The sequence below is a fragment of the Balaenoptera musculus genome, chromosome 16 (assembly GCF_009873245.2).
Source record: "Balaenoptera musculus isolate JJ_BM4_2016_0621 chromosome 16, mBalMus1.pri.v3, whole genome shotgun sequence".
Lineage (NCBI taxonomy): Eukaryota > Metazoa > Chordata > Mammalia > Artiodactyla > Balaenopteridae > Balaenoptera > Balaenoptera musculus.
In genome coordinates, this window is record NC_045800.1 from 7,916,683 (window position 1) to 7,988,230 (window position 71,548).

The 71,548-nt window shown below is 50.2% G+C and overlaps 1 pseudogene; it reads left to right on the forward strand.

Moving 5' to 3' along the window:
- Positions 1–895: 895 nt before the first annotated feature.
- LOC118882880 lies at positions 896–28,574 on the forward strand (annotated as a pseudogene).
- Positions 28,575–71,548: the final 42,974 nt, after the last annotated feature.

The following is a 71,548-nucleotide window of genomic DNA, read 5'->3' on the forward strand; positions in this document are numbered from 1 at the left end:
CTCTTTCCGTTGTCCTGAAACGGGGGGCTCTCTGTTCTGAGCGGGACCCCTGCAGCGCCCACCCGCCTGCGGGCTGCCTGCCGGTGGGATGGGGCCTCTGCTTCAGCCGGGCCGTGGGCCCCTCAGCCACCCGGGGCTGTGCCCCAGGAGGTTTGGAAGCTTTTCCCATGACCAGGTCAAGGCTGGAGAAGCCAGGTGGGCGTCCTGGTCATTCCCAGGATGCTCTGGGTCCCGAGAGCCACCCCCTGTGTGGAGCTGACCTTTCCCGTCTCTGGTCCCTAAGAATCCAGGTCAGCGGGCCTGGAGACCACACGGGGTCTGTGCCCTGCTGGTCGGGTTAGCCTTTCGATTCTCCCAGTCCCTGGAAACACGGTCAGTGGGGATTTTCTGCCCTCAGGCTTGCTTTTGAATTATTACATGTCATTAACAGATAAAATGCCTGAGTTTCTAACACATAGCCGTGTTTCTCTCCTCCCTCTTCTCCTTGTGGAACAAACATCAACAGGCATCATGCGTGGGCTAGTAAGATGAGCCCTGAGTCCCAGCCCCGTCCCTCCCTTCCTGGCTGTGTGGCCCGCGACAGTTCATTGCCTTTCCCGAGGCTCAGGTTTCTCATGGCAGGTTGGGATAACAACGCCTGCTGAGGATGACGTAGCACGTGTGAAGCCCCAGCTGCAGTGGCACAGAGCAAATACTCAGGGCCGGCGAGGCCCCCTCTCTGATGGCTCGTTTGTGATTTGTCGTCTGGATGGAGGAGGTGAGAAGCAGGAGAGGAAACTCGGGCCAGGGGCGGAGTCGGGGAAGCCCTGCGGAGAAAGATGCAGCTGAGCCTGTGAGGCCCAGGACAGCAGGACTTGGGGCGTCAGGATTGTCTAGAAGGTCAGTGCAGTTCGGAATGGAGAGAGCGATGGAGCTGGAGGTGAGGGACTAGCCTTTGACAGCTCCCTGCTTTCCTTCCTGGCTCTTTGGCCTCGGGGCAACCACTTAACCGGTGTGGCCAGGTCTAGGAAGTGGTGGCGTTTGGCCTATGAACAGCCGCCCACAGGGCAGGAGTGGGGCGGGGGGAACTGTGAGAAGTGAGGTGCCGGCTTGCGACACCCAGAAGCTGGGGTTTTGCCCTCTTGCCTCTCACCTTCAGGTAGGCAAGGCCACAGGACAAGAACGAGGGTGCCTGGCTGAGGAGGCGAGTGGGGCTGAAATCCGGCCCACACTCTGCTGGCCACGCTGTACCCTGTACCCTGGATCGGGGCTGTGTCTGTTCAGAGAGGGGGGCACCTTTTTCTAAATTACCCCCAGGCTCACCAAGCTCCCAGAGGGGTGCTTTTTCAGATGTGCACAATGGCATGGCATAGCTGTCAGTGGCCTGAGGCCTGCTCTCCTCTCCCTCAGCCTCAGGGCCCAGTTCAAGTACGGGGGCTATGTCTGCTACATCTTTCTTTTCTTCCTCTGTCATTCAGGTTTGTAGAGGAGAGCAGATGTGGAAAGTGTGACATTGTTAGCACGCAGTGAATTTAAATCTTAAAAAAGCATTCTTTTTTCTTATGATAAAAGTAATACCTATTTATTGTAGAAAATTATAAAAACACAGGGAAGTATAAAGAAGGAGATGAAAATCATGCATAGTCCTGTTACCCAGAGATACTTCAAAGTGTTAAAAAGTAGAGGTTTCTTTTATTATTTTCCCTCTATATATTTGAATATGGGAATCATATTGCATGTGATTTTCTGTACTGCTTTTTAAAAAATATTTATTTATTTATTTATTTATTTGGCTACACGGGGTCTTAGTTGTGGCACGCGAGATCTTCGTCTCCACGTTCAGGATCTTTTAGTTGCGGCATGCGGGCTCTTAGTTGCAGCATGCAGGATCTAGTTCCCTGACCAGGGATCAGACCCAGGCCCCCTGCATTGTGAGTGTGGAGTCTTAGCCCCTGGACCACCAGGGAAGTCCCGTGTTCTGCTTTTTTAAACTTTATATTATATCTCAAATGTTTTTTCATGTACATAAATGTTCTTCTATGTGTGTTTTAGTGACTGCACAGTGTTCTGTCATTTGAACATGTTGTATCAGAATCAGCCAGCCCAGACGGATTCTAGTTGTACACTATTTTAAGCAGCACTGTTGACTGTACATCTTTGTACTTGTCTGATTATTTCTTTTAGGGTAACTTCCAGCAAGTGGAGTTATAGGGCTCAAGGGTGCGTAGGCAGTCGGTAAATTGGCCCCCAGTAATTCCCACCTCCGGATATCCCTGTGCTGTGTAACCTCCTCCCCTTGAGAGGGGGCTGAAACCTAGTGACTTGCTTCTAATGAACAGAATACAGTGAAAGTGATAGGATGTGACTTTCAAGATTAGGGTACCAAAATACTGACTTCCACCTTGCTCAGGCTTCTTGCTTGTTTGCTTTGAGCAAAGCGGCCTGCCATGTTGTGAGCTGCACCGTGGTGAGGCCCACACGGCAAGGACCTGAAGGAGGCTTCTAGCCAATGGCCAGTGAGGAGCTGAGACCTTTGACCCAATGTCTGGTGAGGAAATGAATCCTTCCAACAACAATGTAAGTGAGCTTAGAAGAGGATTGTCCCACACTTGAGCCTTCAGATGAGACTGGGGCCTTGGCTGACACCTTGATTGCAGCCTTGTGAGGGACCTTGAGACAGAAGCACCCATCCAAGCCATGACTGGACCCTTGACCCACTGGAGCTGTGAGTTAATGCTTGCTGTTTTAAGCCACTAAGGTTGGAGATGATTTATTATGTGGCAACAAATAACTAGTACAAACGGTACGCACATCCCTTTTGATGTGTATTTCCTTTGTGCTTTCCAGAAGTTTACCCCAATTCCACACACCACCCCAGCAGAGGGGAGCGGCTCACAGATTAATTTCCAGCAGGGGACACTGACTGTACCCCTCCTTCTGATCAGCCTCTGTCTCTAGAGAAGCCAGTCCAGGGAGTGTGGACAGCTTTCTGATACCCAGACTATTTCCAGGGAATTATCTCGGGGTGTGTGTCCTGATATCTTAGCAGAGATTCTGATAAGGTTGTTAAAGGTAAGGAGGTCAAGGAGGGAGCCTTTTCATGCTAATGGACTTCCAGGGCATCTGAACACGTCCCAGTAAGCCATTTACCCATCTCCATGGTCCATATCTTTTATTTTTAATTGCAAGAGAACACAGTTTGGTTCTTCAGGTTGCATTGACGTGTCCACATTTTTAATTCCTTTCAGAGCCCAGTGTATTCCTTGCAGTCTCAACAATTCAGGGATTTAATGGAAACTAAGAAAATTCCATGGCCCTCCAGAAACAAACTCGGGTCCCCTCGGGTGATGAACAGAGCCGATGGGAGGCCTAGCAGTGTGCCTCTTTTCCTTCCTCATGCCCCTTCTTCTGCTGTGACATCCTACAGGGACACAAGCAGCCTCCCCTGTCCCCACCCCACTGGGGGCTGGATTGCTCTGAAGGGAGAACAAATGACTGTCTCCAGGCTCAGTCCCTTCCTCGGGAAAACCTCCCGTGCTCTCACTGGCCTGCACGGAAGGTGGGGAGGATTAATGGCCCTCTGCAAGGCTCTAATGGATCCCTAATTGGTTTGCTTCATTAGGGTCTGCTGCCTGGGAAGTTAAGTGTGCACTTGGAGAGGCGATAAATGAAGCTCTGCTGCGGGGCTCAGAGATTGGGAGATCTCTTGTACAGACACCAAGGCTATCCTGAGAGTCCGACCATCCTTAGAAGCCAGAAACTTGGCCATGGGAAGCAAATTAATGTTGTTTATGTTTCATTCATCAGCATATTTAAAGGCCTCAAGGAAATGATTCTTAATCTTTTCTGGGTCATAGACCGCAACGAGAATTAAAAAACTGCACGTATGCCTATAGCCCCACTTGCACGCTGTTTTTTATCAGGCGTGGGGTGTGGGTGTTGCAGATTCCCTGAGCCTACTCATGGCTCCCTTGGAAAGTTTATGAACTGACACCTGCTCCTCCCAAGTGGGACATCTTTAAGGTGATTCTTTTGTTCATTTACTCATGTATCTATTCTCTAATTTACTTAACAAATATTTATTGAGTTCCTACTATGTGCCAAGGAGATTATCTTTCTTTTGCAAAGTTTTGAGACAGCTCTAAAGTGAGAGTAAATTTTTTTTAGGAAATAGTAACTATAACTGTACTTAATCAGGCATTTGTTTTCTCTTCCTCTCTAGGTAAAGCCAGGGAGTGAAGGATGGGGGAAGATATGAGTGAACATTTTCATCCTTTCAAACTGTTATGAGTTTGGCTGTATGAAAGAGCCACTGACAGGGTGTGACATGGAGATGTCACAGGGTATTTTAAATAACTTCTTTCTACTGTGAAGCAAGATATACTTATCTCAATCTAAATTCTAAGTGTCCAAATCCACCAGCCTACAAGAATGTTAGAATCGCTCTTGATGCTGCCCTGGTGGAAAGGGTCTCCTGGTTTCTCCACTTGGACTGAAGGATCAAAAGACGAGTCCTTGTGACAATTCTTCCAGCTTCAAGTTTTTCGGAATGAAGAGTCCTGACTGCTATGGACCTCTTGTAAAAGCTCAATCTGTCATGTCTTAGGAGGCTGCCTACCATCATCTTGTGGAATCTCAAGATGTGGAATCTCAATGCAGAACTTGAGCAAAAATGAGGGGAAAGAAACTATAGACCAATATTCCTCATACATGCAAAAATTAACAATATTCTATCAAACTGATTTCAACAATATATTAAAAAGATAACACATCATGACCTAAAGTGGTTTATCCCAGGAATGCAAGGTTTTTAAAAGTTGAAAATCTACAATTGTAATTCATTCTACCAATAGGTTAAATGAGATATGATCATATCAATGGATTAAGAAAAAGCAGAATTCAAGATCCTGCATCTGTTCTTTTTTTAAAAAATTAATTAATTTATGGCTGCGTTGGGTCTTCATGGCTGCATGCAGGCTTTCTCTAGTTGCGGTGAGCAGGGGCTATTCTTCATTGCGGTGGCTTCTCTTGTTGCGGAATACGGGCTCTAGGCATGCGGGCTTCAGTAGTTGTGGCAGGTGGGCTCCGTAGATGTGGCTCACAGGCTCTAGAGTGCAGGCTCAGTAGTTGTGGCGCATGGACTTAGTTGCTCCGTGGCATGTGGATCTTCCCAGACCAGGGCTTGAACCCGTGTCCCCTGCATTGGCAGGTGGATTCTTAACCACTGTGCCAGGGAAATGCCCCTATATCTGTTCTTGATTAAAGCTCTCAGAAACCTAGGACAAGAATTTCCTCACCTGATGAAGTCATCTATGGAAAACCTATAGCTGGCATCATACTCAGTGGTAAAGACAGAACATTCTCGTTCCTGAGTTCAAGAACAAGTGAAGATGTTCACTCTCACCACTTCCATTCAACATTGTAGCCAGTTAAGTAGTCAGTTCTAGCCAGTGCAATAAGGCAAGAAAAGGCATAAATGGCATCCTGATTGGAAAGGAAAAAGTTAAACTGTGTTTATTCTTAAACAACATCCTTGTGTCTGTAGAAAGTCTAATGGAGTCTAAAAAAGAGTTACTAGAATTAATATTTGAGTTTAGTTAGGTTACAGGATGCAAGAACAATATATAAAAATCATTTTTCCTACATACTAGAAATGAACAAATGGAAATTGAACTATAAAAATTTCCATTTACAATAGGATAAAAATATGAAATATTTAGGGATTGTATTAGTTTCCTATTGCTGTTGTAATAAATTACCACAAACTCAGTGCCTTAAAACAAACAAGACACATTTTTCATTTTCCAGTTACAGAGGTTAGAAGTTCAAAATTTGTCTCAGTGGGATAAAATCAAGGTATCAGCAGGGCTGCATTATTTCAGGAGGCTCCAGAGAAGAATCTGTTTCCTTGCCTCTACAGCTTTTAGAGGCTGCCCAATTCCTTGGCTCATGGCCTCCCATGACATTGATCTCTGATTCCTTCATCACATCTCCATCTCTGACTCTGACCTTCCTGCTTCCCTTTTATAAGGATCCTTGCGGTTACACTGAGCCCATGTGGATAAACCAGGATGATCTCCCTATCACAAGAGCCTTTACTTAATCACATCTGCAAAGTCCCATTTACCATGTAAGGTGACATATTTGCAGGTTTCAGAGATTGGGACATGGACATCTTTGGGGGCCAGCATTTTGCCTACCACATCTGCTCTTTGACCCCCAAAGATTCACGTTCATCTCACATGCAAAATGTGTTTACCCCATCTCAATATCACCAAAGTTCCAAACACTATATAGCACCAACTCAAAGCACCAAATCTCATGTAAATCTCATCAGTTCAGAAGTTCCAAATCTCATGATCTATGTCATCTAAATTAAGTGTGGGTGAGACTCTGGGTGTGATCCATCCTGGGGGAAAAAAATCTCTCTCCATCTGTGGACCTGTGAAACAAGAAAACATGGTATCTGGTCCCTAAATACAATGGGGAGGAGGGAGAAAAGCATAGGATACCAATTAAAGACATTTCTGTTCAAAAGGGAGAAAATAAAAGGAAAAGAAGAAATCTCTAGTTCCAAGCAATTTCAAAAGCCAACTGGGCAAACTCCATCAGGTTTCAAGACCTAGGAATAATTTTCTGTAGCTCTCGGCTCTGCCCTTTGGTCTTGCGGCTCCAACGTCTGGGCTCAAGGCTCTGTCTTCAGAGTTATCCTTCCTTTATCATGAAGGGTAGCATGTGTTTGAAGCTGGGGAGTTTTATCAGTCTGCTTCCTGCCTGCAGAATTTGGGGAGCCTGACATCCTTCTTTCATTTTGCCCTTTATCTGTCCCTTTCAGTCTAAGATGGCTCTTTCTGCGGGTATAAAATTCTTAACAACCTTGTGGTTCTCCTATGCACGTCACAGGGACTTACTCCGCTAGACCTGGCTCCTCCACATGTCTTTCCTAGATAATATCATCTCTATTTCTGGCTTCTGCTGAGATGGCTGTGGGAATTCATGAGTCACAAACTGAGTCTCTTTAAAGAACTCTCTGTGTGACAGAACTGTGACGTTTTGCTCCATTCAAGGCCCTAGCAAAAGGTTGTCCAGTTATACCCTCCTTTCTCTCTGGAGCATGTTTTTTTCCTGACAGCAAATTTCCCAATTTTAGTGTCTTTTTTTTTTAAACTTCCTTTTTTTAAAAATAAAAAATTTATTTATTTATTTATGGCTGTGTTGGGTCTTCGTTTCTGTGCGAGGTCTTTCTCCAGTTGTGGCGAGTGGGGGCCACTCTTCATCGCGGTGCGCGGGCCTCTCACTATCGCGGCCTCTCTTGTTGTGGAGCACAGGCTCCAGACGCGTAGGCTCAGCAACTGTGGCTCACGGGCCTAGTTGCTCCGTGGCATGTGGGATCTTCCCAGACCAGGGCTCGAACCCGTGTCCCCTGCATTGGCAGGCAGATTCTCAACCACTGCACCACCAGGGAAGCCCTAAACTTCCTTTTTTTAAACATATATTTATTTATTTTATTTTGCACAGGCTTCTCTCTAGCTGTGGTGCGCAAGCTCAGTAGTTGTGGCGTGCAGGCTCAGTAGTTGTGGTGCGAGGGCTCCAGAGCAAATAGGCTCTGTAGTTGTGGCACACGGGCTCTCTAGTTGTGGTGCGTGGGCTTAGTTGCCCTGCGGCATGTGGGATCTTAGTTCCCTGACCAGGGATTGAACTGGTATCTCCAGCATTGCAAGACCGATTCTTAACCACTGGACCACCAGGGAAGTCCTGCCAATTTTAGTGTGTTTTGCAATCTGAATAGACTGATAATTTACTAGCTCTTCAAGTTCTGCCTCCCTTTTGCTTAACACTTCTTCCCTCAATCACTCTTTCCTCTTGCATTTTAATATCAGCAGCAAGGAGAAACCAGGCTGCCCTTTCAAATACTTTGCTTAGAAATCTACTCAAATAAATAGCCAGATTTCTTGTTTATAAGCTTTGCTTTCTGCATAACCACAGGACACAATTTAGCTAAGCTTTCTGCCACTGTATAGGCAGAAAGGATCCCCTTTCTCTAGTTTCCATTAACACAGTCCTCATTTTCTTCTGAACCCCCATCAGCTGCACTTTTAACATCCATGTTTCAGATAACAGTCTGTTTGTGATGTTTAGGGGTTCTCTAAGACAATATAGGTTTTCTCTACCATACTCCTCAGTTCCTTCTGAGTCCTTACCAGTAGGGTCTTTAACATCCATGTTTCTAGGCTTTTTCTATAATGCTCCTCAAAAGTCTTCCACTGCTTTTCCACTGCCCAATTCCAAAGCCACTTTCAAAAATTTTAAGTATTGTTAACAGCAGTACTCCACTTCTGTCACCAAAATCCGTATTTGTTTCCTGTTGCTACTGTAACAAATTACTACAAACTTAGTGGCTTAAAGTAACACAAATTTATTATCTTATAGTTCTGCAGGTCAGGAGTCCCAAATTAGTCTCAGTAGGCTAAAATCAAGGTGTCATCAGGGCTGGTCCTTCTGGATGCTCTAGGAAAGAATGCTCCTTGCCTTTCCAGTTTTTAGAGGCTGCCTTCATTCCTTGTGGCCCACGGCCCTACATCTCTATCTTTGCTTCCAATGTCACATCTTCATCTTTCTGACCCTGACTCTCCTGCCTCCCTCTTATATGTGATGTTGGGCCCACAAATGTAATTCAGGATAACCTCCTTGCTGCAAGATTCTTAACTTAATCACATCTGCAAAATCCTTTATTGTGTAATGTAACATATTCACAGGTTCTGAAGATTAGGATGTAGGCATCTTGGGGCACTGGCATTAGTCTGCCTATCATGGGGTAAGTCTGACAAAAGATGTGAAAGACCTGTACGTTGAAAACTGTCAATCACTGTTCAGAGAAATTTTAAGTGACCAAAATAAATAGAAAGCAATACCATGTTTGTGGATTGGAAAACTCAATATTGTTGAAATGTCAATTCTTCCGAAATTGATCTATAGATTCAACTCAATAAGAATCTCAGCAGGATTTCCGTAGGAATGAATAAGTTGACTCTTATCTGGAATTTATATAGAAATGCAATTTATATAGAGTAGCCAAAACAACTTAAAAAAAAGAACAGATTTGGAGAACTTACACTAGCAGATTTAAAGATTTATTATGGAGCTCTAATAATCTGAACAGTGTGATATTGGCATAAAAACAGACATAAAGGTCAATGGAAAAGAATAGAGAATCCAGAAATAGGCCCATACCTGTATTGTCAATTGATTTTCAACACAGCTGAAAAGGCAACTCAGTGTAGAAAAGATAGTCTTTTCAACAAATGCTGATGGTATAATCAAATATCCATATGTAAAAGAAAAGAAAAGAAACGCAATCCATTCCATGTACCATATAGAATATTAAAAGTGATCCTAAGTGTAAAAGCTACAATTTATGAAACCTCAAGATGGAAACACAAGAGGAAAGTTTTGCCATCTTGGGCCAGGTAAAGATTTCTTAGTTATGGCGCGCAGCCTGGGCTGGCATGTTACTCCCTCCTCCTCTTGCTGTGGCTGTGCTCATTGTTCCTGGACCCACAAGAGCTATTGTGTAACTGCGAGCAAGAGGCTAAGAAATCACGGTGGCTTTAAGTCACTGAACCGGTGTCAGGCCACCTCCCTTCGGATTTCTTGTTACTGTGAGACGATAAACCCCTGTTTCTTTAAGCCACTATGAGTCAGACTTTCTGTTACTTGCAGCTTTAGGTTACGCGGCCTTTCAGATGTGTCTTAACTACCCATCCCTAGACGACTCCTTCCCCAGGGTGAGACGCACTTGTTCCTCTAGGCCGTGGGGGACACTCCGCTCAGTCACCGTGTCAGCCCCCTCTCACACCCACCCAGGACCCCTGGGCCTGTCCCTGTGAGACCCACGTCCCCAAGGAGTGACCTGGCAGGGGCAGGTTAGGCAGCCAGCCGCTCAAGGACAAGGCAGGAAGGCCTGGATCTGTACTTGTTCGCCGTCACCCGTGGCTACAGTCTGTGGCTCCAGAAACATATAGGAGGCTCTCGTGGACCACAAGGGAGCCACCCAGCAAGGAAGAGGATGCAGACTGGTGGGGGGGGTCAGAGGTGGGAGGTCTGCACGACCATGGAGATGCAGTCCGAGCCCGTCCAGGGTTTGTGGCATTCCCCTCGCAGCTCAGAGCAGACTGGGTCCCAGGAGTACAAGTGTGCACCATCGTTTCCTAGAAATAAGACTCCGCTGCACTTTTCAGGGGTGACCGAGGGGTGGCCTAGGAAAGGCCCTGGAGGTCAGAGGGGCTCAGGCCCTGCCCGGCCTCACCGCAGCCCCACCCACGGTGCATTGGAGCAGCCCCTCGTGGTGCGGGGGGCTGCCCTGGGTGAGGCTGCCTGCGGGGTGCGCCCCTGGGAGCAGGTGCTCCTGCTGAGAAGTGTGATTAGGGGGGTGTTTACAACCCTCAGTGCCCGGGAACCTCTCCAGGCTGACACTGTGACATCCCATAGTGACAGCCTGTCCCGGAGCCCATCCCTGTGGGGTGGGCGTGGGGGAGTATTGTCCCCAGCCCTGGGGGTGGCTCTGTGTCTCACCAGGGAGGGCATCCTGGGCCTTGCTTGAGGAGAGGCCTGGACAGAGCTGGCAGTGGTGGAATTCAGGGTGCAAACTTGCCACCTTCCTTCGGTGAACAGCTTCAATGGCTTAATTTCTCCCATCAGGTAGGTGGGGTCTGCGTGGGAGAGGATGAGCTGGGGGAGGTGTGATGGGGGGATTGGATGCCAGACTCTCTTTCCGCACACAGAAGCGTGATATCCTGCATGCTTCACCCTGCGACACGGGTTCTGTGTTGTGCGAGCGTTGCCTTGGCTAATCCTCACCGGAGCGCCTTGCAATGGACGCGGTCTTCAGCATCTTGCCATCAAGGAAAGGGTGAGTGTCGGAGAAGCAGGAAAGGCAGGCAGCCGTGGTCAGACCGTGTGAGGCTGAGGAGTTTGGACGTGACCCAGAGGGCCATGGGACCGCTGAGGTCTGCATTTGGAAAGAGGCTCTGGGGCAGCACGGAAGGAGGACCTGCGGAGGCTCTTGTGACGCTCTGTACAGGGGACGTCGGGCAGAATTAAGGTGGGGGCCTCACACGTGGGGGGTGCTCTGCAAATATTTGCTGTTGAATGACGGAGGGGATGGAGATGAGAGGAAGGATCTGAGGGCTGTTTACCAGGCAGCGTTACTAGGCGGTGGAGACTGGACGTGGCAATGTGGTGGGCTGGTTGGGGAGGAGGGTGACATTTTATTTCTGTCTGGGGCAACTGGGGGGATGGCGGTGAGATGGGGCCCCCCAGGAGGGGCAGGTTTGGGGCCAGAAAGCTAAGATCCACGCTGGATGTGTGGGTTCAGCACGTCTGTCCCTCTCCCCCAGAGGTCATGTTTGGGGAAGCAATTGTCGGAGCTGGGCTGGCCCCTGGGGCAGTCTTCCCGGGCCCCCGATTCCACCTTTGGACACACTGAGGCTGGCGGGAGAAGGGACCTGCTGGCTGAGGGCCAGCCAGGTGGAGATGCCCGGTGCCCCCGCCTCTGGGCACCCTCAATCACAAACGGGAACAAGCAGCCCTTCAAGGTTTCAGGTGTTTCCTTTCTTTGTTCCTTAGACTATTGTTCTGGACACACATCTGGAGCACCTGTCTTTCTACGCCAGGGCCTTTGTTATCAGAGCAGATTCACCTGACCCCACATCCCAAGGAGACAGAATCCTCAGAAGAACCTTGGTAACAGTGTCAAATGTCTGGGTCATCAGCTCTCAATATGTGTGTTAGAAGTAGTAGGAGTCTTTGGAGAAAAGCCTTTTTGCGGTCACGTGAATTAGGAAAACCCTGGGCTCCACATGTTAATGGACTCTGCGCTGCAGTCCTTCTCAGGACCTTTAGTGGTGCCACGACCGTCTCTAAGAGGGGCTCCTGTGTGCCGGGCCCCCCAAGGGTACTGGACCAGTGAACACCTTTTCCAGGGAGCATCCACCTGCATCTCCCAGACCTGGTGCTCTGGGGTCACGGTTCAGGGAACAATGGTCAGCGCTGGGCTGGCCTCTGGGTGGAGGTGAGGTCAAGCCCCTCATTTCTTCCTCAGACAGACTGAGGCCTGGAGAGGGAGGGGAATTGCCCGGCAGAGCCAGCAGGCGGACTCTGGGCTTAGGACCCCTGGGCAGGATCCCTTCTCCTGTGCAGTCTTTCTGCTTCCTGTGTTCCAATTTGCCAGATCCCCGGAGAGGCCTGCTTTTCCATTTCAATGGACTCTTCTGGAATGCATTTGGGAGGGTGACTGGGGGTTGGGCGTTGCCCCTGTCTGTGTCCAGGCCTCTGATGTGGACCTGTGTGAACGTGTCCTTCGCCACCCCCCGAGAGAGTTGTGTCTGAACACGAGACAGACACTGGGCAGAAAGCAATTATGGCCCCGACATTCCCCATGGAGCCATCTGTGGGCTGGCGAGGCGGGAATATGCCTGTCTGGGTGGCGGCCTCGGTAAGGAGACCTCTGTGGACCCAGAGACAAGGGCCGGCTTTGGCCTCGAGCCTCCCCGCGGGGCCCGCGGACAGCACCACGGTGGCCGCTGAGGGCGACGGTGCTTGGCTGGCATGCAGCTGAGGGTGGGCAGGGAGGGGCCAGGGCATCCGGGAACCCAGTTTATGTAACGGTTTCCTGGTGTGACGGTCCCGGAGGGAACTTCATGTCGCCAAGCACAAAACAGGTACTTCCTTAGTTCATCCTGCGGATGTTTATGGGGGGTGAGGGGTCGACTCCACACCAGACCTCGTGTGGGACCCCTGGGGGTGGGGAGAGGGACAGTGTCTTAGTTTGGGTCCCCGGCATGAGAGACCGAGATGAGGATTTGGGTGCCGGTAAGCTTGCTGGGAGCTGATTCCCGGAAGCAGGATGGGGCAGGGGGGTGCGGGGAGTAGAACAGAAAAGGGGAAAAGCTAACCCTGGGTAGTGGAGGGCACGGCTGGGGCCATGATGCCCGATTCCACGGGGACCTGCAGGCTGGGGATGGACTGTCCACAGGAAAGATGATGCAGGGCCAAGCCACCTGCTGGCTCCTCTCCCGCCGCCTGAGGTTTGCCCCTGGGGGTAACCCCACCCTCCTGGCTGTGTGCTCGGCCGTGCATGACGCAGGCTTGGGGCGGGCACCGTCGGGGCCAGGGCAGTGGGAGTGACACCTGTCCCCAAGGCGCAGCAGGGTCAGAGGTGGACCCAGGGGTGCCTGCCACGTGCCACCTGGCTCCAGAGCGTGGTGAGGTAGATAGTTTCGGGCTGGGGGAGAGGAGAATGGAGTGAACCCGACCCTCCCGTCCCACCGTCTTGCTCCCCTCCAACTTCCCCTGCTGGCCATTTACTATCGTCTAATGGCCATCATCACAACATATTACCTTGGAAGAAAGAGCTGTACAAGGGCCACTTTTGGAAAATGTGGTCCGAGGGGCCCGGATCCCCACTATCCCTCTTCCTGAGCAGGAAGCCGGTTGTACCACCAGAACATTCCTAAGAATGGTCTGAGTAATGATTTACGCACTGCCTCCAGATTCAGGAAGTCTTATCTGGCTTCCTGAAAAACCATTAAGTTAGAAAAGCAAGTTGGAATTTTTTTCCCTAGAAACTGAATTAGTAATGCAATTTTTTTTCACGTGGTCATGAAAATGTTAATGGAAATCCTGAAAACGAGCCCCACCAAGCCTGCTGAGATGGCTCTTAAAATCTGGGGGCTGCCCAGGTTAGTGGGAGGATTTTTCTGCCTGTTTGGTGTATCCGGGATGTGCATCTGTGAGATGCTCCCCGCCTTTGTGGAGGTGAGTGGCAGAGAAGCGCGTCCTCAAAATCTGGTGGATTCCCCGCATCTCCCTGTGACAGCTGAGCATCCGTGATGAGGGGCCCCTAACGCTGAAGTAGTCCTCCTTCTCAGCCTGTCACGCAGGGCTGCCTTCTGGAAGGAGGAGCCCAGGCTGCCTGCTCAGCAGTGTTGTGTGTCAAAATACTTCAAGTGGAAATGTGTGTTCATTCTGCCATCTATTAAGATCCCACAGAGAGGCTCTGAGGCCTCCAGGTCTTCGGGATGGATGGAGCTGGGACCTCCAGCTACGGGCTGGGATCGGAGCTGCCACCCGGGGACCCCTGACGTGCTGGGGCTGGGACTCGGTCAGGGGTGTGGGGCAGTGTGATTATCAGAGGGCAGGGTTGTGGCAGGAAGGACGAGGCCAGGGTGGGGACAGCGGAGACAGGAACTTTGCCCACAATCCAGCTGGTTGGATTCCAGCCGCCAGAGCCCTAGGCAAGAACCCAAGGTTGCCCCACCAATGCCCATCCAGCTTGGGTTAGGCCGGTGGTTAGCAGCTTAGAGGGGGACGCACGAGACACAGGCATCAGATTTTGAACAGCATGAGGATGGAGGAAGAGCATCTATATTAGAAGCCAGAATTAGAATTAGAAAAAGACCCACTGGTTGACGAGAGGGACAATCTTAGAAAAGGAAAAGATTCAGGAGCAAGGGGACGAGCCCTGTATCAGGTCCCGCTGTGAGTACAGGGTGGGGGCTGGAGAGGTGGAAGGACTGTTTCGGCAGTATGGATAGGACATTCCTGGGGGGAGGAGCAGGTCTGCTCACCCACCCCCTCCCCCAGGGCAACCCCCGGGTAAGCCCCGTGTTTGAACACTGGCACTCACCCGTCCTGGGCCACAGCTGATTGGACCAGAGAGGAGGCTTGATCCAAGGAGATCCAATCTTTTGGCAAGATGAGCTCATCAGCTTCGTTCCCCTCAAGAATTTTGGACTGGGACCGGAGACATTCATCGGTTGGATGGCGGCCCTGGAGTTAGGGCGGCCACGTTTCAGGGTTTGAGCAGGTGCAGAGAAAAGGGTTCTGGAGGAGAGGGAAGAACGAAGAGTCCGATGATCAGAGAGGAGCGGTGAGAAACCGTGCAGCCCCGGGCTGGGCTGGGGCAGGGCTGCAGAAGGCCACTGAGTTGTCCCAGCCAGGCTCGGGTCACCATTTTCCATACCTGCCCTTTCTGCCCTCAGCTCCTTGGCATATTTTCAGACTTCTGGCTAAAGTCCACTTTTTGTGAGCTGATTTGAGTAGGCTTCAGTCGCTGGCATCTGAAACGCTCCCTGGGAGAGCCGGCGTCCTCATTGTCATCAGCAGGACAGAAGCCCGTGGGAGGAGGAGCCAGCTGGGCCGGGCCTGGGGTGGGGAGGGGTGCTCCTGCAGCTCTGTGCGCGGCTGGGCCACGTTGGATCTCATCAGCTCATCCTGGGCACCACGCCGCAGAAGGACAGAGCAAGCTGGTGTCTGCTCACAGAGCGTGACCCTGGTGGCAAGGGCACCTGGACCCCTGGCATTGGAGAAATGGCCAAAGCGTCATACATTCTGCCTGGAATGAAGGAGACTTTGTGTGGGACAGAAGAAACATTTCTGATGTTTGAAGTCTTGTTAGAGGAAAAGCAAAGACTGTTCTGAGCTCCCTAAGGCTGTTGGATTAGCTCCAAAGGTCAAGGGTCCACTTTTGGCCTGGTGTAGGGGAAACCTCCTCCTGAAACTGCCTGCCACAGGATGGGTGGACTTGGGCATAGGGAGCTCCCTGTTCCTGCAGCTGAAGGACCACTTGAATGGGTATTACAGGACATGCAAGAATGGAGCTGTTGGCCTGGCCTGGACAACCATAAAGAACATCTTCACCCAGGACAAGAACAGCCTCTAGCCATGACCTTGAAGATGACCATGACCAATGGCCACGACCACAGAGAATATCCTTACTTGCAGGTAGGACCTAGTCCCAGGGCAGGAAAAGCCCCAAACCATGACCTTGAAGGTGACCATGACCAATGATCATGATGATAGAGAACATCTTCTTTACATGGACAGCCCCAAGAATGACCGTGAACATGAGCGTGTTGCAGAATCTGATGGGCCCTGTGACCTGAGGGACAGGCGGGTGAGGCCTCTGGTCCAAACACCCTTGGTAAGGCTGGGGAGCTCCTCCCAGGGACAAGCTTAAGGAACCATAGCTGGTCATGACATCATTTGTGGGCTGTTGTCCTGCTGGGGCTGGGGGCACCTGTGGCTGAGGGGATTTGGAGGGATGGTGGAGGTGTGTTTGGAGTTGGGGAAGGAGGCACAGGATGGGAGATGTAATGACCTCTGGGGGTGAGAGCAGGGGAGGCCCCAGGAGGCCCACTTTCTATATGGGTTACACACTTTCTTCCTTTCTTTTCTTGGGCTCTGGGACCAACATCTTGGTCAGGTGACCAGTGGTCCCTAAGGGCCAACCTCAGTGTGCCCTGCACCTTCCCAGACAGCCAGGGAGGGCTCGAGCCGCAGGGGACCCCCTGAGCCCCTCCATCAAAGCTTGTCCCAGAGCTGTGCTCCTATAGCAAATGTCCCGCTGTCCTCTGTCTTCTAACTGGAGAGGGACAGGGAAACAGGCTGCTTGAGGAGCCGGGTTAAAGGCATCGTGTGTATCTCTGGGGAGATAATCACCCAGGGCAGCTTTCCAGTGATGGCAGAGCCAGGGAAGGAGCAAGAAGAGAGGGCAGTGGCGATTCTTGCCTGGGTCCTTCCCAGAAAGTGACTTGAGCGGATTGGGGCTGTGGCCCTTTCTGGGGCAGCTGGAATCCGGCAGCTTTTCGTAATTATCCGTTAGTAATTATCCACTAAGACTTTGGTAAACAGCAGCCTGTTTAGCCATCCTTGAAGAATTAAATCATTACATTTATTGCTCTATCCACTCGCTATTAGCCTCCTAAGAGGCTTTTCCACCTCAGAACCAGGGTTTTCGTTTGATGAACTCCCGGGAGAACATTAAACGGGGGAGGCGCTGGGGGGTTCTCTGTGACTGGCACCCTGACCATGGCAAGTGTTTTTAAGTAAAGTGGAAGCTTCTTACACGGAGTGTATCTTAAGAAGCAAAGGGTCCAGTTGGAGGGGCCTGGAGACTTCTGGGACAGACACAGGCAGGCAGACAGGCTGGGCCCGTCCTTGCATGGGACGGATGCGTGTGGCTGGGTGGTCTGCAGTCAAGGTCGGCAAGGCCAGCAGGACCGACTGAGGTCCTGGTTTCTCTTGGACTGTGCGGTGAGGTCGGCTGCTTGGATGAAGGTCAGATGAAGGTCAAGGACATGCCTTCAGTGAGGATCTGCCCTGCCTTTCCCTCTCGCCAAGGTTGCCCTTTCCTTTCTGGACCTTTCAAGGACAGCCCTAGGCCATGACCGTGAAGATGAACCCCCTGCAGAATCTGATGGCCCCCGACCCATGGGGGAGGCCTGTGGTCCAGAGGCCCTTGGCAGGGATGGAGCGCTCCTCCCAGGGGCCACCTTGAGAAACGATACGTAGCTGGTCATGACGTCTTTGGCTGCACAACGTTTGCCATCTGGGCGGTATCTGTCACCTGAGGGGATTTGGAGGGAATGATGGTGCGGGGTGTTTGTGCTCTGAGCCACCTCGGAGCACAAACCTCAGAGCCCCCTCTGAAGCCCCCTGAGGTGGGCCTCAGGGGCAGGGGGTGCTGCACGGAGGGGACACAAGCCAGCTCCCAGGGCTCACCGGCTGGGGAGGGCTGTGACTGGCCCCTTCCTCTGAGGGCTTCATGTGTTGTCAGGGGTGAGGCATTGCCCTGTCACACTGTAGATGGGCAGCTGGCGTCCAGGGAGCCCTGACAGGGGTCACGAGGGGACTTACTCTTGGGCGCCTCCTGTGTGCCAGGCACTGGGCCAAACGAGAGATGCATAACGGTAAGGAAGCCTAGACCCACCACTGCTGTCACACAGAGGCTGGTCTAGAAGAGAGGACGGTAATAGATCTGGAAACATGACCAAGACCAGCATGGACTCCAGACGTGGTCCTTGAGTCCAGGGAGATCAAATATTCAGGCCTAATTCTCTAGCTTGTTCTGCAGACTCTGAAGCCATTATACATGAAGTGAAATGAGAGGAAACGAATGGATAGGATCAATGTAAATCCATTTTGGAAGAAGCCATTATAAGGGTTCATTCTGGACATCCTTCTGAAGCCAACCTTCTCCATCTTCTTTTTTAACAACCAAGAAACCCTTGGCGTAGAGTGGTGGAACATTGCAAGACCCCAAACTGGATCACCAGATTCATCAACAGATTTTTAAATATGTAAATTAATTTGCATCAAGGACTTAATAGGTAGAAAAACAGAATGATTTCCATTTTTGTATAAATTACCTTCATTGCTAAGTTCTATGAAATGGGGATTGTATCAGAAAATTGGGGTTAATGGCTTTGCCTTCAGAGTAGGGGCTTTTAAACCTAGTTTATATCAAAATGAGTAGTGAGATATTAAAACAAGACGCCATTCCCCCAGATCTACAGAATCCCAAATCTCTGGGGGCCCCAAATCACATCACCCTGCCAGGTGTCCTGTGGAGAGCTGGAGCAGGGGCAGAAAGATTCCATGAAGGGGCCAGTGATGGAAAAACACTTGAGCCCAAGGGTTGCTTGCTGACTCTAGAGGGGGCTGCCTTTGGGGGTCCTTTTGGTCCAGCCCCAGCCCTCTTTTCCTTTCTGCCCCCCAGCTCCTCCCCCGCCCTGCTCTGGCTCTGTCTCACCTCCCCCTTGGGCTACTGTGTGTCCCAGGCTGGGACATGGTGGGGAGCAGCCTTCAGACAAGCCCGCAGGGAGGGGCCCTCCAGGCTAGCCGTGCCGCGTTGTGGAGCTGAAAGTCTTCCTCTCCATCCGGGGAAGAAGGGGAGGAAGGGAGGACTGCGGGGACCAAGCCTCCTGCCCTGTCCTGGTTACAAAGCTGCTCAGGTGACCAACGCGTCCCTAGGTGCAGTGCACCTCTCTGAGCATCTGTGCATTCAATAGGTCGAATCCTCCCGGAAGCAGGAAGGCAGTTCTTCCCACAGGGCAGCGGGAAGGCCTCTGGTCTGAAACTTGCTCATCGATCACATTCAGCCCCGTCTTGGACTCCTCGCCTGCCCTCTGCCCCCACCCCGTGAGGACCTTCCACTGGGTCAGAGCCTGTGCTAAGCTTTGGTGGAGTACTGGGGGCAAGGTTTACCGTGGACCCCGCAGCAGGGAGCGAGGCAGGTGGGGATCAGGTGGCGTGTATTGGCTCTGGATGAAGAGCAGGGTGGAGTGTCCACTTCCTGGAGCTGGGATGGCAGCCGAGGGTGGTCCTCACCAGGGGCCCTGGGTGAGGGCAGGGCCTGAGGGAGGGCTCCAGGGAGGTGCTCACCCCAGGACATGTGTTTAAAGCGCCCCACCACTATCTGTAGGAAAGGGCCGAGGAGGCAGGAGACCTGCCTCTGGCCTCAGCGCAGCTCTGGAGCAGGCCAGCTGCAGCTGTGGCAAGTCATTTAATTGGCTCCATCGTACAGCGACTGAGTGCCCACTATGGGTGGGCTGGCCAGACGCTCAGGATCCACAGGTGAAGGTGTGTGGTCCCTGGAATCCCAGGCACATGGGGTAAGCAGACAGATGCTGAGATATGGGCTGGCAATAAAGGCATTTAAAAAGCTGCGTAGGGACCCACAGAGGGGGAGACAGCCATGCTGTGGGTGGGGTAGGTCAGGGGAGTAGTGTGAGGAATAGAGAAGACTTCATGGAGGAGGTAACATTTGAATTGGGCTTTGGAGGTTAAGTAGGAGTTCACTGTGGGAGAAAGCATGACAAGTAGAGGGAAGATCACAAAGACGTGGGCCCAGGAGAGCCAGTCACATTCAGGAAAACTACAGAGAGTATGATATGCCTGGGCTTTGGGTTCAGTACCCTTTTCAGCCTGGCTGCAGCACTATGATTCCACCCTGTGGTGGACTTGCCCTGTTGATGTGGTAGTTGACTTATGAGATGGCCCCCAGTGATCCTCGTCTCCGGGTATTCAAGCCTTTGTGTGGTCCACTTTGTCACTGAACAGGGCTGACCTGTGTGACCACTAGAACACCGCTGAAGTGATTGTGTGTGACTGAACACTGAGGCTGGGTCATAAAAGCACTGTAGCTTCTGCCTTGATCTCTTGGATTGCACGCCCTGGGAAGGCAGCCGCCGTGCTGTGAGGACATTCAGGCAGCCCCGTGGGGAGGCCCATGTGCTAAGGGACTGAGGATTCCCACCAGCAGGCAGCATCAACTTGCCAGCCATGTGAGTGGGCCACTTGGAAGTGGACCTTCCAGCCCCAGCCATGCCTTCAGAAGACTGTAGCCCTGGCTGACATCTGACTGCAGTCCTATGAGAGACTTCTAGACAGGACTGTCCAGCCAAGCTGCTCCTGAATTCCTGACCACAGAGCCTGTGAGAGGTGATAAACAATATTGCTGTTTTAAGCCATGAAGCTTCGGGCTAATTTGTTATGCAGCACTAGATAACAAATACAGCTGGTTATTGCGGTAGGCAGCTTCCAAGATGGCTGCCAACGATCCCAGCCTCCCGGTCATTCATGCCATCATGTAATGCCCTCTGCTTTACTGTGGACTGGACATAGTGACTTGCTTCTAATGAAAGAATAAGGCACACCTGATGGGGTGTCACTTGGAGATTACGTTACAAAAGTCTCTGGCTTCCATTATGGGTGACTCTTGCTCTCTTGCTGGTTCTGAGGGAAGCCAGCTGCCACGTTGTGAGCTGCCCTGTGGAGGGGTCCACATAGCCAAGAACTGAGAGATGTCTCCGGCCAACAGCCAGTGAGGAACTGAGGCCATGAATCCAACACCTTGTGATAAACGGAACCTTGGCAGCAGCCATGTTGGTGAGCTTAGAGTTGAACCTTGAAATGACGGCAGCCCCAGCAGACGCCTCGGTTCCAGCCCTGTGAGAGGTCCTGAACAAGAGGACTCAGACAAGCTGCCCCTGGGATCCAAGTGCACAGAAACCGTGAGGTAGAAAATGCTTGTTGTTTTAGAGCTGCTGAGTGTGGGGTCATTAGTTACACAGCAATGGATTATTAATACAGTTACGAGGAATGGTGCCAACCTCACCTGTCCTGTCCCCAGGGGAGCTGCTTGGCTGTGGTCTAGACTTGGGTCTCAGCCTACTGAACCACTCGAACCTTGGTCAGTCAGGGGCCCAAAGCAGGTAGGGGGAGCATTGAGGGGGTGAGAATATGGGGGGGCATCCTAACACCTGCCGATTTCTGGAAAACCAAGTCAGCCTCCATAAGACCATGGGAGATGAATAAGCATGTGGGTGAGACATAGGTTCAAGGCCAGGTTCTATCATCCTGTACCTGTGTGATGTTTAGCAATGTTACAAGTCCTCCTGGAGCTCTGGCTCCCAAGTTGTCCTGCTGGAGCAGAGGGGGGCCATGCAGTGATCTAACTGCCCAGTCAGCACCAGCCAGAGAGCCAACACGAGGACCGAGCAACAGGGTCTCCAGAAGGAGCTTGGCCCTGGAACATGGCAGGCGCTTGATACAAGACTGACCCTGTAGCAGTCAGGATTCTTGGCGTACTGTCTTCGGTCCAACCACTGGTGTCACAAAGTCCTCACAGTGCCCTCCTGATGCCCAGATCTAGGAGGACTTGGGGAGGATGCCGGCTCTTCAAAGACGAGGAGGTCTCAGCTGTGTAATCACTTTGCTTGGGGCCCTCCCCGAGGAACATTCTCCCGGATCCATCACCCCCTTGCTCCGGTGAGTCTGAGCCTGGGCTTTGCATGCTGTCCTGCATGGAATACAAACGCCTCTGTTCAGCTCCCCAGAAGTCCCTGCTCTCCTCCCCTGCGGGCGCCGAGGGTCTCTGCCTGGCTTGGTGTTTATTTCTTGCAGCATGAAGCGATGATTTAATTCTTGCCTGGGATATCATTCAGCCCCAGTTCATGCTGAAGTGAAATATATTTCAGCACCCACCGATTTCCATATAGATAAAAAAAGGAAAAAAAAAAAAAAAAGGAGAAAGGAAACAGCCTCAACCAGCGTCTTCACAAACTATGCATTTGAAACGTGCTTCTTGAAGATGGATTGCTCCGTTAGGCTGCTAAGAGGTTTTTCTTGACTTGTCAACAGTTTTATCCCCCTACAAACATTCTTGGCTATAAATTATTCATTGCCCAGTGAGCAGTTAAAAAAAAAGATGCCTGGAGCTGAGGCACTTTCTTAATTCTCCCTCTGCTCTTCAGATCCAAGTTGTTTTTTTCCTTCCCATTGCTGGAAAAGTAGAAGTAACTGGAATTCTCCTGGCTTGGAGGTTCAGGCTGGATGCAGTGAGAGAGTCGTGTTGAACCCGGAGTGAGCTTGGTAGGGGGTTTGGGGGAGGCAGTCATTTATAGTCTGGGGAAAGACAGGACACTGGGGTTATCAAATATATGTTGAGATAGGAAATACGTGTGTTCGGGGCTTTCTTTTTGTTCTGTTGTCAGGAACTCCAGGGTTTCAAAAAAGCAGAGGGGAGACGATTCGATCCTAGGCCCAGCCATTTCGGAGTCCACAGCTAGAAAGGATCTGAGGCTTCCTCTGTTTACCTGATTCCACTCTCTGGGGCCCTGCTCTGCCAGGAGACAGCACCCCTTTGTCTTTCTCTGTCATGCCCACCCTCTCCTGTCCTGCGCACCCCTGGACCACCTCCCTCACTCACAGCTGAATTCCTTCTCCAGCGTGGATTCTCAGGCGCCGCCCCCCCCCCCCCACCGGTCTCTGTGTCCCCATGGGATGTGGATAGAGGTGGTGGGTGGGATTAGGCTTCAGAATTTGGGGCCCGTGTTAGCTGCAGCAAAGCCCTGTGTGCTGGGTGGCTTAAGACAACAGAAATCCAGTCTCTTAGTTTCTTAATTCTCCCTCTGCTTTTCAGATCCAAGTTTTTTTTTCCTTCCTGCTGTTGAAAAAGTAGAAATAACTAGAAGTCTCTTGACTTGGAGGTTCATGCTGGAGCCCAGTGAGAGAGTTGTGTTGAGCCCGTGTTGAGTCCTAGAGGCTAGGATTCAGAGGGGCTGTGCTCCCTCGAGACTCTGGGTAGGATCCTTCCTTGCCTCCTCCCTGCAGCTTCAATCTCCATCGTCACGTGGCATTCTCCCTGTGTGTCTCTGTGTTCAATCTGCTCCTCTTATAAGGACACCAATCATATTGGATGAAGGGCCTACCCCGGTGCGCATCTTAACTTCACTAGAACCATCTGCAAAGACCCTATTTCCAAATAAGGTCACCTTCACAGGTACCAAGGGTTGGGACTTCACCATATCTTTTGGGGGGACATGATTCAATCCATGACAGAGTCAGAGGAGGGAGGAGCCCCCAGTGACCAGGCCCCAGAGCAGAGCATCAGAAGCGTCAGAAGGCTGAAGATCTCCCGTCCTGTTGAGACCTCACCTTCCCCAGCAATACTCTTGCACCAGAGTCCCCTTCTCTGCCCCCGGCTCTGCAGAGGTGCCAGGCTCTGCTGTGGGCCTGGAAAACTGTCCTTTCACAGCTGTGTAGAGAGAAAAATCAGGCTAACCGCAGGATTGCTGCACCTCTAATGGGACCCAGAGCTCCCTGGGAGAGCGGCTGTCTTAGACCTTGTCCAGCGGCCTGGTCTGAGGGGACCATGTCCACCTGCCATCAGCAGCAGGAGATGTGGCCTGAGTGTCCCCCTGCTCTAAGATTTCACGTTGACTCCCAAGTCCTCCCCCCTCCCCACATTCTCCCCAGGCGGCGGGGGCTTTGCCAGGGCAACATTGCTGGGTGGGCTCTCGGAAGATCTCTGTGCTCTGTTGCTCAATCCAGAGAGAACCGGCGGTGGCAGCTGAATAGTCCGCTGTGCCAGTGCCCTGCTGGATGAAGCAGGTTCATGTGGGGAGTCATGATGGCACCGTTGCTGTGTCTTGGCAATTGGATTATTTTCCTCCAACCCGACCAAGAGTTTTGGCCTTCAGAGAAGATCTCCAGAAGCTGGGTTTATAAACACCAGTGGGTATCGGATTTAGTCAAGGGCATCCAGCACCTGGCATCCGTCACCTCTCACCAGCCCTGCTGTGGCTACTAAGTTCGGTTCCATAACCCAGACGGCAGACAAAAGAGGCAGGGGCCCGTTGGTCCCTATCCATTTCATTGGATGTGGTTGTTACTTTCTGGGTCACTCACCTTTGGTTGAACTTAAGTTTGTCAGACTAAGCAGCCTTTAATTGGAGACCCTGGGGTTCCTTGGAACCCAGGCCACCTCTAAGCATGGGATCGAGTCTGTTTAGAGTGTAGGGAACAAAATTTGTCACCCCAAAATGTCTCTGGCATGTTGATTATTTCAAGCTGAAAATTATCACCGCCCAAAAGACTCAGGAAGAAACTTTGAACTACCCCCCTAATCGCCTGAAAAATGTAGATAGAGGGCCTATTACAGGAATAGAGCTATCACCAGCCGTCTGCAGAGAATACAAACTAGGTGTGGTAGGGGAACACTTAGAGATCAGAGTCTACTCTGTGTCCCATTGTCTCTTCAGGGCCCAGCAAACATTTATTTACTAAACATGTGCTTTTTCATCTCCAGGTGAATTGCCTTTCTCCCCTTCGAAGTCCCAAACCGCTACTCCCAACATCCTCTGTTGTCTTTAGTGAGGACTTTGGCCATTTTGGTGAGTTATTCCATTTTCCTGGGTCTCTCCCATGTATATATGTTGTTAAACTTTTGTTTGATTTTCTCCTATTAATCTTTCTCATGTCAATTTATTTCTTAGACCTGCCAGAAGAACCTAGAAGGGTAGAGAAAAATTTCTTCCTCCCCAGCAGGAGCAAAGGCAGCCGAAAGAATGGACAGGAGAGTGGTGTGAGCCCCTGGCCCACAGTTGAGGAAGAAAGGAAGTAGGTCCCAAGCACTCTCACATACAATATTTTATTTCATCCTTACAATAGTACACCCATTGCACAGATGAGGAGACTGAGGGTCAGAGAGACCAAATGACCTGCCTAGTAAGTGATAGAATCTAATGGACCTGAGGTTCCTGAATGAGAGAATTTCTTCTTCAGGCGGGTAGTTTCACATCCCTCTGATCACACTGTGATGGGTGGTGACCTAGTCCAAAGGATCTTTGGGAAAATGAGGTTCTTTCCCAGGGCTGGGATCTGACCAGAAGCCTTTGGAGCTGAGTACTGGCTTCTCCCAGGCTGTCTGGGAAGCTGCACTTGTATCACGTCTGGGTGTGGGCCATATTGATGGTGGAACTGCAAAACCCAGGATGGGCAGCCCCACCTGTGGGGCACTTGATAGGGAATTACTCAGAGGAATAAGATACAGCAGGGCTCTGAGGGAACAGATGCTCTCCTGGGAGCATCCAGTGGAAATTCTTTTCCATTCAAAGTCAGAGTCAAATAAGAGAAGGTCTTTAGAAATGAGGGTTTTTCAGGGAGCACTTGAAACCATTTTGTAGAAATCCGGACTGTTTTAAAGAGAAACAGGAGTGGCAAGATGTCCAAAAATTATTTTTAAAAATTAATTCCATCATCTTTTCAATTGTCCAAGTCATTTAGTTTTGTTTTTATTGCATTATTTTCTTTCTTAAGACTGGATTCTTTGAAATAATACTGCGATGAATATGGAGGTCATTCACTTTTTGTATTCCTTTTTTATTAACAATTTTGTTGAGATGCAATTCACCTATCATATAGTTCATCCATTTAAAGGGCACAGCTCTAACACAGGGAACTCTACTCAGTATTCTGTATTAGCCTATATGGGAAAAGAATCTGAAAAAGAACGAATATATGTATATGTATAATTGAATCACTTTGCTGCACATCTGAAATTAACACAACATTGTAAGTCGACTATAGGCCAATAAAATGTTTTTAAAAATAAAAAAATAAAGTGTACAGCTCAATGGTTTTTAGTATATTCCCCGAATTGTGCATCCACCACCGCAATCAATTTTAGAGCCTTACATATATACAATGGAATATTACTCAGCTGTAAAAAGAAATGAAATTGAGTTATTTGTAGTGAGGTGGATGGAGTTAGAGTCTGTCATACAGAGTGAAGTAAGTCAGAAAGAGAAAAACAAATACCGTATGCTAACACCCCCCCCCCCACATATATATATATAAAGGTTCTGATGAACCTAGGGGCAGGACAGGAATAAAGATGCAGACGTAGAGAATGGACTTGAGGAAAGGGAGGGTGGGGACGGGGAAGCTGGGACGAGGTGAGAGAGTAGCATGGACATATATACACTACCAAATGTAAAATAGATAGCTAGTGGGAAGTAGCTGCATAGCACAGGGAGATCAGCTCGCTGCTCTGTGACCACCTAGAGGGATGGGATAGGGAGGGTGGGAGGGAGGCTGAAGAGGGAGGGGATATGGGGATATAGGTGTACATATAGCTGATTCACTTTGTTATACAGCAGAAACGAACACAACATTGTAAAGCAATTATACTCCAATAAAGACGTTAAAAAAAAAAATTTTAGAGCCTTCATTATCCTCAGAGGGTACAGCCTTGGGCATGAGCATGAGCCCACCACCCTGGGATGACGGTGGTCTTAGCAGGGCTGTCTTTGATTGTGTCTTTTTCTGATTTCTTTTCTTTTTTTTTTTTTTTTAACATGCGGTTGCTTCCCACTAGCTATCTATTTTACATTTGGTAGTGTATATATGTCCATGCCACTCTCTCACTTTGTCACATCTTACCCTTCCCCCTCCCCATGTCCTCAAGTCCATTCTCTAGTAAGTCTGTGTCTTTATTCCCGTCTTGCCACTAGGTTCTTCATGACCTTTTTTTTTTTTCCTTAGATTCCATATATATGTGTTAGCATACTGTATTTGTTTTTCTCTTTCTGACTTACTTCACTCTGTATGACAGACTCTAACTCCATCCACCTCACTACAAATAACTCCATTTCGTTTCTTTTTATGGCTGAGTAATATTCCATTGTATATATGTGCCACATCTTCTTTATCCTTTCATCCAGTGATGGATACTTAGGTTGCTTCCATGTCCTGGCTATTGTAAATAGAGCTGCAATGAACATTTTGGTACATGACTCTTTTTGAATTATGGTTTTCTCAGGGCATATGCCCAGTAGTGGGATTTCTTTGTTAAGCTGTTTGCTTCAATTGGGAATACACCCAGCCCAGCAGGAGGTAAGAGAGTCCACCTGCTGATTGCTCTATTGTTTTCAAAAATGTCCAGGGACATAGATTGCTCCACAGCCTGATCCCATTAAATTCAAGCAGGGGGCTTTTTCGCAACAGGTTTGCCACCAGGACACAGGTGTGGTGAAAACCACTGCTAAACCTAAGCAAAAACGGGAAAGGAGAAGACCCACATCAACATCGTTGTCATTGGACAGGTAGATTCGGGGAAGTCTACCACTGCTGGCCATCCGATCTACAAATGTGGTGGGATCGACAAGAGAACCATTGAAAAGTTCGAGAAGGAGGCTGCCGAGATGGGAGAGAGCTCCTTCAAGTACGCCTGGGTCTTGGACAAACTGAAACCTGAACGCGAGAGTGGTATCACCAGTGATATCTCCCTTTGGAAATTCGAGACCAGCAAGTACTATGTGACCATCACTGATGCCCCAGGACACAGAGACTCCATCAAATACATGATCATAGGCACCTCCCAGGCTGACTGTGCTGTGCTGATTGTTGCTGCGTGTGCTGGTGAATTTGAAGCTGGTGCTGGTGAATTTTTCATCTAATGTTTCCAAGAATGGGCAGACCCCTGAGCATGCCCTTCTGGCCTACACTCTGGGTGTGAAACAACTCATTGTTGGAGTTAACAAAACAGATTCCACTGAGCTACCCTGCAGCCGGAAGAGATACGAGGAAACTGTTAAGGAAGTCAGCACCTCCATTCAGAAAATTGGCTACAACCCCGACACAGCAGCATTTGTGCCAATTTCTGGCTGGAATGGTGACAACATGCTGGAGCCAAGTGCTAACATGCCGTGGCTCAAGGGATGGAAAGTCACCCGAAAAGATGGCAATGCCAGTGGGACCACACTGCTTGAAGCTCTGGATTGCATCCTGCCACCAACTCGCCCAACTGACAAGCCCTTGTGTTTGCCCCTGCAGGACGTCTACAAAATTGGTGGTATTGGCATTGTTCCTGTGGGTCGAGCGGAGACTGGTGTTCTCAAACCTGGCATGGTGGTCACCTTTGCTCCAGTCAATGTGACAACTGAAGTGAAATCTGTTGAAACGCACCATGAAGTTTTGAGTGAAGCCCTTCCTGGGGACAATGTGGGCTTCAATGTCAAGAACGTGTCTGTCAAAGATGTTCGTCGTGGCAATGTGGCTGGTGACAGCAAAAATGACCCACCGATGGAAGCAGCTGGCTTCACAGCTCAGGTGATTATCTTGAACCATCCAGGCCAAATCAGTGCTGGATATGCACCTGTGCTGGACTGTCACACAGCTCACATTGCCTGCAAGTTTGCTGAGCTGAAGGAGAAGACTGATCGTCGTTCTGGGAAAAAGCTGGAAGATGGCCCCAAATTCTGAAACCTGGTGATGCTGCCATCGTTGATATGGTTCCTGGCAAACCCACGTGTGTTGAGAGCTTCTCTGACTATCCTCCTCGGGGCTGTTTTGCTGTTGGTGACATGAGACAGACGGTTGCTGTGGGTGTCATCGAAGCAGTGAACAAGAAGGGAGCTGGAGCTGGCAAGGTCACCAAGTCTGCTCAGAAAGCTCAGAAGGCTAAATGAATATTATCCCCAATACCTGCCACCCCAGTCTTAATCAGTGGTGGAAGAACGGTCTCAGAACTGTTTGTCTCAATCGGCCATTTAAGTTTAGTAGCAAAAGACTGGTTAGTGATAACAATGCATCGTAAAACCTTCAGAAGGAAAGGAGAATGTTTTGTGGACCATTTGTTTTGTGTGTGGCAGTTTTAAGTTATTAGTTTTTAAAATCAGTACATTTTAATGGAAACAACTTGACCAAAAATCTGTCACAGAATTTGAGACCCATTAAAAAAGTTTAATGAGAAAAAAAAAACCAATTCAGGCAGGGGTAGATTGTGAGGCCAGTTTTGAGGTTTGTTTGGAGCCCAGGAGGGCTCTTCTTGTCTGTCTCTTTGCCTGGTTCTCTCTGGTGAACTATCTAGCTTGGGATTGGCTTATTGTTCTTAACTAAGAGAGGATGTTGTTTTCAAGAGTGCCCTTAGGCATGAACTTCCTCACATTCTGTTTTAAATAAAGTCATTTCCTTTGGGAGCACTTCAGAGAGCTTTCTTTTCTCACGGATTCAATCTCCCCTGTGCCAACTCTCTGAGCTCTAGTTCTGGGTGCTTCTGGCCTCCTCAGCTTGCCTATTCTTGGAAACTGTGCCCCATGAGCAAGCTGTGGTGAGGCGGTTGGGGGCCCAGTCCTCTGGGTCTGCCCGGCCTGGGGTAGAGCCTCTGTCCCGTGACAGTGGCCTGGAGGAAGGTTGTCCCGACCTCTCGGTCACACTCACCAGGAATTTAGCCTTCTCAACTTGGAGTTGGGGGGAATGAGAAATGCTGGTGGCCTGTCCCTCCTGGTGAGATATGTAAGCCTTTATTAGGATTTGAAGGGTGAGGGAGCCCCGACTTCTTGGCCACACCCATGTGGAGGGAAGCTTCTGTCAAGCTGAGCTTGAGTGGGGAAGGGAGAGAACAGGTTGTGGCTGAAATGCCACAGACTCTTGCTGTTCTGACTGAGTTTTAGTAGATTTTGCTGAGTAGATGTTTCTTTGTTTGTCACATGCCCTTAGGACAGTTCCCAGAGACTTTAAATGGTTGTTCTTTTTTTTTTTTTTAAAATAGTTTTTGCCAGCTTTGCTGGTTCCATGGAGTTACTCTCTCAGTCATCCCAGAAGTGGAAACTGTGTTGTTTTATTGTAATAATGAAAGCATCTTTATGTTATGAATTTACCTCCAAACACAGCTTTGATGGTATGTGATAAGTTTTGACAAGTCATGTTCTAATTTTCTGTTGTATTTATAATTCATTTTCTGAACCCAAAAGGAAGACTATTTTAGTTTTCAGATGGGTTGTCTATCTGTCTGTCTGTCTGTCTGTCTATCTATCTATCTATCTATCTACCTACTTTTGGTTTTCAGGCTTTCAGCATTCCAGTCTAGCTTTTGTTGGATTTTGTGGTTTGGAGAATGGCTTGTACAATTTCTGCTCTTTGTAATTTAGAGGAGTTATCTTTTTGGACAAGTAAGTATAAGTTTTTGCAAATGCTCCATCAATATACATTTGAGAAAAAGGTATATTCTTTCCTTGTGAGGCACAAAAGTCAGCATCTACCTATTAATTTAACCTTATTAATTATATCATTTTACTCCTCTAGGTGTATGGTAGACGATACTCCAGCAGATAGAGATGGGGTAGAAGGAGAAAAGAAATTGCAAAGCAAATGTGTAAAGCAATTTTAGCTAGCTCATGGTGATTTCATAGGAAATACTACTTGATGCATTTTCCCCAGAAGCTTATGCAGGTAGCACAGAGTACAGATTCATAAAACTTTTGGCTTAGAAGGGACCCTGGAGGTTTTCCAGTTCCTACTTCCTTGTTTTATAAATGAGGAAAATGACTTGCCCAAGGTCACACAGATGGCAAGCTGAGACTGCGAACTAAATTCAGGTCCTTGGATTCTGGTAAGGACATAAAGTCTCTGTTTTTGCCCTGCTTCTGGTGTGTTGTATTTTGTTTCAGTTTTCATTGTTATCTCTGAGAGACTTGGTGCCTTAAGAGTGGGTAGAGATACATTTCTTATTTTAAAGGCCTTATATATTTATTCGTAGGTACTTTACAATTTGCAAAGCACACTTTTATATACCTCATCTAATTTAATCTTCACAGTCAAGCGATGTTTAAGGCAACACTGTTGCCCCAGTCCTATGAGTGAAGAAATAGAGGCTTAGTGACTGGCAGCCCACGTCAGCCCCAGGTCTTCTGCCCCCGAGGCCACGCTCTCATTTGCAGGGCCCTGGAGTCCCGTCCCACCTTGGCCAGAGCCAATGTTCAGACTCTTTCATTTCCTGCGTGTTTCTTAGTGGGTAAAATTGTCCTACATCCTGTAGGACTTTTCCTTCCTCCATTGGAACAGTGCCCTGGACAGCTGGCTGGGTTTTGTGAATACAGTGATCAGTCTGGGAAATTATTATTTTTTAAAATGTCACTGTAGCCTCTGCACCTGGTATCAGCAGGTTATAATAGGCTGGGTGTGCACTTGAAGCATATCTCTGCTATCTTCTGGGACAATCTTAGTTCATTCGTGCCGTTGCTTTCCTTCCTCTGCAGGAGCATTTAAGCAGCGCCATCTCGGCTGCACTCTCCCACCCAAAGCTGCGGCTCAGCCAGCCCTTCCCATCCTCATCTGGAAGTTTGGACCCACCTATGGAGTGATCAGAGGCTCCTAACAGCCTCTCCACAAAAGTTGGGGATGGGGGAGGGGGTCAGATGGTCATCCAGGTCTCTCCAAGTCCCGATCATCTTGTTGTCCTGGAAGGCACAGTTCTATTTTAGGAATTATCTTACGAATTAATCTTAGTTCTTTGCTGCACTCAGAATCACTCCTTCAAACTTCTTGGCACTCACCTCACGTGCAACCTGAGAATGGCTTTCTTTCCCACTGTCTGGCATTTTTCTCATCAATAACACGTTTTTGTCTACCACGTGCCAGGCGCTGGCCCTCCCTCTTCAGGTCTGGGTAGACATCTCCCAAGAGTCCCCAGGGCCTCAGGCAGCACCTGCTCTCAGAGGTGACGTTTGCTCATTCCCTCTTTTCTTTCTGTTTAGCCTCGAATGGGGTGAGGATGGGGCAGGGCCTCCCCTTGGTTCATCAGCAGAGAAAACACAGGGGACATTGGAGCTGGTCCCGGCGGGGAGGGAGCAGGCTGTCCCAAGCCCTCCACGGTGCCAACAGGAGGAGCCTCTTGGAAGAGCCCAGTCAAATGAAAGACACGTGGCTGCTGTCTGCTCTGCTGTGGATTCTGACGGGCGCTTCTCAGAGCACCAACCTCCCCTCTACCTGGGCCATGTGAGAGCTTGTGTAAGCTTTCATATTTCAATTTTAACTGAAAGGAGACACTTTCCAGGAGAAGGTGATCTCTGAGAAAGCCAACGTGCTTCGTCTGCAGTGGACAACACAATTCCAAAGCAGAGAATCATTTTCTAGGCCTTTAAAGAACTGGAACTCAATCTTGGCTCTGATTCTTACCTCTGCGTCACCCATTGCTGATCTCTGTGGACCTCAGTTTCCTGATCTTTAAAATGGGCTGAGGGCTTCCCTGGTGACGCAGTGGTTAAGAATCCACCTGCCAATGCAGGGAACACGGGTTTGAGCCCTGGTCCGGGAAGATCCCACATGCCGCGGAGCAACTAAGCCCGTGCGCCACAACTACTGAGCCTGTGCTCTAGAGCCCGCGAGCCACTACTACTGAGCTTACATGCCACAACTACTGAAACCCGCACACCTAGAGCCCGTGCTCCACAACAAGAGAAGCCACCGCAATGAGAAGCCCACGCATTGCAACGAAGAGTAACTCCCGCTTGCTGCAACTAGAGAAAGCCCGCCCGCAGCAACAAAGACCCAACACAGCCAAAAATAAGTAAATTAAAAAAAAATAACCAGAGTCTTTTCTATTAAAATAAATAAATAAATACATAAAATGGGCTGATCAGCCCACCTTTAGTGAGAATCACATGAAGCATCTGGAAACGCTCTGCATGGATGTGCTGGGCCCGGCCCCTCTGCCGAGTCCTGGCCGTGGCTTTTCTGTTTCTCCCACACATGGCTGAGAATGTGTGAGGCCTTTGGACACCCGGATCATTTCCCAGTAAGGCTCCCCCTGGCACATTCTTACCTAAGAGACTTGCTGTGAAACCTGGAGGGGCCTGAGTCTGGCAGTCTGAGTCCCAGAAAGGAGACTGAATTTTTACTGTCCCAGCCCGCGTATTAGATGATGACTCGTGTAATTTTCTCAAGATATAAGCCACGTTTTACAAAACGAAGCCATGTGTGTGCCCTGAGGGGATGGCTGGGCCTCTCCTGCTGCACTGGCCCAGCCCCCTGCAACTCACAGGACAGGCCCCCTCCTGCTCCTGGCTGGGTTCTCTGGAGGGGGTTCCTCGCTGCGGTCCTCGCCCCTGAGCCCTCGCTCTTTGGGGCCGATTCTGGACTCCAGCGTGTTATTGATGTCGGCCCTTCGTGCTACTTCTGTGAGTGGGTAGCTGGTCACCCTGCTGGCGGATGCCCTGGTGGAATGTTGCCACCTCAGCAGGCAATTTGAACTGGGCAGAGCGGTTTTGGAAAGTGATTTCACATCCATGGTGTTTAGGAAACCAACCTGGAAAGGGCTGAAGGGGTAGAGAGGTCTGTGTGAGGCCCTTGGAGCGGGGACTGTCACTTGTCTGTCCCTCAGCCTCAGGACCTGCCACTCCCCTGCGATGGCCGGGCCTCCGTCCTCTCCTCCCATCCCCACCTGCTCTCCCTGGTTCAGGCTGCATCTCCGCACCTGGACCCCCGCTGTGCCATCTCCCGCTCCATCTCTCCCCGCTGTCGCAGGCACAGCCCTAATGACACCTCCCTCCCTTGCCCGGGAAACAGGGCAGAGTCTGAGTTCCTCTGCCTGTGTTCCAGGCTCGCACTTGGCCACGGTGCCTTTCCCATCTTGTCTTGCACAACTTTCCCTCATGTCTGGGATAGTCCCATTGAAGGGAAAGTCTTGGTCTTTGGTGCCCAGGGGAGCAGGATTGAGGTGGCTGGTGCCTCGGTGACAGACAAGCCACCAGAGGGCCAGGGCTGACCACAGGGGCTGCCACCAGAAGAGTGTCCCTGGTGAGGCACACATTGCCTTTCCCACCTGGGTGTCCCCTGGCCAGCTCCACTCGGCTTTGCTCTGAGACAAGACCCACATGGGGGTCACATGGGTGGGTTCCAGCTCTGTCACTCATGCTCTGAGCCTTTGGGCAAGTCACTTACATCTCTATTTCCTCATCTGTAAAATGGGCCTGATAATAACGCCCATCTCACAGTCGTAAGGATGAGCTTGGATGATTGTTAAAGGCATTTGGCTCATTGCCTGTTCACGTAAGTCCTCCATGAAAGATGGCTGTTCTATCAGTGGTAGTGTTCTTATGCCCGTTAATCTCTGACCTCTCGTTGGCATCTGATCTCCTAGAAAGGAGCCCCAGGCACCTTTGCTGCTGAGCATCTTGCATCTGCTCAGGGAAGGAGAGGTTCGGGGTCTCCCTGGCCCGGCAGGCTGAGCCCGGGAGAAGCTGCCCAGCTGTTCCAACTGCGGGGTGACAAGGCGGAGACACCAAGCCTCCGAGGTCGCAGGCAGAGAGTCCTCTGATCTGGGCTCCGGCCTGGAAGGGCTTCCGGAATTAGCCAATAGGATCTGGATTAAGAAGGAGGAAGGTGATGGTGCAGGTGATGGGGTGGAGGGGGCGACTCCCTGTAGCCCTCAGTCTCCGTGTCCTTGATCTTGTGAGGCACACGGGACGCAGCTTCCATCACTGGGGACAAACTGCTGATGGGCCTTTCGAGGGACGAAAACCCAGTGATTTCTGACTTGCATGTGAATAGAGATGGGAACACTTTCGGCCCCCACTGAGCCCCAGGACACCCCCCCACCGCCAACCTCGAACCCCCTGCTTCCTGGAAGGGAAGCTGGGCCAGGCAGGGCCTGAACCAGGTCTGTGGTTGTCAGTACACGGCCCGAGGACCAGCTGGGGCACGGGCTGTTAATGACCAGGTAAGCTGAGAGATTGCGAGCAGGCGTTTAGGAACATGACAGGCATTTGAACGAGTAATTATCCTCTGAATGCAATAATATAATATATAATAAAATATAATTTAAAAAGTTGGCTTACATTTTGTATGTCTTTTGTATGTCATTTTTCTAGAAATTTATTTTTTATTGAATTGTGCAAAGTATCAATCGATAATGCGCTGGAAATCAAAAACCAAAACCACAGTGGCTTGGCACTGTATATGTTTTAAGTGCTAGGAGCACGGCCCCTGGAATGCTCCCAGTGTTGACATTTCAGGTTGCTTCAAGGGGCTGGTGCTGTGGCTGCAGCGACCCTGAGCCTCTGATTCCTGGGAATGAGCTCCGGGAGAAGGAGGACTAACTGACTGGCTGATTGGGCTTGGAGCCTGGCTCTGAGGCTTGACCCTGAGCCCCCTCACCAGGCCTGGGATGTGGACCATTTATGTCCTTTTGTTGTACCTGGAAGATCCTGGTTTTATTTAAACTTTTGATACTTTGTTCATCATGTTTTGGCATTCATTTTGATTTTTTAGCATATTGCATTAAAATACTTTTCTCGATTACAAAGTGTCTGGTGCCCCTAAGTCCTGCACCCCAGGCCTGTGCCCTGGCTGGAACCCAGGGGCTCTGGGGTCACCCAGCTAGAGGCCTCAGTGCCGGAGGGGAGGCTTGGTGGCCAAAACAAACCCAGAAAGACTTTCAGAGGCTCATGAAGACCTGTTTACTGGGAAGAAGGGGGCGCATTGTTAGGTGTGTGGGACCGGCCCAGGCAGTTCGGAGAGGGAGTCAGGTAATGAAGAGGCTCTGGCTGAATATTAGTATTCCCCTACGCCCTTCCACGGGCTCATGTTCTGAGAAGCCCCCAGTAGTTCATAAAATCTTAAAAACTGGCTGGGTTTTGCTGAGAAATCAGTTGGGGATGCCAAGGATGAAATATCGTATTAACTCACCCACCCTAACCATCCTTACCACTTCCCTTCACATTCTCCTGTTACGACGGGCTTTGTGGGAGAGACACCTGCAGGTGTTCACACACGAAGAAGGGGTGCCTCCAACAACACAGATGGAGGTTCTGGAAAGTTCTCTCAGGAGTGGGGAGGGGCGTTCAGCCACTGACGATTTTCTACCTGATGTGGTTCCTTGTAGGCCTGATCATAAGGTGACCTCCTGGACAGCAGTGCTTTTTATTTTTAAAGTTTATTTATTATTTTTTATTTATTTGCTGCACTGCCCGGCATGCGAGATCTTAGTTCCCCGGCCAGGGATGGAACCCATGCCCCCCACAGTGGAAGCGCGGAGTCTTAACCACTGGACCGCCAGGGAAGTCCCAGCAGTGCTTTTTAAAAAGAAAAGTGTCAAACATCCCAATAATTGTTCTCTGGTCACCTTTGTCTTAGCTCTGGCCGCCATAACAAAATAACGCAGACTGGGGGGCTTAAACAATAGACATTTCTTATCATTCTAATGGCTGGAAGTCCAAGATCAGGGTGCCAGCGGGGTTGGGATGTTGGTGAGGGCCCTCTCCCCAGGTTTCAGACAGCCCCACCTTCTCGCTCTCTCCTCACAAGGAAGAGAGAGATCCCTGGTGTCTCTTCTTATAAGGACACCAATCCCACCGTAGGGGGCCCACCCTCATGACCTCATCTGAACCTGATTACATCCCAGAGGCCCCATTCCAATTGCCATCCCATACTGGGAGTTAGGGCTTCAACACCCGGATTTAGGGGAGCACAGTTCAGTCCATAGCAATCTTCAATCCTCCACTTCAGAAGGGAGGGTTTTGTTTCCACTGTTGAGTTGTGGCCACTGCCATTTCAGGATAGCTCCTTAGCCATCCCCACCATCCGCTTTGACCAGTGTCTGCAGTTCTGGGGTAAACCAGTCTCCAGCAGCCAAGCCATGTGAGGAATCAGGGCCTGACTGACAGTGGTTTCCTCACTTCGGCTCCTTCCACCGAAACTGCAGCCCCAATTCCCACGGCAGGGGACCCAGACACCCCACCACCTCACCATCTTTTGCTTCTATAAGGGGAGCTGTGGCCTGCATGTTTTATTTTCCCAGCCTGAAGGGACCTTGGCCTTGGCTCTTGTGCTGGGAAGCTCGGCTGGCCATGCGCCTCATCTATGTCGTTCAAATCATGACAATGTAGTCTCAGTCAGTGTCTGGTGACTGTGGATTACGTGGAGAAGGTTAATTGTAAATAGGGTCCCAGCATCTTTTCCCTGGTTGAGCCCCTTCTGTCCTAATGTCTCCTAAGTGTTCTCATTTGTTCTTATTTTATTTTATTATTTAAAAAAAATTTTATTATGATTATTTTTTAACATCTTTACTGGAGTATAATTGCTTTACAATGGTGTGTTAGTTTCTGCTGTATAACAAAGTGAATCAGCTATACGTATACATAAGTCCCCATATCATTTGTTCTTCAGAGAAAATGTCCCCAAAGGGCCCCTGAGACGATGCCATTGGGACAAACCCTCACACGCGAGGGAGCAGGAAGTCGAGCTTCCAGGAGGGATGGATGGCAGGCCTTTTGTTGGCCTCAGCTGCCGCCAGGCTGACCCAGTCCTTATTTCCAGCTCAGGTTTGGTTTGAATCTGGTGGGTGACTCGTGGCTGCGTCATCCCGGATGCAGAGCTGGACACCAGCTCCCAAAGTCCCAGGGGGAGATGAATTCTGAGTCTAGACCAGCCTGCCCTGAGGATGAGCCTCGCCAGGGTGATGGGGTGAGGCCTGGGGGCTTTGTCTGTGCACCCAGGCGACTTTCAGCAGGGAGGTTTTGGGAAACACCAGGGGCTCCCCAGGTGGGCGGCCCGCATGAGTTAACTGGGTCCCGGCCCTGGCCCAACCCCAGGCCCAAAGAATCAGAATCACACAGACTAGGGCTCGGGAAAACTATTTTTCAAAACTGTGCCAGGTGATTTTAAAAAAAGATTTTGTTGCTTTTGTAAAGGACACATCCTAATTTTAAAGAGCTCAAATCATATAGAAAACACAAGAAAGAAAACAAAACATCATCCCAAACTCTACCATCCTGGAACAATCGCTGTTAGTTTAAGTTGACAGAATTCCAACTTTTCTCCAAGTGTCACTACTGATAGAAAAAAGCTAGACAGACCGACAAACCTGACCCTGTGTTTCTGTGCAGGTGAGTTCCATCATCCATCAGGGACCCTTCTCTGCTGGATACACAGTACCTACTCAGCCAGAGGAAACTCAAACATCAGGACGTGAATGGCGGTCATCCGGGGGCTTCACGACCTACCGACTTTCCCCCTGGGCTTGAAATATGGTACGTCCAGTCAGAGCTGGGACCTGGCCAAAGTGCGTTCATGTCCTGGCTCCCCACCTCCTGCTGTGCGTCCTGGTGAAGGTCGCAGCCTCTCCCAGCCTCAGGCTCCCAGGCCTGCGGAGCGAGGACGAAGAGGATGACAGTGACAGTGGTGACGATGAGGATGACAGTGATGCCATGACACTTACCTTAGAGGACGGCCACGATGACCAAATGCAATAGCGTAAGTGGGGGAGCACCGAAGAGCAGAGCCGACGAGAATAAACACATCCACACCTTGGAGACCCGAGACGGTGATCATCCCAAAGCTGCGAAGTCATGACAATGATACCGGTAAGTTAACAGCCCATCGTGGCGGGTTCCCAGCATCCCTGGAGCTGTGCCTGCATCTTTGCCTCCGGGGAGCTGTAAGAATATTTGCTCAGCTGTCATAGAGGTTAGCTGGCTCTGACAAGACACCAGCGTCCAGGCTCAGTTTGCATCTCAAAAGCTGCTGGAGACACTTCTCCACAGGACTGATTGCAGCCTGGTGACGTTGCTGCCGTGTGGGGACCACCTTGGCTTACCCCAGGGTAAACCAAGTCCAGATTCATAAACACGTCACATCAAGACATTTCTGCTCCTTTTCTCTTAAAATGGATGAGAACAAGGCTAGGCCAACTGTAAAAAAACAAAACAAAAAACAAGGCAAAGCAAACCCCCAGTCATCCCTTCAAAGCTTGTGGGAAGCTGAATGAAGCAATTTCAAGGTGCTCAGCTTCAGAAGTTTTCAAGTTCTCAGGAAGTTGGGGTTCCTAAGATTACTCCAGTTGTTGACACATTAGGGCAAAGTCAATGACACGTGAAAATCATCCATCCATGTGAGGTTAATGGGGACCGTTCCTTCTGCTGGCTTCCCTGTCTCTGCCAGGTGCCAGGTTGGGGAGTGCTTTCCTTCTTCCCACATCCAGAAGGTTCCTTTCCTGGTCATTCTTGCTCTCAGCCTTGCGCTCACCATGCTTACTGTCTGGAACAACCCTGGTCTTTCTGCCTTCTCTCTCTGCCCTCCAACTGCCCCCTGCCCATCAGGTCCTAGCCTCTAGATCTCTGCAGGCCACCCTCTGTTCAGAGCTTTGACAGCCTCTAACCCACCCTCGGTCTGGGCAGAGGTTCCTCCTAGCTTCCCAACTTTGCAGGTCTCGTACACCCCAGGAAATGGCCGAGGCTGTGGGTGGCTGGAGGAGGCCCTGGTTGGGGAGTTCTGTCCCGGGGATCCCAGGGGGCCCACAGTCTCTGCACCTGCATCACTCGTTCACACACACCGCTGGCCAAGTTCTGCAGAGCCTCAGAGCCTGTGATCCAGCTGTCCCCTCTGACTGGGGTCAGGTGTGTGGCCCGGTTGCCATTTCCTCCAAACCATCACTTTAAGCAAACGGGGAAAACCAACCATTAATAATGTGAGACAACCCGCTAGTAACATGGTCCCCGAAACCACAGGACCACGGTTACTGCTGACCCCAGTGCCTCTGAACCCAAACTGCAAGAATAGCATCCTTTTCTACATAGGCTGTTGTATTAATGTCCTAGGGCTGCTGCGACAAATTACCACGAACTTAAAAAACCCCCACAAAAAGAGAAGTTTATTCTCTCACAGTTCTGGAGGCCAGATGTCCAAAATCTAGGTGTCAGCAGGATTGGGCTCCCTCTGGAGGCCCTAAGGGGCGGAGCCTCCCTCCCCTCTTCCAGCTTCTGGTGGCAGCTGGCGCTCCTTGGCTTGTGGCCACATCACATCCATCTCTGCCTGTGTCTCCACATGGCCTTCCTTCTGTGTTTCCTCTTCTGTCTCTTATAAGGACTCTTGTCATTGGATTTAGGTCCTGCCCTAATTGAGGATAATCACACCTTGAGATCCTTAAATTACATCTGCAATGACCCTTTTTTCAAATAAGGTCACATCACAGGTTCTGGAATATGAACTGTCTTTTTGGGGTCACCATTCAACTCATGACAGCTGTGCTGTGAAAAGCCTAAAGGATGTCCAGCAGCCTGGAGTGGAGCCTCAGGACCCTGCCCAGCCTTGGAGCAGTGGATGGGCTGAACGTGTATGTCATATGCTACCCCCGCCCCCCGAAACCTCATGTGTTGAAGTCTAACCCTGAAAGGTGATGGTGTTGGCAGGCGGGGTCTTTGGGAGGTCACTGGGTCAGAAGTGAGACATGAAGCAGAAGAAAGGAGTTCCTTTCTTCCCACCCTCTGAGCCTGGCCCTGGGCACTCTCACCCAGTGGTGTGCTGGCTTGGTTGGAGGGTGAGGTGTGCCCTGGTGTGACACTGGGAAGCTTTGTCGCATCCTCTGGGAGAGAGGACAGAGAATTGGGCCCAAGCCCCGGCTAGCCATGTGATCCTGGACAGAGCATGCCAAGAAGCCCTTGAGCCAGAGGCTAAGTGTGCAAGTTGGAGACCTGCTGGGTGGTGGTTGCTGCCTGTCATTATTTTTTAAAAATAAACTCTGGGGGCTTCCCTGGTGGCGCAGTGGTTGAGAGTCTGCCTGTCAATGCAGGGGACACGGGTTCGAGCCCTGGTCTGGGAGGATCCCACATGCCACGGAGCAACTGGGCCCGTGAGCCACAATTGCTGAGCCTGCGCGTCTGGAGCCTGTGCTCCGCAGCAAGAGGGGCCGCGATGGTGAGAGGCCCGCGCACCGCGATGAAGAGTGGTCCCCACTTGCCGCAACTAGAGAAAGCCCTCGCACAGAAACGAAGACTCAACACAGTCATAAATAAATAAATAAATAAATAAAACGTGAATTTAAAAATAAATAAATAAATAAATAAATAAACTCTGACTGAGGACCAGCTAAATGACAGGGCACGGAGAATTCAGGTATGATTAAGGCCCTGTCCCTACCCTCTAGGGGTTCACAGTCTCACTAAGGGAGCAGGCTTATCCAGTAAACTGACATTAAAGTAGAAACTGACAGTGGAGTGATTACAGAGTGCTTTGGAAGGCTTCATGGAGGAGGTGGCATTTCCCCTGGGTCTTGAACGATGAGTAGGAATTCACCGAGGTATAGTGTTTATCTGTAGATAACTACTGTGTACCAAAGTACCCCAAACTCAGGGCCACGTCTATTCACAAACATTCATTATATCCCAGTTTCTGTGGATCCGGAATCCTCACAAGGATCAATCAGTGTGTTGGCTGGGGCTGCAGTCATTTCGAGCCCTGATGGGGGTTTGGGGGACATCATTTACACAGGCCTCCCCACGAGGCTGGCCCAGGATGTGGCAACCAGCTTTCTCTAGGGCGAGTGACCCGAGAGAGTGGATGGAAGCTGCGGCCCTTTTATAACCTAAACTCGAAGGGACATCCCATCACTTCTGGTGAATTCTAGTCATTGGAAGTGAGTCACTACCACCAGCCCACCGTCCAGGGCGTGGCTACCAGGGGTTGGGGGTAATCTGGGGACCGATTTAGAGGCTGCAACCCCACAGGGTAGCACAGCGACCTGGGTCCTGCTGCAGAGTCCAGAGGGAGGGCGGGCGTGGGAGAGTGTGACGTGGGATAAGAAGATCCTAGTTTGGGCACTACAGAACTAATGATGCGGATAGTCATAGTGATGGAAGGTGTAGCACTTTGGAGGGCAGACTATACCAGGCACCATTCAAAGCATTAAAAAAAAGTCTCATTTAATTCTCCCATAATTCCCTAGGAGGACGGTGCTGTTATGAGCCCCACTTTACAGATGAGGGAGTCAAGGCACAGGAGTGTTAGGTGGTGGAGTGGTCCCCTCAGCCTGGGAGCAGCAAGCTCCTTGAAGTCCCGTGGGAAGGTTGGAGGGCGTGGGGACAGTCCCCGCAGCCTCTTCTGGCACACGGAGGGCTGGAGGTGGGTATCTCCAGGGTCAGTGGTGTCTGGGTTTCTGTCGGGGTGGGTAGTGATGCTCCTTTGGAAAAACAGAAAATATACACGTGGGTCTCCGCCTCTGGTTCCTGGCACAGAGCTCCTAAAACCCTCAGAATTTCCTAGGCGGTAGGAGTGTCTTTTGTTCTAACGAGGTGACTCCTGGTGGATCGCTTCAGGATGGGAGCTGGTCACCAGAAAGACCAAGCTGTGACACTTGGGATTTGCAGCTCCCCGACCCCCATTCTCCAGGAAGGGAGTTTGAGTTAACGGTCGATCATGCCTATTCGGTGAAGCCTCCATCAGATGCCCGACAGTCGGGGTTTGGAGAGCTTCGCGGCTGCCGAGCACGTGGGGCAGCTGTGCGCCAGGCGTGCCCAGAAGGCGCGGAAGCTCCTTGCCCCTTTCCTCATATCTTGCCTTATACATCTCTTCCATTTGGATGTTCATCTGTCTCCTTTCTCATACCCTTTATCATATAAAAACTGGTAAGTGTAAGTGTTTCCCTGAGTTCTTCGAACAGTTGTAGCAGATGGTTGAACCTGAGGAGGGGTCATGGGAATCCCGATTTATAGCTCGTTAGTCTGGAGAACTAACCAGCTATAACGGGCGACAACCTGGGACTTGGAACTGGCTTCTGAAGTGGGGGCAGTCTTGTGGGACGGAGCCCTTCACTTGCGTGGTCTGGACTAAATCCGGTTACTGCTGGAATTGAATCATGGCAGCCCCAGCTGGTCACAGAGAACTGCTCGATGTGAGGAAAACCTACACATCTGGTGTCAGGAGTATCGTGAGTGTTCGAGTGAGGGGGAAACATGGGGGTGTTTTTTCCGGTACAGTCGCAGCCCAGCTGGAAGGAAGCCATCATGCTGAGCCCGAGGATGTCGGTTTGGCCTGCAAAGCTCTTGTCCTAGCCCCGTGGCTGAGGAGGCTTTCCTGAAAACGAGCTTCAGGCGCACATCCCCTGGCTCTGTGGACGGGAGGAAGGTCCACCTGGGAAGGCTCCAGGCTCTGCTGTCTCGCTGGCCTGAAATTCTCTGGAGCTCAGCCTGTGCTGCTGGCAGAAGCTCCTCCAGCACCCATCCACCCTCTGGCCCTGAGAGCAGTCAACAGCAGAGGGGGTCTAGTTGCACACCGTCCCCTCCAGGAAGGCAGGCGGGGCCCTCCCTGGCCTCCGTGGCCCACCCCCAAAGGGGGTCCCAGCTCCCCGAGCACACAGCGAAGGTCCCAGCCAGGAAGAGGAGGCAAGGAGCCTGGGCGGGACAGCCTCCTACTCTTCCTCTGGGGTCATTTCCCCCAGAGGTGCAGTGAACTTGGGGCCAGAAGACCAGGTTTCTGGTTCCAGCGCGCAACATTCTGCTGTATGGCCTTGGGCCCGCTTCCCCTCTCTGAGCCGCTGACTGAATGTCCCAGCCCCGCCTCCCGTCACCTCCAGCAGAGCTCCTCTGCCCTGACCGTGAGCAGGAGTCATCTGGATCTTCTTGAAATGCGGTTCTGACTCAGCAGTTCTGGGACGAGGCTGAGGTTCTCAAACAGCTCCCCGCTGGGGCCTCTGGACCACTCTTTGCGTCTGCGGGTTTACGGGAGGAATTCTGGCACGGTGGCAGGTGGGGATGTTTGAGCCTGACCCCTGCCTGGTCATTCATTCAACCACACTTTCAAAGCACCTACTAAGTTCCTGGAGCTTTCAGGCTCCAGGGATCCAGGCAGGGACGGGTCAGCTCTTCCCCCTGGAGACCGTGGCCTGGTGGGCATTGGCTGGGAAGCTGTCCAGGACCTCCCCGGGTTGGGGGGGATGAGGGCTGCCATGCAGGGGCCTGTGGGAGCCGTGGGGTGGGAGGAGACACCTAGTCACAGCGGCTAAGGGGGCACAAGGTGCGGAGGGGTTCGGCATGCCCGAGGATGGGGCGGGACAGGCCCTCACACGGGCGTGGTAGCAGGAAGGTAGGTGCCTGCCCAGGCTGCTGTGTAGGTGCGAGTCGGGGCAGGGAGGGTAGCAGGGCAGATCCCGGGCCACACCGGCGAGCTTGCAGTCTGTCCTCCAGGAGGCAAGGGCAGGAAAAGGGACTTAAATTGTGACGTGGCTGGTTTCTCCAAAACACCCACTTGAAGGAGGGCAGGTGCAGAGGTGAGATGGGACGAGAGAATTCTTATCCCACAACTTTGCAACAGTGCTCGGGAGCCGGGGGGCGGGCAAGGGCACCCCTTACCCTCCAGACAAGGAGCGGGGCTGCCCTGCATCACCCCAGCTTCTGCTTCCGTCCTCACATCTCCTTTCTGAATCTGACTCTCCTGCCTCCCTCTTGTAAGGACCCTGATTTCCCACCTGTGGAACGGCGGCGTTGACTGCAGGTGCTTGGTGTTCAGTCCTCCTCAGCCCCGCCCTCTATGGAGCTGTGAGGCGGGGACACCCCAGAGGCCACTAAACGGTCAGAGAGGGAAGGAAGCTGCTTGCCAGAGGACACCGGGGGAGAGGGCGGGGCACCTGTTGGCTGGTACTGGGGGGTCACGTAGGCTGGCACTTGGAGGACACAATCGGGGAGTGACCCAAGGCTGCCCTGGGGTTTCCTGGCTGCACTCTCTCAGCATTTCATAAGGACCGGCCTAACCCCATTCATAAGATACCCCGTGTTAGCAGCTCGAGTGCTAATGGGCATCCATCAGTGATTTGAGGTTCAGGCCCAGACCCCTCAGCTCCTCATCTCCTTCTTGATCGTCTTTCCCTTTGTAAGGTAATTTCAGGACAGGCCCCATCCTTATGTGAACTTTCTATTATTCTTTTAAGCATACAGTGTCCACCAACAGGGCCATTGCCCCTGGGTTCCCATACTCAGGGAAGCAGCAGGGGCTCACAGACAGAGGTCCTTTTTCCATCCCCTCTTGGAAAGATGGAAAAGTCATGAATGTCCTTTAGAGAAAGAGTATCTGAGCAAACAGCTGGTCTGGACCAGCCCTTCCCCATCGTGGCCAGAGCAGGCAGGGGGCCTGGAGACCCCTGGTCCCCCCAAGTTCCCATCTGCTGGGTCAGCCCTGGGCTGGCCCCAGCGGGGCCGCTGTCTCCGCTCATCTGTCCTGCTGTGGCTGCACTTTTCCTTTCCAAGTTCAGAGTCCATGGTAAACAGGAGACACCAGATTTCTTTCCATCCTTTATCCCTACCCGTGTCAACCCACCAGGCAGATGTTTTCCACTTGTCCTTCCTCCACCCAGACAAGGCAAGGTTTTGAAAAAGGAAGGGGAAAATATAATTGCAGTGGGAAGTCAAACATCTTTACCCTTTAAAGGAACAAGTAGTGCATTTGTTTGATGAGTACTTTCTGGGTGTGGCACTGGGATGTGATGGGGTCCAGGGCGTCCTGTCTACAGGGCGCTCACAGTGCAGTGGAAGGAGACCCTTGGTATGGGCGGCCTCCTAGGCACGTGAAGGTGGGGCACTGAACTAAAGGGACCCAAGGACTAAGGTGGAAGGCTCCCCTCGTCCCCACCTGGGGTCTTGGAGGGAACTAAGCGCTCTCCAGGGGAAGAAAGGCATTCCCTGCATGGGGGACAGCATCTCCCAAGCCACAGTGGCGTAAAGAAGTGGGGCATGTTGGGGAGAGGGTGGGACTGAACCCCGGGTGCACGTGGTAGAGTGAGGCCAGATGCAACTGGAGCCGGAGGGAGGTGAAGGCCTTGAATGTCAGCTGAGTCACTAGGGCTGCATTGCAGAGGGACAATGGGAGCCCCTGCAGGATTCGAGCAGGGGTGTGATGTGGTCGGACTCAGGACTCAGAAAGAGGTCAGTCTGGAGGCAGGGGTGGCAGGCAGAGATGAAGGTCTGGGTGAGAGGTGATGTGGGTCCCATGAAGGCCAGGCCAGGGAGGGGAAGGGGCTTGAGAAATGCTGATGAGATCAGAGCAATATATCCTCACGAGCTGTGGCATCGAGAGGAATGAGGGAGGGGCTGGGTTTGTTCCGAGAGGGGTGGGTGCAGATGTGGGACAGGGACGGTGTCAGCGCCTCAGGCCCCACTGGCGGCTCGGGGCCAGGGCTCCAGGCTCAAGCCAGCTGGCTAGGGCAGGCTGCAACCTGGTCTGGAGGAGTGGGGTCCTGGACAGATAGCAGGGCAGGGACCTGGGAATCTAAACACATGCACACACACACACACACACACACACACACACACACACACACACACACACACACCCGGGCGTGGGGAGGGAGAGACGATAGATATTGATTGAGCGCTTACTGTGAGTAAGCATTTCACATGCGCTGTCTTACCTGTTTCGCCCCATTTTACAGATGAGAATGCTGAGCTTTGGAGAGAGCTCACCATAGACGTGGCGGTTGATGGATCCTAAAGCAGGCAGCTGAGTGCAGACCTGCTGACCCCCCTCGGGGCGCAGGGAGCAGATGCTCACCTTGGGTGACGCCGCGTGCCTGGTCAGTGGGGCTGGCATTTGGGCCTCTGGCTTTCTAGCACACACCAAGCTGCCCACCTGACAAAGCTGTTCCTCTCTCAAGCCAGTGTGAATGCCTTTCAGATTCCTTCCCCCCTGCTGTTTAACGGCCGCAGGTGTATGGAATTGGATTATACATAATCCTTGTTTATGATGCTCTCCCGGCTCTGTCCGCCCAAGACCCTCTTCCTCTTGCCTCCCTCGCTTCCTCCCTTCCTTTTTTCTCATCTGATAAACACCAGTTCATCATCATCCAACAAGGAAGTTGGACACTAAGGACCGTTTGCCACGCTCTTCTCCCCCCGGAACCCTCCTCCCTCTCCCAAGGGAACAGGCTCTAGAAATCTTGTGTCTATTTTTCCTTTGCTTTTCATTTTATCACATCTACATATAACCCCCCAAATATTTTAAATTTTAGCCATTTTTAACTTGAAAAAGGGTATTATGCTCTATAATTTTTTTAAAAGCCTTTATTTTTTAGAACAGTTTTAGATTTACAGAAAAATTGAGAGGCTAATCCAGAGAGTTTGTATAATCCTTTTGGACTTTTTTTTTCCCTTTCAGAATTTTATTGCTATTTTGGAAAATAGTTTGGCACTGTCTCGTAAAGTTGAGCCTTCATAAACCTTACATACCAGCAATTCTTCTCGTAGGTATGTACGAGAATATTCTTAGCAGCACTGTTCCTAGTATCAACACTTTGGAAACAGCCCAAATCCTGTCAACAGAAATAGATAAATAGATAAATATATTGTATGTGGGTATATTTGCACCTGGGGATATTACAGAGCACTAAAACTGAATAACAGCCGGCAAGAAAAAGATGGGTGAATCTTATCAATCTAATTTGAATGAAAATAAAAGAAAGTCTAAGATTTTTTCCCCTAGTTGGTATCCAGGGACTTCAAAAGTTGTCCTAACATTTAGGGGCAAGTTTGGCCAAAGGCCACCACCTTTGAGAACAGAATGAGCAAAAGTCAACAGAAAAGGGCGAGTCTCTGTTTGCAGGGGGACCACCCTAGCGCGGGTTTGGAGCTTGGGGCACGGCCAAGTTGAGTCAGGATGAGCAGAACGGAAGGTACCTGTAGAAAGTCATAATCCATCCAGTTGAAGCCTGGAGAGCTTGTGGGTTGCGGGTGGGGCGCTGTCAGGGCTCCCAGGGGAGGGGCCGGGAGAGAAGGACCCTGAAGTTGGCTGAACTAGTATTGTGGTCACCAGAGAGGAGGCCCAGAGCCGGGCAGGGATTTTGCCCAACGCTGCCCCAGGTGAACAAACTGTCCCTTAACCCCATCCAATTTCCATGCTCACCTAGCAACCCTCATATTTTTCTAAAATAATTTTTTATTATAAAACTGTACATACTTATAAAAGAAAAAAATTTAAAAATGCATAAGTAGAGAGAAGGAACAAAAATGCTCTGTGCTGGGGCTCCCCTGGTGGCGCAGTTGTTAAGAATCCGCCTGCCAAGGCAGGGGACATGGGTTTGAGCCCTGGTCCGGGAAGATCCCACATGCCGCGAAGCAACTAAGTCCGTGTGCCACAACTACTGAGCCTGCGTGCCACAACTACTGAAGCCCGCGTGCCTAGAGCCCGTGCTCTGCAACAAGAGAAGCCACCGCCATGAGAAGCCCACACACTGCAACGAAGAGTAGCCCCCACTCGCCGCAACTAGAGAAAGCCCGCGCGCAGCAACAAATAGCCAACGCAGCCAAAAATAAAATAATAAATAAATGAATAAATTAAAAAAAAATCATCTGTACTTTCACACTCATGGTTCCATTTTAACCTTTTAAGTAGCATTTAAGAGTATTTCATTTTAACCTTTTTCATACACTAATAATCATATTGTACCCATTATTTTAACGCATGTCTTTTATCAAAACACATTTCCCCATTATAAACCCTTTGCCGTCATCATTTTTAATGAATGTATATGTTCATTGAGTTGAATCTCCCTCTCTTTCTCTCTCTCTTTCTCTCTCCCTATCATCCATCCATCCATCCATCCATATATTTCACCTCCACTTCATAGAATATATTCTATATTGAATTTATATATATAGTCCAATGTCTGTTCTCCAATGGCTGGTTATTTTGGCTGTTTCTAGGTTTTCATTATTACAAGTAATCCTGCCAGGAATGTCTTGGTGCAAAAAGCTTTTTCCATTTTCAAATTATTTCCTTAGGAAGGATTCCCAGAAGTAGAATTATTAGATCAAAGGGTTTGAATATATTTATGGCTCATGATACTTACTGCCAGCCTGCTTTCCATATGTATGGCAACAGTTCACCTTCCTGCAGGCAGCCTATGATCAAGGCCGCTTCATTGCCCCTTCTCAAGCGTTGAGCAATCTAATTTCTAAATAGCTCTGCTAATTTCTGACAGCCAGTTTAAGGTAATCAGTGATATCCTAGAAAAGAAAGGAGATGCCCTAGAGGGTTGGGGCCTTGGAAAACTCTACCCTTCAGTGTGAATTATGCTGCTGTCTGGTTGGCTACTAGCCTATTACCAGGGATTTAAAGGCCAAAGGATCCAACCAGGCATCTCTTCGGTCTCTCTTAACTGCAGCCCTTTCTGGAGAAAGGGAAGTGACAGAAGGAAGGAAGAATAGGAGGACACAAGCCACCGGAGAGGCCACTCTTGATCACCCAACATCCATTTCACTCCTTTCCTCCTCCCAATGACAGATCTGCAGTTCGTTCAGGTAGTCACGTAAATTCACTGCTCGCAGGAAGTGTGAGCCCCACCCCCAGCCCCGGGAAATGAATCACCACTGGACCAAAGCAGGCTTAATAATATCATTCCCACTGGCCAACCATTGGTCAGAGGTGGGCATGTGATGCAGTTATGGTGAATGAAATGTAAGTAAAAGTTGGGTAGATGGGACAGATTTGGCTAGCATGGCTCTTTAGCCCTTTGCTCTATTCTCTTCTTCCTGCCTGGGATGCAAATAAAATGTCAGAGGTACAGCAGCCTTCTTGTGACTATGAGTTGATAAGCATGAAGACAAAAGCCAACATACCAAGGATGGCCAAGCAAAAAGATAGAGTCTGTGTGTTTGAGCAGCTGATCCACCCTTGGATTGTCTATCCCCAGACTTCTTGTTATGCAGAAAAACAACCTTAGATTTATTTATGCCACTTTGGTTGGCTTTTCAGTTACTTGGATTTGAGTGCATCCCTACTAGGAGATATATTGACGTACTGTTTTAGTTAGGATAAATTATGCTAGCTGCTATAACAAACATACCCCAAATCTCATGGCTAAACACAATAAAATTTTATTTCTTATTCATGTCACAGTCTGATGTGGGTTGAGCAGTGCTCCTCCAAGATCTAGGCTCCTTCCATCTTGTGACATTACTTTTTTCAGCATGTGGTCTCCAGGGTTTCCATGGAAGGGGAGAGGAGCTTGGACAACCGTGCCCATGATTTTATGGTCGTCCCTATAAGTGATATGGATCACTTTTTCTGACATCTCCTTGGCCAGAATCCAGTTATAAGCGCTCATCCTACCTGCAAGGGAGACTGGGAGATGCAGTCTTTCTATGTGCTCAGGAGGGAGAAATAGGATTGGTGAGCAGGTAGGAGAGACTGGTCCCTCCTCCACACTCACAGAAAGGGAAACGTCCCAAAAATGGACACCCCAGTTGCATCTGGGAATGGGTGCTCTGGGTCTGGAAGCTGAGCTTGCTCTGATGTGCAGTGGCTGAGCCATGCCTGAAGATCAGTGCTACCTCAGCAGCACCCAAGGGGAACCTTGCCAAATGCCGAATCTCTGTTTCCCTAGTTTTTAATCCTGTGAAAAATGATACTGACATTTCCCAAAAGTGTGTTTTAAAGAATAGTAAGACTTTTTCTTCTTTTCTTTTTAAGTTTGTACATTCTGAAGAGATGGGTGGCCTGTGGCTTTGTGTGGAACGGGCTTGGCAGGGTCTAAATCACCTCAGTCAGATTGTCTTCCCTTAGAGGCTTTTTTCATAACAGTCATGGGTACTGACTCTGTGCGAAAATCTGGACCACCCTGGGGGCTCAGATACAGATAAATTGGGGTTCTCACCCTCAAGGAACTTGCCAACTGGTCAGCATCTATGTCCACACACGAGGGGGGAAAGGACAGGAGAGGGGCCAACAGTGGGTGCCGTGGCCAAGAGCCCAAAGCTTGTGGAACCACATACGGTCACACAGGGGAAGCTCACTAGTCAGGACAATGCCAGCCTGAAAGGTAGGCCCTCTCCGTCGTCTTGGTGCCACCATTCCTTTGCTTAACCAGGCAATATATGCAAAATGCTAAGAACGGTGTCTGGCACATGGCATTTTCTTTTCATTCATTCATTGATTAATTGGTTATTTGGTTGGTTGACTGACTGACTGATTCATTCAGCAAACAGGGAAGGAGCGTCTATTACGTGCCAGGCCCTGGGCTGGCTCTGAGGACAGGTAGTGATCTCTGTAGGACTGCAAATCTGGCAATCCTACTCCGGAGCTCCCTTCCGGTGAAGGAGCTGATCAGATAACAGCACAGTGCAGTTCATCGTGGAGGTACACAGGAGGGACATGCAGCCCTCCTTGAGGGAGGCTTAAGCCCTGTGCCTTAAGCCCTGTCACTTCCACCTAAACCCCGTTGGCCAAAGCAAGGCATATGGCCAAGCCCAATATAAACGGGGCAGGAAAGTGCACAGGTCCTGGTTGGGGGCTGGGGGTTGAGGGAAGTGCATGATCACTGAACAAGAATCCATTTCAGCACCATATTCCAGCCCGGGACAGTCAGCAGAGACTAGGATGAGTGACAGCCGGAGAGCTTCTCTTTAAAAATCCCAGTACGCACTTGCCACGCGGCTTCAGAAACGTGCTCTGTGGCCCTGAGAGTTTCTGGTAATATAAGCAGCCACTTCTATTTCATTCCTACCCCGGGCCATGTACATTATTGCCACTCCTCAAATTAGCCCTGCCAGGTGGTGTTATCACTGTATTCTCCAGTTGAAGAATTCGAATCTTTGAGAGATCTAATGACTTGTCCTGCCCATCAGCCAGGATTCCAAGGCAGCGGCTTGTGCTCCAAGGTCCATGTGCTCTACACGTGTTGACCTTGAAGGCTTGTGACCTTGGGTGCAGGAAGTTCCAGCTTCAATGGCTGCAAATAGGCATTTGGGAGCAGAGAGGGCTCCTTGTGGTCCCACATATGAAATAGAGTCCAAGTCTATCTGGCTGCCTTGAGGGGCTGGCCATGGGGACAATCGCCTTTCATGAGCTGGATAAAACTCATCCTTAGCCACCTCCATGGGGTCTGCTAACACAGCTGGCTCCAGAGTAACATGGGGGGTAAACTGGGTTTCTTAATGGTGGACTGTATCATGCTGAAGACGTCACCCTGGCCCACTGAGAGGCAGGAGAAGAAGAAGCATCACTGCTCAGCAGGGTTCCCTCAGCCAAGAGCACAGTTCTGTCGCTGGCCGCCTTGGCTGTGGAGATGTTCAGTAGGTGACGGACTCTTAATTCCACGGCCCAGTACCGCAGACCGCAGACGCCCTTGCAAGGACTGCTTGTCTTTTGTAGCCATTGATCTTGCTGGGATGGGTGGCCCAGCTCCTGCCAGCACTCTCCCCCATCCCCGCCCAGACTGAGCTTTGGGTGGTCTGACATGCGGGTCACCCCCGGAAATGACCTTGGAGAACCATCTTGGGGCCTGGGAGCAGGGACATTTGTATTCATGAGGAAATTGACAATCGCGTGCCTTTGGGCTATAAAAGGGCCTTCGTGCAAGGCTAATAAAACTCAGAAATCAATATTCTGTGAGGCCTTAAGTATTGGGGAATGAGGTGTTGTTTGCTTCAGTTTTGCCTCTAAAATTAGATAAATTAACGTAATGAATCCTCGCAGCTCATTTGCATATGCTGCTAATTTAATTTTCGAGGGAAATGCTAGAAAAGACAGTGCTGTGGATGCAGGCGTCGGGTTTGACCTGTTTTCGGAGCTCTTTGTGTCTGCGCATTTCTCTCTAGATGAAGCTATTGGTGCTGTGCTTTAGAACAAACAAAATGGCCTCAGCCCCACAGAAATGAGCCGACGCCCAGGAAAGGACACAGGGTGGCTTGTGAACTTCTGGGACACTCTGCTTCTGGCCGCATCTGACTCAGCCAGTGACCTCGGAAAGAGGCTCAGCCTCCTAGGAATTCCGTCCTGCATCTCTTCCAAATACGCATCCATGTGCGTGAGGCTGGAATCCCCACGGCCATTGCAGACACGGAGGCTTTTGCTCGGGCTGGGAGTCCCTCCGGGGCTATGTCTTCTGGTCCTCAGTCTGTGCTCACCCAGCTTCTCTCTTCTGTGGAGCAGGTACCAGGCCCAGAGTCTGGGGGATGCAGGCAGGGAGAGGCCCTCCCCACCCCATGGGCCACCCATCTTCTCGCGGCATTAACTCCGAAGACTGATCCTGGCCACATGATGTGATGCATTAAGCACTTCACTGCTCCGACAGCAGCCCAGACACGCGGGGAGAGGAGGTGCCCACTGCAGCGTGGAGAGAGTCAGAGCATGTCTGATGCCCGGCACGTTCCACCCCCTCCCCCAGCAGGTATTCAACACCACTTGCCCTCATTGACAGCCTGGGAGCGCTGCCTCCTTGCTGCCTCTTGCTCTTAGGGGAAGTGGTTAAACTCCCCTCTTACTGGACCAAGGGCCAGGCCCCACCCCAGGAAATAAGGTTTTCCCATTAAAAGTACTCATTTCACTTGATGTATGCAGACAGGGCTCCAGAAGCCCGGAGTATGAGTGTGTGAGTGCATTTGTGTCTGTGTGTGTCGGTGGAGAATTTAAGCGCTGGAAACAGTGGCAAATAAGGAGATGCAAGCGATGTGAAAATAGTCAAGATTTCTCAGTTGCCAGAAGGAGGGAGGGTGAAATTGTAAACCCCCGTCAGAAGCTTTGACAACAGCCCGCCCACCTCCCAGTGGGTCACTCGTGTCTTCACTGCTCTTTGGGCCTATCTTGCACATCCCGCCTCCAAGTCTTGGCTCACGGAAGCTCACAGAGGCCAGGGAGCTCTCTCACCATCACAGTACGCGGGCACCTCCGCTGACCCAGGGCTGAGTGAGTGTGTCTCCTCTGTCAACAGCGTTGTCTGTATCAGATCTGCCCCTCACCTGCCCTCGACCCATATACATTCTGGAACATTCTGGCTGGGAGATTTAGCCAAACCCTGGAATTACTCCTTGCACTTTGCAAGAGTGTTCCTGGCTGGCACTGGACACCAGGAGTTTGCAGAAATGAATCATCACTTTTGCCAACTGCAAAATCTTCCAGGTCAAAGGTCAAATGTCCCTGAAGCAGGAAAGGCAGGAAGAAAATACAGCCAAAGTCTCGGCGCCTTTAAGGCCTGGTCTGGCTTTGTCCCATCAACACCAGGCAGGCTTGGTTCCTCCACTGCCCTCCAGCACCTCCATCTAGGGAGGATGGCCGGGGGCGGGGAACGCCCTGGACCCACGCTGCCTGGGCTGGAACCCTGGCTCAGCCTCACCACCTTGCGACTCTAGGCAAGAAACCCGATCTCTCAGCTTCAGTTTTCTCATCTGTGAAGTGGGGATAAAGCGGGTTGCACCTCACAGGATTGAGGAATAAATGCGCTAAAGCAGTTACAGTGTTTAGCACAATGCCCAGCACATAATCAGCATTTCATCCACGTTAGTGCAGGGGTGCTGTGGCCACTGCAGCGTCATCAGTCTCCCCAGGTCCTCTCACGTCCGAGCTTGCTCCTCACCTGTGGCTGGGATGGGACTGACAAGGCTGGCTCTGGGCCTCTCATCCCCCTCCCCAACCCCACAGACTGGCCAGGATGCCCAGAACTCCACACCCACCTGTGTACTCTGTGTGCGGTGTCTACAACACGAATGGCGCCCCCTCAGATAAGGCACCTGCGTGCAGTGCACAACCTGAACACCCGTACAAGCCCATCCTGGGTTCTGAGTACAGGCTCGGATGACAGACTCTCTGGGCTTGAACCTGGACTCTGCTACTTATTAGCTTGGAAGAATGCTTCGCATAAATTAACCCCTTGACGTGTTTAGCTGTCCTTATTATGAAGCTACGAAAGTGGGCAAATCCTGGCTGCCCTGCATACTGTCAGCGTTACGGCTCTCGGCTAACAAGATGGACCTGAGGCCCCCTGAGTGTGGCGTTCAGGGCTGGGATGGGGGATGACCCTGAACATTTTCAAATGTTGTCCTGCCAATTCCAGCAGACACACCCTGAGCCCCCTGCCCTCCAGACAAGCTAAACCACCCAGAGCTCTCCGAATCCCCAGCCCTTTCATGTTTTCTGTCTTTGCTCCTGTTGCCCCCTGCCTGGACCATTCACACCTGGTGAACTTGACCTCGTCCCTTCAGGCTCCCTGTGAATGCCCGGATCCCTACGAGGTTTCCTCTGAGGCTCTGGGTAGGAGGCCACCGGTTCTGCTTTGGGTGCCGGTGAGCAGCCTGAGGGCCACTGGGGCTGGGCAGACACCTCCTCAAACCTCAGCGGGCACCCAGCACCCAGGTCACCAGCACATGCAGGCGACATGGTGTCTGTCCCTGTGTCTCCCCACCTCTCCCCACACGATGGGCTGTGAGCTCCTGCAGGCAGACACTGGCTTCTCTGTGTCCTTTAATCCCCAGACCTTACGGCAGGAGGCAGGGGCTCCAGTCGACAGTCTGGGGACTTGAGAAGTTGCTGGGTGAGGGGCGTGCCTCTTCAGAAGTGGAGGGAAGGAAGGAGACGGCTTCCTGGGGGTTGCCCAATAGGATGTGCATTAACCCCTCCAGAAGCTGCATCGCCAGGGGGCTTGGGGCTGAAATTCCTGAAGGAAACCAGAGATTGTTCTACAAAAATACCCTTTCAAAAATAGCAGCTGTTTTTGTTTTGCTTCCTAAAGGCAGTGGAGTGCGGCTTCCTGATTTGGGAAGACACGTGTCTGAGTGGCATTGGAAGACCTGGGTGACCGGGTCTGGTCGGGAGGTCAGGGTCCCACGTGCTTTTCTCAAGGGAGTCCTGGAGGGCCAAGTGTGGGTGTCGGGTGTCCCACTTCAAGGTGCAGCCCCACAGTTGGCAGTGACCAGTGACACATGCAGCCTTCTTATTTTTCATCCCTCGCAGTGTATAACCAGGTGGTTAAGAGAGCTCCAGGGTCTCACAAACTGAGGAGTGAGTCTCAGTTTGATTAACTTTGCAGCTATGAGATCTTGGTCAAGTAAGGTAACCTCCTTGGCCTCATTTCCTGCATCTGTAAAATGGGAGTAACGGCAGTCAGATTATTACTCTCATTTCCCCCATGAGGGGAATGAGGCTCAGCGGGTCATGATGGGGAAGATTCAGCAGGCGACCTGGTCTGCCTCTGAAGCCCCCGCTCCTGGTGGCGCTAAGGGCCACACAGCACACGGGGCCTGGAAAGGAGTTCTCCCCCCACCCCGGCCCACCCTGCCTACCGGCTGGGAGCCCCACTCTCACCTGCTGGGCTCTCTGACCCCCTGTGTGCCCTCAGGCTGGTTGGCCTGTCCCTCTCTGAGAGCTCACGCAGGGCCCACATCCCAGACCGTCAGCAGTGGACGTCCTTTAGTTGTGGCATTGGAGCTGATGTTTTTCCCTCTTGCTTTTCTGTGTTTTCCTAAAGTTCTGCCTTGGGCTGCATTGTATTTGTACTCCGAAAGAACAAAACGATAAATGCCGTTTAGAAAAAAACAGATTTTGCTGAGCACTTGTACTTTCTGATCTCAGTTGGGACTCGCAGAGGCACTGAAACGAGGCTGGAGGGGCTGCTGTAGGGGGCTTCTGGCCTCCACATGGAAGAGGCAGGCACTGGGAGGCGGGGGCCAGGCACAGGGCCAGCTCTGCAGGGATCTGGGCTTCGCCCTGGGCTGGGTGGCCTGCGGGAACCAGCCCACATTCTGGCCTCAGCAGGGACCAGCAGGCAAGATCTGTGTTTGGTGTGTCTACCCGGTACTCTCCCACTCCCTCCTCCACAGTGTTTTTCTAGAACTATCACCACCCCCTGCCACTCTGCCTTTGGGGACACTGCTTTTTCCCATTCCCTGCTTCTGCTGGGGTTGCTAAAAAAACCCCAACCCCTTGGTCAGGGCCTGGGGACATTTTGACTCCACTCTTCTGCTCCTGTGGACATTTTGACCCCAAAGACATTTTGAGTGCAAGCATTTTAATCAGAATTACCCAACAGTGATGAGTTTTCATCTAGAAAGTACCAGAATTCCACAGGGAACTCCTTTAAGCCAATTTAATCCCTTTATCAATTTTCTATACAGCTCAGTTAAGCCATTTCTGATGTTTCCATTTCCATTTTGCTGAAATTATTTTCTTAGAGATCAATTCTTTTGCATTTAGAATTTCACAGTGGAGATTTGCTTCATAAATCAGTTTTTTAAAATCCGGCTCAAACTTTACTATTTGCAGCTTCTGACATTGCAAGTGGCCACGGTTTCGATTAAGGATCGTTTTCCCGGGTTATGTTATAGTTCGTGTTATTTCTGAGTTAATCCATGAGGAAATAGTGAGCAATTTTATGAGACAGGGTGATAGTGAGGCAGGGAACATGGAGAAGGGGAGGGGGAAGGAGCAGGAGGGGGACACAGAGAGGGAGACACAGAGGCCTGTGGGCAGAAACAGGGCTGCAACTGGCCTGGTGGATGGGGTGGGAAGGGGCAAAGGTCAAAGCATCCACCTGGCCACAGGTCATCACACGGCACAGTCCTGCATATTTGTGTCCCACCCCGGTTCCATCAGTGATTTCACTGCTGTGGCCCTGAGAGCTTCAGCTCAACCTCCCTTCTTCTCCAGAAAGATACAGTCCTGTTCTGAACGGTTTTGTTTTTAAAACGTATTTTACAACGTGTGTTCATCCAGATAGAAGGCAGAATTCATGATACACCCTGGGTGTTTACCGCAATAGTGTTTCCTCTGCACCCCGATTGCTTACCGACCGGGTAGATTATGCACGCAGGAGGGTGAGGAGGGAAATTCATTAATGTCACAGCAACCATGGGCTCATCCGTACAGCCAGCAGCTGACCTCCAATGGGTCTCGGCAGCTAATGAATGTGAATCTCAAACTGGGGGTCATCCCTTTGGGACTTTCATGGAGGCAAATCTAAAGATGTTTGGGATCCGGGGGGTGGGGGGGTGGATCGTTATTGGGAACAACCTCAAGAACTCATCAAACTGACCTGCTGATTCCCAGGTGCGAGTGACCGCGGGACAGTGCCGGGGCTGGACTCAGGATGGCAACTGCTGACCTATGTGTCTCCGACGAACGGAAGCTGATCTCGGCAGCTTGTGATTTACTCTCAGACTGAAGGGGCTTGAGTTGAATAACAACCCCTTGGAAAGTGGGAATTAAACAGCCCTTTCTGCCCAGCCTCTCCTACTTTATAGGCCTTGCTAGCGAATCAGATGATAAGGCTCCAGGCCATGGATGTGGGTGAAAGTGTTGGGACGACCAGGTTTCCACGGCTGACTTGGTTGAGGCTTCGACCAAGGGAATCATCAATCTTGAAACTTTTGGAAAATTGTATGAATTTTGTCAGGGGCGGACTAGCTATATTTGTGGGTTAGAAAGCCTTATAAATTAAAAGCATGGTTCCTGGTAGTATTTTTGAAGTTCTCTGTGGCATTCTACATCAATCCTTAAATAACATCTAACATTTGTTTGTGTACTTCCTATGTGTCAGGCACTGTGCTGAGGTCTTTTCATGGATGAACCTTGTGTATTAATCCTTGCTACAACTCTGAGAGAGGAAAGATTTTTTATCCTCACATTGAAGATGAGGAAATTCAGGCACCAAGCAGTGGCTTACCTGGGGCCACATCATACGTGTTGGACCAGAGACCAGAATTCTTTTCATTCTGAGTTATTCACTCTGGAATAAACGGCCAGGCAGGTGAGTCCAACAGGTCCTGGCAAGGGAGTCAGGACACCTGGTTCTGGTCAGTTTCTCCCTATGTGAATGAGGGCTTGTATTAGGTAGGGTTCTCCAGAGAAACAGAACCAATAAGATGTGTGTGTGCATGTGTGTACATTATACATATATTATGTACGTATTTAAGAACTTGGCTCATGGGATTATGGAGACTGACAAGTCCTAAAGTCTGCAGTTGGCAAGCTGGGGACCCAGGAAAGCTGATGGTGTAGTTTCAGTCTGAAGGCTGGTAGACCTGAGACCCAGGAAGAGCTGATGTTTCAATTCGGGTCCAAAGGCAAGAAAGAACATACCACTGTCCCAGCTCTAAAGCACTCAGACAGGAGGAGATCCCTCTTCCCCAGCCTTTTTGTTCTAGTCAGACCTTCAACTGATTGGATGAGGCCCACCCACATTTGAGAGGGCAATCTGCTTTACTCAGTCTACTGATTCAAAGTAAATCTTATCTAGAAACCCCCTCACAGTCACAGCCAGAATGATGTTGGACCAAATGTCTGGGTACCCTGTGCACATAAAATTAACCATCACAGGGGCTGGTCTCCCAAGACTTGGGACTCTTCCAGGTCAGATAGTCTGTGCCTTCAGGACCAAGTTTTTGGGGATGCGGCCTCACCATGGGTGATGAGGCATTAACTCTCACAGGGCATGAGGAAGTGGGAATGTGCCTTCTCACCACCCCTCCCGAGGTACTTTACTGTAGTGGCAGAATCCAGTCACTCCTGTTCTTCCAGAACTTCCTCCCACTGAGGTATAAAGTATCCTTCTTTCAGCCCAAGCCCTGACCGTCCCACCTTCTAGAGGTATTTCTTCACTGACCCAAGACATTGTTGGGTTAACAGGTCTTCAAGCTGAAGTTAGGAGCCAGCTACACAGTCCTGAGATTGTGGAACGTCTCCAGGTCTCCTGGGAGCCACAGAAGGGCAGTGAAGTCTTCCCACAGACCATGTCTCTCAGATGCACATTTGCACGGGGACTCATAGGCTCTCAAAGTTGAAAGAGACCCAAGGGTCCATCACTCCCACTACTGCCATGTCTGGCCTCCCAACTCAAGCTAGCCTGGCCACAGCCTTCTCCTGTGATAGAATGCCTTGTTAGGGGCAGACCCCAAGGCAAGGATTTGAGCAATTTGCTTATAGGGGAGGTGATCCCAGGAAACACCAAAGGAGAGTGGAGAGGTGAGAAAGAAAGTGAAGGAAATAATCAGTGGATGTCAAGCTGAGTTGACAGGTGGACAGTCACTGGGCAGGGCTGCTGGGGTCTCTGGGAGACGGTGCAGAATCCACCTCAGCGTTATCACAATGGAGAGGCAGGGAGGCTGGTGGATCCACCCACCGGTTCTCTGTGCTCATCCGTTGAGGGCTGCTTCTGGGGGCATTAACTCTACTGTACTTCTCACTTACATTGGCCTTATCGTGAAGCCTGCAGATGGAGAGTCCCAGGTGTTTGAGGTTAGCAGTTGCTGGTGTGTGGATGTGAATGTCACGGGCGTGGGTGGGGCTCTGTGACACCTGGTTTTGTGTCAGCTTGGCTAGGCGACAGCCCCCACCTTTTCAACCAAACACTAGGTGTTGCTGCGTAGGTGCTTTGTGTAGGTGGTTAATATCTATAAACAGCTGCCTTGGAGTAAAGGCGATTCCCCTCAATAACTTGGGTGGGCCTCCTCCAGTTGGTTGAAGGCCTTGAGGGGAAAAATTGAGGTTTCTTGAAGAAGAAGAAATTCTGCCTCAAGCCTGCAGCATCAATTCCTGCCATTTCCAGCCTGCTGGCTTTTCCTGAAAAGTTTGGGCTTCCCAGCCCCCATGGTTGTGCTAGCAAGTTCTTTGAAGTAAATCTCAATCTCTCTGTCGTTCCGTCTCTCTCCCCGTACATATGTGCACGTTTGTGTCTTACGCTGGTTCAGGCTGCCCACAGCGCCAGCTGTCCCCTCCTTCCACTGCTCAGATCCTCTTGAGCCTCCTGTTAAGTCCATTTTATCTGTCACTGATTCTTCAAGGTGGTGGCTGATCACAGTTTCTTTAAAACACACAGAAACTTAAAACAGGAGGCTTTCCAGAGACTCCATCCTGCTTCCTTATCCACCACAGATACTTCTAGCATCACAAGATCTGCCAGGGCACTGGCCCACGTAGCAGAGCTGCTGGAACCCCAGTTTGAACCTGCTGTAGAGCCTTCTCTTGCCCTGGGCCCCACGCGAAACTGGGCAGCCTTCCATCTCACTCAATACATGGGCCAGAGCAGGATCCCCCAGTTCAGCATGTGCTGGCTGCAGATTGTAAGAAGGCCCGCTGAGTACCGCACCTCTTTCTTTTTGCAAGGGGCAATAATTTGCCCTTGAACTTGCAACTTCACTGATGTGCCAGGCCCCTGAATTTTCACGGGTTTTTCTCCCACTGCAGCTGCCCACGATGATTCCCTGGTACACCGATCAGGAGGTCACAGATCAGGCTTCTGTGGCGGAGGAAGCCGTGGGGGAATAAAAGAAGCTGGAAGTTGGCTGGTGGCCACGAGAGTGGTAAGGGTGAGGGGTAATGGGTGGAGCATTGACATCACCTGCCAGACACCTCACCTCTCCTGCCATCAGTGGGCTCTGGATCTGAGAACCGGTTCGGGTCTGGAGACCAGGTGAGAGATCAGATTCTCCTTTGTAGTGACTGATAGTCTTCTGCTCACCTGCTCTTGATCTTTTTGGGGATAAAAGTTGACCAATACCCATGTTGGCTGCCCGTCTATCATGTCCCTAGGAACGTGATGGTCTATTAGCCAACGCCACAAACCCCTGTGGGTCAAGGTCTCCTGCTGGCCATTCCAGCCTTGCTCCAGATTGTATTATTATATCCATCCTACTCCTGATGGTCATGTGCTGCCATCTGGTCCCTGCTATGCTGGAATCCAATCATTCCCATTGATACCAGTGAGCCCAGTTCTACAGCAGCATCTGTACCATCCACCGTGGCCTATGGTGGGCTGCCATTACAACCCTCTCATGAATGAAGTACTTCCCTCACTAGAATATTCCTTAATACTTTAGTGAAGGGATTGTCGGCTAGGGGGGTTCTCTCTTCTTACATAATTAATCCAGTCTAGCGTGTTCACCTCCATGAGCCTTCTACCTGTTCCTTAGCACTCTGTAAAGCTCGTTCTGGAATCTTCCAATTTTCCCCCAAGCCTCAAGGAGCCTCGCAGCAGCTTGTTAGGACCGTTTCTGGGTATCCTTGCCATGGTGTTAAATCCCGAGTCATGGGAGGGAGGGTGCCCCATGTGACGAATTCCCCCTTACTTGGCATTACATTTCATCCTCCTGGCCCAGCACCCTCCTGATCTGTACCTGGACGTTTTCTCCTGGTTCGTCTGGTGCATAGAAGCCAGGTCCTGCAGCACCTGGTGAGTTAGCCCTCCCCTCCCTGCGCAGGTCAGCACTTCCCCAGTGAACCCCTGAGCCCTGGTCTTTGTCATCAGGCTAGAAGCCACGAGGGGAGATGGCTATACTGACAAGGGGAAGCATCATCTCATGAGGCATTAGAGTCAAGAGAGGCCCTTTCGTGGTCTCCAGGCAAGGGGAGGTGGGGGAGGTACGCCTTCTGCTGACCACCGTGGTTCAGGGTCATGTACAGGTTTAGGGTCCCCCGGGTCCCTGCCCTGGTCTCTGGGTCTCACGCCTTCCTTCTCATGGCCCTGACTTTAGCACAGGAGACTTGCTGGGGCCAGGAATCTGCCTTCTCCACCTTCAGATTCTGGGCCTGCTTCTCAGCACACTCTACCCCTGGCTGCCCAAGGTGAAGGTATCTAACACTCTTCTGAAGGACACTGAGCTTTCACATCATGCCCTGAGCTGCAGGATGGCTGGCCTGAGCCTGACGTTTTCTTCCTTCAGGGTTTGATGGCAGTTGGTGACAGCTGGCAGTCTATAATTATCATTGTTCCTACGGCCTCCCCAGTGTTAGAGCTATTGTATTAACAATAATAATTATTATTAGTGATTAATAATAATAACTGAAAAATAAGAAAATAATAAAGTATGTTACTATAATAATTGTATAGTAATAATTATATTACAATAATTATAATATTTAACAATTATTATATAATATTTAATAATTATTGTTAGAGTTAATTATAACATAAATTACTATTAATAAATTAACAACAATACTAATGACTAGCAATTAGCTAGTGCATCCTCTTTCACCGGTACCCTCTCTCCATTCACTAAAGTGAGGGTCTTAGCAATCGTGATGCACAGCACGTCAGGGGTCATCTGATCACTCACAGTGATGCCCTTTTGCTATCAGGCTGGTAAATGATCCAATTTTGGAATCTCATCCTAAGAGTTTCCTTCCTGAGACCATTTCTTATACAAACTGTCTTGGACTGGGATCCCCCCAGAAGCAGATCCTAGTAAGTAGTTTATTTGGGAAGCGCTCTTAGGGAATACCAGGAGGGGGTGAGAGAGGAAAGGTCCAGAAGCCCACGAAAGGTGGGCTGTGAAGCCGGTTCCCAGCTTGGAGCCCATTCCCACTGAGGAACTCTGTCCATACAGAACACAACTCAGAGTTATCCCACTGAGGGATGTGGAAGCTGGGGTACTTATCCTCCAAATCTCATCAGTCGTGGCTTGAGAGATGCTCCTGGGGGCCGTCGTTCTCCAGCTCTTCTGGCACTTACAGCCCATGGGCTAAACTTGCTCCAGGTGGGTCGCCGACCGCGTTGCCGCAGGGGCTCCCTGCGCTAAAGCAGCCCATTCTGACCTTGGACACCTGGCTGCTGGAAAGCTCTTTCTCTTGACTGAAAATCGGTGTCTGTGGTTGGCTGAAAATGGTCCCCAAAGTTCTCTTAGTATCCAGGTCCTAATGCCTGGAACCTTTAAATGTTATCTTACCTGGAGAAAGTTCCTTTACACATGTGACTGAGTTGAGGATCGAACGATGCGGAGATTATCCTGGATTATTGGGGTGGCCCCTAGTTGCCATCACAAGTGTCCTTCTAAGAGAGACTTGGGGGTATGTGAGGACAGAAGAGGAGAGGACCATGTGACCATGGAGGCAGGGATCGGGGTGATGCAGCCACGAGTTAAGGAATGTGACAGCACCAACAGTGGAGGAGGCAAGGGACCCCTGGAGCCTCTGGAGGGACATAGCCCTGCCCATGCCTTGCTTTTGACCCAAGATACTGATTTTGGCCTTCTGGCCTCCAGAACTGTAAGGAAAATAAATGTCTGCTGTTTTAAAGTGCGAAGCTTGTGGCAATTTTTCCCCAGAAGCCCCAGGAAACTCACAGTGTTTCTGGACTTCATCCCATGGCTCCCAGCTCTCCTGCTCTGCCAGCTCTTCCAATATCTATGGAAGCAGCCAGCGCCCCCAGGGTCTTTCTTCTTGCAGGCAAAGCAGAACACCCTGGTATCCTCTCCTGGTCCTCCTGCGGAAAGACCCCAGTATCACTGCTATCACCAGGGATTCTCCTCCCAGGAGGATGTGAGAAGAACACACAAAGAGTGACCATCACCCCTGTGCTTGGCCCACTTACCTCTGTTCAAGCTGCTCAACTTTCCATGGACTTTTGGGGAAGTTTTGTCACCAGCCTGAACAGTCTGTACCTGCAACACACACGTTGGGTTCTGGGAGGTGAGGGGAGGGACCATCTTGCTCACTCGGGGTGCCCCATGCTCAGCACAGGGCAGCTTGGCTCCCACTTCCCGGGATTTCTGTCATCCCAACATATTTTAATCTGCCCATCCATATACTCCTCTCTCCCTTAAGGTGAGAAATTGCTGGTCTGCTTGGAAGACTCTGGCTGTCTCCGGGTTTCACTGGCAGGCACGGTCATTCTCTTGAAAGGTGGTACATGTCACAATCACGCTCTGCTCCACCTGCAGCCAGGTGGGCGGGCAAGCCTGCCATCCTGTCTATGGGTCTGCCGAGCGAGCGCACTCAGTGTCTGCTCCACGATCTTGGTCACTCTAGACTTGAGGGGGTGCCCTGTAGGAGTCTTATTCCAGGCCTCAATCCCTTGCATTAGCTCATCCTTCTCAAGGAGCTCTGCACCGGGGGCTAAAAGGTGCTTGCCCAGCTGTTGAAAAGATCAATACTCATTTGGCAGTGAGAGTCCTTGCCAATGTGTTCTCCCACGAGTTGTGTCTTTGGCAGGAACCTGAGGTTTGAGTGGTAGGATTCAGACCCACCCTGCCCCCCAACACGCGCACACACACACACACACACACACATTCTAAAAGACCACTAGGAGTGTAGGAAGAATGCACAGAGCAAATGCTCAGCGTATGGCAGCGGCTACAGCCATGACCTCTATTAGTACGATTTCTTCCACCTTTCCATAAATATTTGCAGAATTGCATGAATAAGTGACAATTGCAGCCACTAATGTGTTTCCTATTTCAGAGCTTGTTGGGTATGTAAGGGGCATTTTTAATCAATTTGCAGGGCAAGAGGAGGAAGAAGCGGCATCAGTCTTGCCCAACAAAGACAAGGGAAGGGGGATTTCACCTTGGAGAGGGTCTGTGTTTCCAGTCCTATCTGGGCTTCCTGCTGGTTGTAGCTGATGCCAATATGGCTTCAGGCAGGGGTTTGTGATCTTAAAAGAGGAGATAAAATGAGTTCTTCCTGGTTGCTTTGTTGCAACCAGTGTCTGTATTTGGAGAGGGTCTGTGTTTCCAGTCCTAACTGGGTTTCCTGCTGGTTGTAGCTGATGCCAATAGGGCTTCAGGGGTTTCTGACCTTAGAAGAGGAGGTACAATAGCATGAGCTCCTCCTGATTGCTTTGGTGTCCTGTGAGTCTTCACGTGGTCATTGAATAGGGATTTGCAGTAACTTGTTCCCTCTTCCTCATTCCTATACATGGGTGAAGAAAGAAGGTGTAGCCACAGGCAACAGCCAGATCAATGCTGGACCTTCTCCCAGAGTCTGGAAACTCCAACTCAAGAACTGATGCCAGCCCCCACCAAACCTGAGCTTGCCATGCCCACCATATGTTGTAGATTGACTCTCTGTGTCCATCTCTGTGGCTGGGTCAGCTCCCGGTATTGCCTCCCAGTCCTTGCTAATGATCCCAGAATGCCTAGGGGCTGAGTCCAAAAATTAGGACCCTAACGTGTCACTAACTTCCAAAGAGTAATCAGCTAAGAAGTCACAGGTCACTAGTTCTCTGAAGTTCCCAAAGTCCTGACTGAGTCATGCAAATCTTCCTACTCCAGTCAACCAGGACCCATGACTAAACCTTAATATGAATCATCTGGAGAGCTTGTTAAAATGCAGATTCTGACTTGGTAGGTCTGGGGTGGGGCCTGAGACTCTGTATTTCTAACAAGCTCCCAGCTGGTGCTGGTGCTGCTGGCCTGCAGACCACACTCCGAGCAGGACAAATCTAGAGACACCAAGTTCACTGGTTGAGTACTTACTATGCTTCAAATTTAGGTTGTTTTCTGCAAAGCATAAGCAAATCTCAACCACAAATCTTTACTTTCCATTGTGTAGAATGCTATTTTCATGATTTTGTTGCCATTTAGATTTTTGCATTTGTAACTCCATTAGGAAATATCTCACCCCCGTTTTGCCTACAACAGAAAACAAATCTGAGTTTTCTCCAGGGGCCCATATGTGCCCTTGGCCCTCATTCCCTGTTGGGCTGTTGATTTTGAGTGGATTAAACAATGTCCCCTTCTGCAGACTCTAGAACTTCTCTTCTGGAATCAATGTCAAAGCATCCTAATTCCACATTCAAATGGAAGGCACTAAGGAATTGGTTGAGGCGATGACACTTCCTTGTGTTTGGGGGTGCGCCGATGTAGGGGATTCAAAATAGGGCTCAATGCCTTTGCATCCAACTCCACACCCTCCACACCTTGCCTTGGTGGGGATCATCGCCCCCATTCTCCCAGCCTCCCACTGCTGGAGGCTGCCCCCCTCCATGGCCTCTGAGCATCTGTGGGGCGGGGATTGTGTTAGCCCATCTCTGGGACTCTGGTACCTGGCTCAATAGGTGCCTAATAAATGTATACCTAAAAAAGGGGCTTTTAATTTATCTCCCTGCTTGGAAGGATAAGAGACTCACCCAAGGCCCCACAGCCAGTGACAGTGAAGGCAGATTCCTCAAAGCTATCCTGAACCAGCTTATAAACTCATGCAGAAGGAGACCTGGAGGCCATTTTACCCAGCCTAATGCGTTGATAAACTGAGGCCAGGCAGGGCCAGTTACTTGGCTGAGACTCTACAGCAAATTTGAGAATAGCTGGGCCTGGATTCTGCCGGAACTGACATGGGTCTCCGCCCACTCCTTTTGGGGATTCTACTTGTTTTTTCCACTAAAAAAATCAAGAGGCTAGACAATGAAGAAAATGTTCCAAGCTCTATGAAGAGAGATGGGGCCTGAGTCTGTGAGTTTTACTGTCTTCTGGGCTTGAGGCTCCCAATCCAAAACCCTCCATACGTTTACTCTCTGAAATTTATGTAGTGCTGATCTCATATGTCTCAGTGGGAATGGTGAGACCCTGTGGTTTTGTTTGTTTGGTTTTTTGTTTGTTTGTTTGAGGATGCAGTATGATGCACTGGAAAGGGCACAGGCCAAACTTTAAAAAATGCGTATCTTTTGACCTAGCAATTCCATTTCTAGGAATCTCTTATACAGAAACTCTGATACACACGCACAGAGATTTATGTACAAGGATACTTGATGCAGTTGTATTGGAAACAAATGTCCATCCCCCTTAATGTTCTGAAATCCGTGAAAAGAATGGGGGAGAGCTCTCTCTGTGTAGCAACAAGGAGAGAGTTCTAGGGTCTACTATCAAGTGAAAAAAGCAAACCAAAGAAAAGTATGTTTGGGGGACCTTGTTTATGACATAATAAAATTATGTATGTATATGTAAATTTATAGGAAAGATCAGAAAGGCTACACAAAACGGTAAGCATTGGTTCCTCTGCAGAGGAAGTAGATGATAAGGAGTATGGGGAAGGGTGAAGAGGAGCTTCTGATTTTAATTTTCTTTTTTAAATTAATTAATTAATTAATTTATTTTTGGGTGTGTTGGGTCTTCGTTTCTGTGCGAGGGCTTTCTCTAGTTGCAGCAAGTGGGGGCCACTTTTCATCGCGGTGCGCGGGCCTCTTACTGTCGCGGCCTCTTGTTGCGGAGCACAGGCTCCAGACGCGCAGGCTCAGTAGCTGTGGCTCACGGGCCCATTTGCTCTGCGGCATGTGGGATCCTCCCAGACCAGGGCTCGAACCCACGTCCCCTGCATTCCAGGCAGACTCTCAACCACTGCGCCACCAGGGAAGCCCTGATTTTAATTTTATATATCTTTCTGTTTGAATTCTAAACAAAAATTTATTCTTATTCTTCTAAACAAAGAATTAATTAATACAGAAGATTGTATTAATATTAATATAATATTACTTCTGTAATTTAAAAAACACACAGAGAGAAGCCAACAAACAAGGCCTTTGGCATCACTCCAACCTATGTTTGATCCTTGTATTTGTTATCTACTACTGCGTAACAAATCATCCTCAAACCCAGGGGCATAAACTCACCCAGATTCATGACCTCACCATTTCTCTGCGTGAAGAATCTGGGCATGACTTAGTTGGGTTGTCTGGTTTGGGCTCTGTCACAGGCTGGAATCAAGATGTGAGCTGGGGCTGTGGTCTCCTCTGCAGGCTCCACTGGGGGTGGGGGTTCTTCCAAGGTCACTTACATGGTCATTGGCAGGATTCACTTTCTTGAGGGCTGTTGGCCAGAGGCTATGCTCAGCTTCTCGCCATGTGGACCACTCCATAGGGCAGCTCACTATGTGGCAGCTGGCTTCCCTCAGAGCAAGTGAGAGAGTGAGGGAAAGTGAGCAAGGTGAAGCCAGGCTCTGGAACTGAATCTCGGAAATGAGCTCCCCTCACGTTTGCCATATTCTATTCAGAACAAAGCGTCACCAGGTCCCACCCACACTCACAGGGAGGGGATTGCACTAGGAGGTAGGGGTCATTGAGAGCCAACATGGAGGTTGCCCCCCACAGTCCCAATCTTTCCTATTCACTGTTCACAAGCTGTGTGACGTTGGGCAGGTCACTTAAAATCTCCAGGCTCTAGTTCCTTCATCTGTGAAATGGGCTCCTAGCAGCTGTCTCACAGGAGGATAAGACATGGTAACATGTGCGAAACGGCCAATCACAGTGCTTTCACCTGGCAAGCCCTGGTCTTCTCTCCCCCAGCCAGGGAAGAACTGTGGGTTAAACGTTTCTCGTGATTGTCTTTACAAGTTAGAAATCTTTCCACGCAGACTCTGCTTCTCCGGAAACTCACTCTCAGGGAACTCTCTAGATAAAATGATGCTTATGTCCAGGATCCTGGAATAAAGAGTTCTCTATTTCAAGGCTGCCAACACATGGTGAGGAGGCAGGGTCAGGTGCAGTGTTAATAATTGCTTTGTGGGCATGAAGGGACCATAGATTACAGAACGCTTGGAGAAAATGGGGCTCTTACAGTGGGTCTCAGCCATTAGCAAAATTTCACATTCAAAATTAGTCAGGAAAGGTAATTAGCGTCAAGGAGTGATTGCAGCCGCATCGTTAACATGACGGATGTTGGTGGGCTCATGCTAATGACTTATGGAATGTTCGCTTGGGTGAGGATCAGAGCAATTTGGTGGTCAGCAGAGAGTCTGAGAATCAGTCACCACAGTAGTCAATAATTTATCATTTCTATTTAAAGTCTGGAATCTGCATCAGCTTAAACAGAAGGGAGCCCTGATGGAGGAAGGTTGGCATCCAACAAAATCCTGAGCCCTGGCTGCGTGTGTTTAAGATTCATCCATTTTCTTCGCGGTGCAGAGCAAACAGGAAAGTTGTTGGAAGCATCAGCTTCTGATTCCATCTTGGGGTGGAAACAGTCAGTGCTGCTGGCTGCAGGGAGATCAGGATTGGGATGTTAAACTAGATTTAGCTTTACAAGTTCATCTGTGGTGATTAGAAAAACGGCTCCTACTGTTCAGTGATCCCCAAATTACGTCAGTAACTGTGAGGTGGGAGGGGATTGGATCCCACGCATTGGGAGAACACTGGCGCTGGGAGCCCAGGTACTTCTGAAGGACATGCAGTTAATGAGTGGCAGAGCCAGAAGTTCTGACCTGGGTCGTGCAGTCTTTGTTCAGCATGAATAATATTGTGGGAACAATAATAGTAACAACAACAGCTAATAGTTTTTGCGAGCTTACTGTGTGTCTGGTGCTTGTTGAGCATTTTACACATGTTATTTCAATTTGGTCTTTATAGATAGGAGCTGAGAGAGGTTGAGTGAGTTACTCAAGGTCACACAGCAAGCAATTACAAGGCTGATCTTCAAACGCAGATCCTGGTCTCCTAAGTACGGTGTTACACTGAGCTGCTGCATGCAGGAAATTGATGCTAAATTCTTACTACTTCAGCCATCTCATCTATAAAATATGAATAATGTGCTCCACATACAATTCAGGAATAAGTTGCTTGGCAAGCTGTTACGCAGGGTGCCAAAAGGTAACTGAAGGTAACTGTGGTCTGATAATTACAACACGTGCTCACATGGCAGGCGCCTACAGATGCCCATCTCCACCCTTCCCTTCCCAAATCCATGGAGGCACTAGGTCCTGCCAGCCGTTCTTGACAGCACCCTGTGTCCACGCACCCACTTCACATTCGTACCACGTTTGGTCTATAGATGCTGCCACACTAGTTTTCTGCCACACTAATGTATGCCTGTGGGTCTCCTCTTCCAAAACTTCCAGTGGCACCCCATTTCCTTTAGGATTAAATGTGGCCTTCTCAGAGCGGCATTCGAGGCCCCCATCCTGGTGCATCATCTGCCTCCAATCTGTCTCCAGGGTACGTGCCCACTGCCTGCTCAGATCCCTCCTCCTCCTCCATCATGGCACTCATTGCCCCCCACCGTGACTGTGACAGTAGGTGCTCCGCTCCTCATGACTCCACTGGCATCCCTAGCTTCAGGTTCCCAGGAAAGCTTACCTATCTTTGCCCGTTCCCACCCCCAAGCAGGGGATCATCATTCTCCTTTCCATTCTCAAGGTTGGGGCTGCTCAAATGCACACTGACCCCATGTCTGTGCCCAGGAAGGCCCAGAAAGAGGCCGAGGTTAGCGACAGAGTCTGGACTGGAGAGAGGATGAGCTTGCTGTGCATGGATCTATCCTCCCAGTTCAATGTAGTGACCACATGGTCCAGAATTAGAGCCTTTCCTTCATCTTCTCTGTTTCTCATATCATCTGTCAGCCTACAAATTTGCATTTTTGTTTCAAAAGTGAAATCACCAAACTTCCACTCTGGGATGTCAAGCTTGCAGGGAAAGAGAAGCCTCTGAAATCACATAAACAAATTTAGGGAGAGGGCTCCTAGCTTTCATAAGTGCTCCGAGAAGTCAGTGTTCCAACAAGACATTCCCTGGCCGACTTGAGCTGCTGGGGGTGAGACTTTGTGATCCCCAGAGTTACCCTTCCCCAGAGTTCTGAGATTGAAGACCACAGGGAGCACACAGTAGCTAGTAAGCGTGCCTTGACTGAAGTGCAAAGAAGAATCGACAAACCCACAATCACAGCAGATTATAACATGCTTCTCTCAGCAAATGATAGAGCAAGCAAATAAAAAAATAACAAGCTTGCAGAAAAGTTGAACCATGCAGTGAACAGATTGATCTAACAACAAATACAGAACCCCACTACCTACCGATTAGAAAATACATATTTTTCCAAGCACATGATTAATATTTACCCAAACCGATCATATTGGGCCACAGAATGCATCTCAACAGATACCGAATCATTATATCATAGAGAAATTATGTTCTCTGACCACATGTAATAAAATTAAAGATCAAAACTTTCCATATACTTTGAAATAAAAAGTGTTAATGGATAATTCATATGTCAAAGAAGAAATTATAATGGAAATTATGAAACTGAACAATAATGAAAACACTGTGTGTATCAGCCAGGATAGGCTAGGTTATGCTGAGATAACAAACAAGCCCCAAGTCTTGGTGGTTTACACACCTAAGTTTTGTTTCTCCCTTCTGTTACATGTCTGTCCTTGGCCAGAAAGACATTCTGTCTCACATCCTCTTCACTCAGAGCTGAAGCTGATGGAGAATCAACCGTCTGGAACATCACTAGTCCCTGTGGCTTGGGGAGGAGAGCCCTGGAGGGTCTCGAATCAGCAATAAACACTTCCACCTAAGAGTAGCACTGGTCACTTACACTCACATTTCTGCGTGGCCAGGCTAAATTTAAAGGGAGTGAAGAAATAAAGTCCTCTTGTGGGTGGGAAGGCACTGGGTACGAGCGAGTGGCAGCAATGGCTGTCACAACCCATCAAAACA